Source organism: Lissotriton helveticus, chromosome 9 (genome assembly GCF_964261635.1).
Source record: "Lissotriton helveticus chromosome 9, aLisHel1.1, whole genome shotgun sequence".
In the NCBI taxonomy this organism is placed as follows: Eukaryota; Metazoa; Chordata; class Amphibia; order Caudata; family Salamandridae; genus Lissotriton; species Lissotriton helveticus.
Window position 1 is genome coordinate 596,525,456 of NC_136070.1, and position 72,089 is coordinate 596,597,544.

At 45.3% G+C, this 72,089-nt stretch overlaps 1 protein-coding gene across 2 annotated transcripts; it reads right to left on the bottom strand.

Moving 5' to 3' along the window:
* Positions 1-577: 577 nt before the first annotated feature.
* Positions 578-44,625, bottom strand: B3GAT3 (beta-1,3-glucuronyltransferase 3). Of its 2 annotated transcripts, none has more exons than XM_078660601.1 (6): positions 44,490-44,625; positions 40,163-40,297; positions 38,646-38,823; positions 37,038-37,368; positions 3,340-3,630; positions 578-1,444 (listed from the first exon to the last, which is right to left on the bottom strand). In XM_078660601.1, exons 2-6 carry the CDS (start codon positions 40,242-40,244, stop codon positions 1,346-1,348), a joined length of 981 nt encoding a protein of 326 aa, XP_078516727.1. In that variant the 5' UTR covers positions 40,245-40,297; positions 44,490-44,625; the 3' UTR covers positions 578-1,345. The 2 variants fall into 2 exon arrangements, with proteins under 2 accessions (XP_078516727.1, XP_078516726.1); XM_078660600.1 differs by having other exon boundaries at positions 40,163-40,340; positions 44,490-44,612.
* Positions 44,626-72,089: the final 27,464 nt, after the last annotated feature.

Consider the following 72,089-nt stretch of genomic DNA (forward strand, 5'->3'; position numbering starts at 1 on the left):
TCTGCCACCCCAGTTAAGAACGGTGATGGATTAAACCCAGATCTGTTGAATGGGTGTGAGTGTTTGATTGGTTCAGATGCTCCGTCCATCACCACCCCCCTTTGTTCGCCATAAGTTGGCAGGGTATGCTCAGACGTGAGTCCCTTGCTCACTTTGCCACTGGATACAAGCAAGCCTGGCTGAAGACGGCTGTAATGCCAGAAACCTGTCCTAGGAAGCTTGTTTCCGGTCCAGGGGAGGGATGGCTTGGCAATTCGGGCTGGACTGTTCCCATGAGGCACAGGGTCAGACTGATTTGCATATGGCCATGTCTGAACTGGGTTGGCAGAGTGGGCTAAAGAACGGTGATGGATTAAACCCAGATCTGTTGACTGGGTGTGAGTGTTTGATTGGTTCAGATGCTCCGTCCATCACCACCCCCTTTTGTACCGCTTGTTTGGTTTAGGCTCCTCGTGAAGGTCTTTCCTGCCTCTCCCTATAATGAAGGAGAGCTCTGAGATCCTTGAGCAGCAGTACTCAGTGCCAGGTCTAATAAAGACACGTTTGTCACAGAAATGGTAGCAACTCCAGACAAACACACAGAGAACTGGAACGTTTTATTAAACACATGACATGCAATTCCTGTTGCATCAAGCAACACAGTACATTGATCACAACACAAAACAGGAGTACAACACCAACACACTTTTATCTGTGGTATGCAAACACCTCACCATCAGCATCAACCTTCATGGGTTTGAGCTGCCAACATGCCTTGGAGACTATGAATAGGACACACTGAGAGTGGCCCATTGCAGCTGTGCAGGAAACATTCAGGAATAAGTCAAGTCACTGTACATAATTTCTGCTGCACATAAGCTTCTCAGTTGTGCATGAGTGGCAACAGTGAACACTGCATCACAATCCAGACTTCCTGCCAGGTCTCTATGTGGCAATCAAGCATAAGCGCAAGATGACCAGAGACTCAAGCAGGCACAAGGTTTGCCCTTGCTTTCAGAAGCTCAATGAGGCAGAATGCTTTTGTGGGTGGGGGAGGTAGGAAGGGATGTGGAAAAAGTCTGTTAATAGCTTTCACTCTTGGGGACAAGGGAGTGGCTCTGAAACAAACACCTTCAGGACCATCCTAGGATCTCAATGGAGGGGAGACTTAGCCGACTCGAGAGATTACCTATATTCGACCAGTGCAATAAATAAATACATAAATAAGGGTCCATTGACTGATGGGCGCTCTTCGCTGTCTCTCGGCCTCAGGTTTGGAGGCGGTCTCTCAGGACACTTGTACCTTGTCCCCTTCTCAGGGGAAAGCTTGGTGCGGTCACAGAAGGTCTACTCTCTGCAGGTGGGGTTACACTTCCACACCAGGGTCAGATCCTAGGCCTTGCTTCTGGAGCACATCCTCCTGCTTCATCTTGGGCTTCTCTGTCCGTGTGTGCCACACCAGAACCTGAAAGAAGTGGTGAAAAAACATGTGACAACACTGCCATGGGAGCTACCATCTAGCTTAAATATGCCTCAGACCCATGGGCCACTAAAACTGAATTTCAGCTTGTATAGAAAATCTTTTATGGAGTGAGCGTAAAACTTCAAGATGATCCCTGTTTACTGAAAAAAATTTGCTCTGGGGCACAAAAAAACACAAAATGTTCTCAGATTTATTGCATATTATGTTAAATACTATCAACAGTTAACATTTGTAGTGGAGCTCTGGGGCATGACCTCTATGAAATGTACACACACCTGACGAGTAATATTTTTCAATTTATTTCAATAAATATGCCGTGCAAAACTTTCAGGAGAGAACAGATGTGGCATATTGAAAACTTACATTTGACTTTTTTCTTACAAGAAACCCAATATAGACAATTTAAAAAACTGTGTGGCATATTTACAAAATTGTCATGCAGTGTAGTGCAGCAAGTCATCTTGCTGCGCTACACTGCGTGACAGGGAAAGGGCAGGAATATGCTGTATTTAAGTCAATATGGTGGATTCCTGCCTTTTCCCCTGCACTGGCGCCCTTTTGGCAGCCTAGCGCCAACGTAGGCACTCTTGCACCACGGTGCAAGGGTGCTTCTGTTGCATTCAGTTGTTTATGCACAGAAATTAGGTACCTTCCTGCACCAAAACAACCCCCTTAAGGCATATCCCTCTTCTATGTGTGCTGCATACTGCAGCGCACATACAAAGAGGAAGGACCAAAAAGAAATAAAGATATTTCTCCGCGTTACGCCTCCCTAGAGAAGGCGTATCTTTTGGCATATTCCCAGGTTTACCAATTCTGGCAAATCTGGGAATCTGTCCAAATTTAGGGGAATTGCGTGTTAACACCCACGCAATACCCTTGAAACGCATTCCCAGGGCAGATTAAGGCAATGGAGCCATTTGTGCTGCATTGATTTATGCATTGATTTATTGAGCCACGCAAAGTGGCCTTGCATGGCTTCATAAATATCACTTACGGTTTGGGTCGCGCATGTACCACGTTGCATAGTGCAAACTGGGTTATAACTATGCACCCAAGTGCGCAGGGAAGCTAAAATGTTTAATGGACAGCCTGTATTGCCCAAGAAATGTTGCCACAAAACTGATGCTAAGTATTAGGTTTTATTTTCTCCTTTAACATATTAACTTTCCAGACACTGCAATGAAGTACACTTTCTCCTTTAAAAGTACAATGACACATGAGTTTGATTATAAAAGACACTTGAACTAGCTTCAACCCTACCACTATGGGAGAACCTTGCACCACAGTTTGAAGACTACTGACTGGCAGTGTAAAAAAACATCCCTTGTGGAATAGAAGTAAAGAAACAGCACTATAAATCATGTAAATTATGGTATGAAATGATACCCCTTGCCGGTCAGATTTTTAAAGTCATTGAATGAAGTCACTGAAGTATGTCGCTGTTGTCAATATGGTATAAGCAACTCTGTCAGCTGACACCATGTAGGTCACTCCATTTTGTCTGGGCAGGTAGGGCTGATCTCCTCACCTTTCTTGGCAAACACTCAGCCAAACTTCTTTACCCAGCAGAGAGATCCTGTCTGAGTAATGTTGCTGGAGGCAGTGACTTTATAGTTTGTACCATCTAAATCCAGAAACCAAGTTCTATTCTCACCATGAAGAGGATGGGCTACACAATACAAGTCTTGAACTGTCCATGTAACTTAACCAAGTTAAATATTATAAAGGTCACAAACTGGAGGATTCACATTAAATAGTGCTTTGAAAAAGGCCTCTTATGGTGTGTACTACACAATTAAAGTGACGTTAAGGTGTGGGGGTCTTCTCGATGCTAGAATTTCCATTTCATACTGTTGCACAATGAGGTCACTTACCTTGCTGCAGTTCTCAGCCTTTGGCTCGAGCTCCTCCATGGATACCAATGATTGAAGCAGACTGCTCTCCAGGTACCCCCTTTCCACACGAAGATCAAACTTAGCCTCCCGATTGGCCAGCAGTAGCTGCAAGGCGATGGCAAACCCAGCCATGTCCATTGGGAAAGGACGATTGGGCTTCCAAGCTGTATAAAAACCAGTCACCTTTCCATTCTCCACCAGTGGACGCTCAAACCTCAGCCCTCCCACGAGGCCCACGGGCCAGACAGACACACGCTTTGTGTGGCGCATCTGAAACAGAACAAGGACGACTTATCACCTCAAGCACATTTAGTACAGCTATCTAAAACACGCTCACCTTCTAATCCTACCTAAATCAATAGTTACTTATCATAAATTAAATTCCAACTGTCAGGCCGGACTGCAGAAGAACTTACAATTTTATTTACAATTTTTAAAAATGTTTTTACTTTTAAAGCATTTTTTAAATAATACATTTCTGAAGAAAGTTGTCTAATCTGCTTCATTCCCTGATAAGAGGTGTTTGATCTTTTGGGAAATGTGTTTCTAGGGCTAGTGGATCCTACTTAGGCTCCAAAAGCTCAAATCCAGAGCTGCCATTTTACATTAGATAAAAGGAGGATCTGTTATGCATCTAGGGAGGATACCCTCACTGGTTCCTATTGCTATAGATAAGGAACTTTTCCTTTCCAATAATGGCTCCTCTCCAGATACGTATTCTCAGCATAGATTTCACAGTAGAACTTAAATTCCAAATCTTTTTTTTCTTACAAGGGGTTTTAAACATTCCTGTATCATATCCAACAATAACACTAGTATGCACAGAATAAGCGGAACTGCCTTTAAGAAATAACTTCACATTATCTGCCTTCTGCATTTCATGCAGCACATTGCATGGTAGCTTTTTTTCTGCCACGCAAAAAAGCGCATTTCTGTTTTTAACACTGAAAAAGCTGTTGCTAATCAATCAAATTTAAAATGTCTCCAGATCTTTCTTAAACTTAGTCCTGGAAATTAAAGAGAATAAAAACAGAACTGCCTAAAACTTCTGATCACTAAAGGGAATGCTGCAGAACCCCTTCCTTCCTTTGAAGAAGCAGCGATATGTAATTATAAAAAGAAATAAACACCATCTACATTAGAAAAAAAAATACGGAGATGACACTTGCACACCAGTCACCATCAAGTGCTTTAAGCAGAAAGCTTGAGCTGTAAAACTCACTTAAATGCACCCAATTCACTAAAAAATAGCTATAATTATAAAGTGAATAATTCATAATAATTCAACATGAACACAATATAAAAGTCAAAGGAAAGATTTTCTGACTCCTGTAGTCAAGTGAGGTCCACACTCCAAGATCATGCTATAGCATCTCACCCTGGCAGGGGCCCCATTAGAACGTGCGCATACATTTGGGTACTTAGGCCTCACACTTACAGAACACCTGGGGTGGCAAGCTCACATTACACAGCGACAATTAAAAACCAAGCAAGTAGTGGGAGGCATTCTTAAAATGTCACGCAGTCCAAGGTGCCCTATTCTACCAGAGATGCAAATATCTGGAGACTGCTGCCTATGGTGCCGAGCCATGGGAGCATCAGGGTACGACCACATTTGAAATGAAGGAAAAAAGCTTTATACGAAGCTGGTCGGTTTACCAGTAAGCACTCCTTTACTTCCACTTAGACTGGACCTTGGGGCCAGAAATATCTGACAAATTGGCACTGCGCCCCATACTTTATTGGAGGAGGATCTGGGTCACCCCAGAGCGATCTGCTTATCGACAGGGGTTAGAGGAAATCTTGTCCCAAGCGGGCTCTGGCAGAATTCAATGGCTAAAGAATGTAAAGGGTAAATGAATAGCCATCTGCCTTGAGGGACTATGGAATATCCCGGCTCAATCCGGAGCTATTTCCAAACTATATATTAAGACTGCATACTGACAATATAGAAATAATCGCATAAATAGCCAGTTGAGCCATGGAACTCTAACAAATGCCTTTCTCACAGCTAAGGATTCCTTTAAGCTAGAGGACTTCCAAGACAAAATACAACCTCCTTCAGCCAGGCATCTCTACTTGCAGTTCCGGTATGAAACTTTACCTGTCTGGGCCTTTACTGCAAAGTGGGAGCTTGTGCCATGGGCAAAGGAGTTGCAATGCCCGTCAAGCACATTATCTTCTGCTGCCCAATTTACTTTTCCCATAGGAGGTGCTGGATCATTCTGCTTTGTCAGAAATTGGGAGTTAGGGAACATAAGGAAGCACTCAGGATTCTGAGATATGACACATGCAGGTTGTCAATCTTTGCTCTCTTTCGTTTTCTGATGAGTGTGTAGGGAATAAGGTACAAGTCGAGTATCCCTCAAAAGAAACTTGTATAGTGGCGCACAGTAACATGGCAGCTGTACAATCAGAGAATAAGAAGGCTAATACTTGTTGTATAACAGGATACATTTTAGAGTTTTTATATACTTTTTAACCTTTTAGAAGGGGGTTGACCTATTTTATTGCCTAGAAAGCCACACTCGCTTAGCTTCAGGATAGCTGAATTTGCAATTATGTCAACAATTAATTCAAGCCTAGGGAGGTACCAGGTACTCCCAGACAAACTGCATTAAATCCTTACGCTGTAGGAGTCTGCTTCAGAGCAAGGAGTCATAGGTTGCTTCATTGGTTATATTATTGTACCTCATTTTGCACATTTTTACTATAAATGCCAAATGTTTTATGTATGTTTTATTCCATGTGCTTTTATGGCTTATAGCCAAAATAAAATTTAAATTATTATACAGCTACAGCCTGGTACAAAGGTAAAGTGCTGTTGTTTTCCCTAGAAAGGGCAACGGGTTATAAGAGCAGGAAAGGAGCCCTGTGGGGGGGGGAACCCCCTTCTCATTTCAAAAGAAGCACCTTAAGGAGAGGAGACATCACTTTGGTTAAAGGGCTCTAAGCAATATTCAACAAAATGATGAAGTTCTCCAAAGGCCCACCAGACAGGCGAGGAAGATCAAGTTAAAAACTTGAAACTCCCATAGCTTCAGGATAACAGAAACAACTGAAGGTAGTTTCCTACAAGAGATCGGTTTTGGTGCAGTATGCTCTTTAACCCATTTGGAACCATGAGCAACGAAGTAAAACATGTTGTTTCAAACCTCCCCAGAATAACATGGCAGAGATGCATATGGAGAAAAAGAGAGAGTTCGTCCTTCTAGGTGGCTGTGAATCAAACAGACAATGTTGAGGGTCATCAGTGTAATGAACGATTGACTTTGAATTAAAAAAAAGACACACTGGTTGCCCATCAGCTTCACCTGAATATATGTTGTTACAACGCGATCATTTGCATCGCGGTACGTTACATCTCGGTTATTACTGTGGAAAATGAAATTTTGCCTGACCAGGATGCCCCCTACGTATACCCTATGTTACATGTGTGTGCATGTCATCCATGCATATTCCCTGTAGTGGCCTGAATCACTAGGCCTCTGCATTCATGTCCTGCATTAGAAATGCCAGTCATCAAAGTCTCCCAAACGTTAAGGTAGCATAAGGCCCATGTATTTGCATTTCATGACTCCTGACACACTGAAAGCCGAGAGAAGCCCAGCAAGAGGCCTGCCAAGACAGTATTATGAATAACAGTTATCTGTTTGCTTTACAGAATCACATTTCAGTCTGTTGAAGAAGGTACACAGAACCCATCTGCATAGATAGGGCCCAGCCATTCTGTCTGTTTAAGTGGATTACAGTGCTTGCATCCATAGAAAGCTCATGCAATACACGAAGAAATATATGCTTTCTCTGTCTTTTAGTGATGAACAACTATTGCTTCAGATAATACATCCCCTATCATATCAGATTGTACAAGATGTGCTAGTCACCCTGACACAAGAGATCTCTCTTCTAGACTGAAAGTCAGCTCTCCTCCCAGTTACACGTCAATTGCACGTCATGCCCAAGTTGCACACAAGTAGGACAAAGTTCGAGCTGGTCATGCAAACTCCTCCTCTAAGTACCCACCCACCTATGACACCTACCTATCACCTACCTATGACTCATCAAAGTGTACACCCACATGTTCTTATCTCATTTTCTTTCTCTGCTCTGCCTCGAGCGTTCCTTCCTACGTCCTATGTACAAGACTAAATGTATAAATATCATGTTCAGTAAATAATTGTTAGAAGACTCTTCCTGAACCTCAGAGGTGATGGAACATATTCTCCCTTTGACTCGAGTTATTGGAATAAAGCCCATTTAACTTGGACACCACGGATCCTGTCTCTCATTTGATGCATGATACTTTATTAATGCCTAGAAATTCCGCCAGGGTAATCTTTTATTTACCACATAATTTGGCGCCCGAATAGGGACATATCCCTTTCCCCACTCGCCGGAGTTGTCGGTCTAGTCTTTGCCCCCTTCTACAGCCGTGACGGACTCGAAGTGCACACGTGATCGGGATTTCCCGCTACTCCCTCAGGCCCAGGAGGAGGACGGACTGCGACCAGGCATCCATGTGAGGCGGTGAGGAACGCGGATCGTCTCAACCAGAGCCCAGCCCGTGAGAGAGCAAGGTCCGAGGTCTCCAGAGGTCCACCTGTTCCAAGGCGCAAGCGTAGTCAAGTCAAGTTTCCGAGGCCTTCAAGTTTCAAGATTCTGCTTTCCCGGTGAGTACCACTATGGGGAATGCATCAAGTTTCAAGACGGATCCACTGTAAAAGGTGGAAACGGTCAAGACGGGTCCACGGTTAAACGTGGGCCCGGTCAAGCCGTGTCTCAATTTTTTGGGACCGGTATGGTTGTACTGTATTTTCAGTGCACAAATCTGTTTTTCAAGTACATGTTTAACTCTCTGTAATGGTATCTGTTTTAGTGTTTTCATGTTATGATGTTCTAGTGTGAATGATTGTTACTTGTTACAGTTTATTTCTGTGTATTGTGTTTTCATTGTATTGATTTCAAACATGCCACTGTTCTCAATATTACGTCAGATAGGGACCAGAAAGGGTATACTAGAAGAGTCAGTTAATATCCCGCCTAGAGACACACCTGGTCATGATATGTGTTAAAAGTCAAGACCCTCTCAGAAAGACGCCATTGAGTTATGGCGCAAAGAGTCACATAGGTGATCAGAGAAAGAATTCAACAAAGTAGAGAGAAATAAACTAGCAGAGGAAAAAGCCAAAGAAAAAGAATCACGTCCTCTCAGAAGAACTAGTTAGAGTTAGAGCTATAAGTTTACTGTGGAGTTCCTTGTAAATAGCGCCTTGTAAAGATGCCTTGTGAATAGCGTGTCATTTTTGTGACATGTTGAATTTCTTGTAAATATGGCTTGTGAATAGCGCCATGTGGTTATGTTTTGTGCAGAGCATGTTATCATCAGGTCCCTAGTCATTACGTTAGGCAGGAGAGAGGTGGATCTCTTTCAAGTACTTGGAGAAAACGTTTTGAAGATGTGCGTATGTGTTATGTGATAACGTGGAGAAATGAGTTCATGACTTTCCCATGTACTGCAGTCATTGGGGAATGATTGTGCTTCAGCTGCCAAAGAGTTAATATCTTGTACTGAGTAGGCAGTATTTGTTTTAACATGCTGTTTAACAAGGTGTTGAGGGATTTTGGCGTTTTTTGGTGTTTGCGGGGGGCGTGTTTTTGAGCGGAAATTCGTACCCGTTCCAGTGGAGGGATTTGGTTGCTTTTAGGTGAGGATTTAGGGAATCGCGTGGACTACTGTGATGCAAAATTTGAAAGGGATCCGAGCTGTGGAAGTGGTGGAAAAAGCATGTTTTGTGTGGAGGTGCGATTTGCCATGTTATCCAATGGGCGTATTTCTGAAAATTGAGATAAGGGTTTTTGCACGGAGAGTGCTTTAATGTTTTTCACGGTTGAGAAGAAATTATAGAATAGACCCATTAGAGAACGTGCTATTAATTAGTGTACTGCAACCGTGTGTTTTTTTTTAAATAGGAATGTTTCTACAGAATATTTTTCCCAATGCAAGCTGCCCTTTAGAATAGCGTGTGACAGTTATCCCACTCACTTAGGAAAAATGCCTATTTGAAAATTAATGAACGTGGCCCTTTTTGATAGCTATAATACGCTACCCTCCTTAATGCATTGCTATGTGTCCCCTACATTAGTTTAATTTGCATTTAGTTTCAAGGCTCACCTATGTACTTTGACAGGCTGCTGATAGAAAGGTAATACTTGCACAGTGAAAGCAGTGTTCATTAAACATGCTGCCTGTTATATGTCCACCAGCCTTTGTAAATAGGGTTTATTATGTCTGATTCAGAGGTCAGTTAGACTGCAATGCCTACACAGATGGTTTCAGATAAACATTTAGTGGAGACACTTCAATTGATATGTGCAGAGAACGGTCCCAACCCAACAGTCCATGATAATTCGTTTTTTTCTCTCAACTGCAAAATACATAGCCTTGTGTGCAGAAGCACATTGTCCCATATTTGTGTGTTAATTTGCATGCTAAACAAATGCCCATGTTTCAAATGTCTTGCCTTCTAGCTGAATTAGTTAGACAAAAGTGTTTATTAGAAAGTGGAGCTTTTAAGTAGCAGTACAGAATTATTTTAAAATGCTAGCATGTCACTTAGTTACAAAAAAAAGATATGTCTTTATTAATTCACTTTTTACAACGTTGTAAATTTGCTTCAGTTAAGTAAGAGAACGTAGGTTAAGCTCTCTGTCCTGGGAACAGTTATGTTTTGAATTACAAGGAATGTGTTTTTCGACCTTGAGACAGTCCGTCCGAGACCGAGATGGCCTGACTCCCAGGGACAGATGTTTATGTAAAGGGAGGGCTTTTCCCTCTTGGAGCGAGCAGTGCCTGTCTTGTTGATATTGGCCATACTCCAATTCTTTCCGCGATCCCTTTGTTTATGTAAAGGGAGGGCTACTGCTCCGACTTACACTAGCTTCCTTCGAATGTGGAGGGAGGAGGCTTGCACCTCACTCTTTATGAAACTTGGCAGACGTTTGGCTCTTTCAATGAGCTCAGCGTTGGCAGCGACCCAATTTTAGTGAAGAAGAGACGAGTGAGAGGCTTGTCTCCTATTTGTTTGTTTGACACTGAGCCAGTTCCTGGCTCTGAGGGGAGGGGTAGGTGAGCAAGGAGTGAGTTCGTAGCGAAGTTACCTCCCCAGCCCCTCTGACTTGTGTACAAAAAATTGTTCTTCCTTACAGTCAACACTAAAAGCTTCATTGACTTCAGATAAATTCACGCTTGCAAATGAATACGTTTTTCCTTCAGTAGTGTAAACAGAATAATTGGCAGGAGTCTTGCTCTTGCAGATGGGTTAAGCATCTGGCAGTCATTCAATGTTAGATCACAGTGAAGCCCGGCTTGGATTTGATTCAAAACTCCGAGCGCGAACATAATTCTAGAGGGAGGGGCTGCTTCTCAAAGGAGTGAGGAGTGGCGAGGCTCTAGGCCTTCTGTCTATGACAAGAATACTTTGGTTTTATTCAAATACATTTAGAGAGCATATTGTAGGTGGTATGGTCATGCTATTCCCAAGATTTAGAGTAGGATTTTAGTGTAAACTGCAGAGCTTTTTGGAACGAGGCTCCACTTAACTTAGAGGTTAACAGAGGTTCGTGGGCGTTTGTTTGAGGTTCCCCCAAAATAAAAATTGTGGTTTTGGATTGAAAATTCATTTTTATTTATTTGTTTATTTATTTTTATGTAATTCATTTTTGCTGGATTGATGACATAGGGTCCTAGTATTTACAGTCAAGCATTAAAGAGACAGCTAGACAGTATTCACATGCCTGCCAACACAGCACTGATTCAGTACTGATTCAGTACTGATACAGCACGTTCAGGGAAAGAGTGCGAGAATGCATCACTGACAGTTACAGTTCTGTGAAAAGCAAGTGGTGTAATAGGACACTTGCTTTCCAAGGAGGGTACACCAGGTATACAGCTAACATAACCATTTATTGGCCACTTCTTATTGTAGGCAATGGATTCCCCAGTATGCATATCTAGCCAAACCATTCATACAGTTAACTACACAGGAGGCAGCCATTTTGACTGTTCTCCCTTGGACACAAGAACACTTGACTTGGCATTTGAGGAATTAAAAAGAGCATTATGTCACGCGCCAGTTTTAGCGACTCCATGTCACAGTAAACATTTTATGCTTTTTTATTTTTATTTCTTTTTACATTTGACTGTAGCGAGACTGACAGGATATGAACTGACATTATTTCAACCACACATAGAGATCAGACGTTGTAACATTCTGAATCCTGCAACACTTTTGCCCTCAAGTACAGTAAATGCACCACCACATGACTGTGTGGAAGTTATGAATATAGTGACCAAAACAAGACCTGACAGATATTGTACTCCCAGACCCTGACCTGACGCTCTATGTAGATGGATCATGCATGAGAACGAGTGCAGGAGAGTTAGTAGCAGCGTATGCCGTGACCACAGAGGTCATAGAGACACAGGAAATAGACACACTGTCAGCTCAAGCAGCAGAGCTCATTGCTCTGACACAAGCCTGCATAAGAGCAAAGCACTTGAAAGTAAACATTTATACAGACTCACAATATGCCTATGGCATAGTTCATGATTTTGGGGTCCTGTGGCAAGAGAGAGGTTTCTGGTGCCAAGAGTCAGCATGGCCAGCTTATTCAGGCCCTGTTAGAGGCCATACATTTACCTACAGCCATTTCTATCCTGAAGTGCAAAGCTCACACCAAAGTTACAGACACCATTTCCCAGAGTAATGACCTGGCAGACCGAACAGCTAAACTTACTGCCCAGACACCAACAGACACGACAAGGACAGAGGTACCGTTACTAACAACAAGCATGACAGTCAGGGATCCCACTCAAGATGTACTCGACATACAGACACATGCCACTCAAGATGAGATAAAGAAATGGACTAAACAAGGAGGGGTCCAGACTAACCAAGGTTGGATGACTAAGGGAAAAGCTACATGGTTTCTTTCAGATTCTATGGTACAAATAATCATAAACACAACACATAGTCCCGCACACTTAGGAGAGAAGGCAATGATAGACAGCTTACAGAATATTTGGTTTAACAAGCACCTACGTGCAGCAGTGAAACAGAAAGTGCGAACATGTATGATCTGTGAACATGTATGATCTGTTGCCAGTTCAATCCAGGAAAAGGCATTCCGGTGGAACAAGGCGGATTTCATCCTCCTGACCACCCTTTTGAGGTTCTCCAGACGGATTATATCCAAATGGACAGATGTAGAGGTTACAAATATGTCTTAGTAGTTATGTGTGCACTACCTAGATGGACAGAAGCATATCCAGTTCCAGGTTATACTGCTGTGACAACAGCCAGGCAGTTAGTGCGCGAGTTCTTCCCCAGATATTGCCGCGTGTCATCTATTCTGATAACGGTCAGCCATTCTCCTCTGAATTAATGAAACAAGTGTCTCTTCTGTTAGGATATACCTGGAAGTTCCATTGTGTACGACACCCAGAAGCAGCAGGCCTTGTAGAAAGACATAATCAGACAATTAAGACAAAAGTTGCTGAGATCTGTACAGAAAAAGGCGTGGATTGGATGGTGGCCTTGCAGGTTGCCCTCTTTTACATGCGTATGGTAGCTCATTCCAGAACAGGCCTATCTCCTTATGAAGTATATATGTGGGGTACGCCTATGCCAAAGAAAATACCTGATGTTGACAGTAACATGCTGACAGATTACCTGGCTTCCTTGATGTCTACACTACTCTCTTGTTGTTCACAGGTTGCTGCTGCCTTCCCTGACAACACCCAGGTCAAGGAACACGCCATTGTCCCCGAGAATTTTGTATGCATCCGGAATTTTGATCGTTCAAGTCCCCTTGAGCCACGTTGGAAGACGCCGAAGTTGGTGGAAGGACGTAAAGGCCGAACTCACCTTCATCACTACAAAAGATACTTTGGACTATTTGGAACTTTGGAACTTTTATAAAGAACACTGACCTTTGCTAGAAAAGACTCCACAGCAGGAGTATAGGTTTAAGTAGCGATCCAGTAAGTCAGACGTAGTTTAATTGTTTAAGCCCACCCGGTGGTGAATCGGTTAGACTAGTTTCTGACATGTATAAGATCACATATGAGAATAGCAAGAAGAGAGATAAGAAGGAAAAATACTGCAAGACATTACGCAGTAGATGTATTGTTACCTTGATCATTCTTTTTATTCTGTGCATTGTTATAATTGGTATCAGTTTATTGCTACATGTTTTCTTTCCCATTTCCTCACATATACATTCTTCCAGTAACAGCACTGTAGAGCATACATTCAGTGACCTGCCTCCTCATGAATTGTCATATCGACTTGCACTACGTAACAATACTTTTATTCGTATGTTACACCATTCTCACCAGACCAGCAATGCAACTGACTGCTGGGTATGTGGCCAACTGCCCCCTTATCAGAAAACGGAGGGAGTTTTGCCATTCTATCCTTTACCGTTCTCACACAATGGTTCATGTGGAGCATGGTTTGCTCTAATGACCTCAATAGATAGAAGGTACATAGCTTATCCAGGTGGCTGGATATATGGAAACCTGAATAAAGTAATGAATGAAGCATGCTTTCCAGACAAAGACGGATTCCCCCAAAGAAAGGGAACCGATTTAGAGAATGAAGAGTACGAACAGGGAAATGCATCTGTTAATTTTATAATGTTAAACGTTCAGCCCAAGCAAAATACAGGTCCACCGTTTATTTCAGTTCTACCAGCAAAAGGTGATTTATGTGTTAGTAAGGAAGGCTCAGTACTTATGGGACACAGCGAGTGTAACACTGTAGTAGAGTTTAACGATAAAGGACTTTCTTCTTTCAAAACATCACGCCATACCTATTTCATTTGTGGTCAGACAGCCTATGTACATCTGCCCTTAGACTGGGGTGGGACTTGTTATATAGCATTCTTATTGCCACCCGTTTTTCTAGCCCCATCAAATTATCATAGAGATTCACGACTAGAACATGTTAGACAAAAGAGAGAGACAGATTCCGCAGGGATTGATCAGACTGAAACAGCTTGGGAGCAATATACAGATTTCAACAAAGGATTCTTTTTCTTCATAGGTCCCGTCCAAAACAGTAAACTGATACGCAGGTTAACAATGACTCTTGAAACAGTTGTAAATATAACTGCATCTGCCCTGGCGAACTTGACCCAGGAACAGTCTGCTATTAGACTTGTCGTTCTTCAAAACCGCCTCGTTCTAGACGTCATCTTGGCGGATAGGGGCGGAGCTTGTAGAGTCATCCGATCTAGTTGTTGCATTTTCATCCCAAATAATGCACCATCTGTGTATGAAGCAATAACAAGGCTCCACAAGATTGCTCATGCCATACATCAAGATCCAGGCACATGGACTTGGTCCAGTTGGTTCTGGGGTATAATATCGGCATGGGGTTGGAAGGTCATGTCTTTCCTAGGACTGGTCCTACTTATGATATTTGGTTGCTGTCTCTGTTTACAGTGCGGCCCGGCGATTTGCGGCCTGTGTGCCACTGCCTGTATTCCCCATCCACGTAAACAAAGAGTTAAAGATGAACAAATGATTCTGTATGATGAACTATACGGTCTCATGAATATAGATGTATCCTAAAGGGTTAAGTAGGGGACAAGGAGGGAATGTGGAAAATGAAATTTTGCCTGACCAGGATGCCCCCTACGTATACCCTATGTTACATGTGTGTGCATGTCATCCATGCATATTCCCTGTAGTGGCCTGAATCACTAGGCCTCTGCATTCATGTCCTGCATTAGAAATGCCAGTCATCAAAGTCTCCCAAACGTTAAGGTAGCATAAGGCCCATGTATTTGCATTTCATGACTCCTGACACACTGAAAGCCGAGAGAAGCCCAGCAAGAGGCCTGCCAAGACAGTATTATGAATAACAGTTATCTGTTTGCTTTACAGAATCACATTTCAGTCTGGTGAAGAAGGTACACAGAACCCATCTGCATAGATAGGGCCCAGCCATTCTGTCTCTGTTTAAGTGGATTACAGTGCTTGCATCCATAGAAAGCTCATGCAATGCACGAAGAAATATATGCTTTCTCTGTCTTTTAGTGATGAACAACTATTGCTTCAGATAATACATCCCCTATCATATCAGATTGTACAAGATGTGCTAGTCACCCTGACACAAGAGATCTCTCTTCTAGACTGAAAGTCAGCTCTCCTCCCAGTTACACGTTAATTGCACGTCATGCCCAAGTTGCACACAAGTAGGACAAAGTTCGAGCTGGTCATGCAAACTCCTCCTCTAAGTACCCACCCACCTATGACACCTACCTATCACCTACCTATGACTCATCAAAGTGTACACCCACATGTTCTTATCTCATTTTCTTTCTCTGCTCTGCCTCGAGCGTTCCTTCCTACGTCCTATGTACAAGACTAAATGTATAAATATCATGTTCAGTAAATAGTTGTTAGAAGACTCTTCCTGAACCTCAGAGGTGATGGAACATATTCTCCCTTTGACTCGAGTTATTGGAATAAAGCCCATTTAACTTGGACACCACGGATCCTGTCTCTCATTTGATGCATGATACTTTGTTAATGCCTAGAAATTCCGCCAGGGTAATCTTTTATTTACCACATTACAACGCAAGTCGTTACAACGACTTGCATTAGAGGCGCTGGACTTAGGAATAGTATGATTTACTATTCCAACTCGAGTGGGTGTAACAGTAGGGAAGGTGTTGGAATAGTAAATCATACTATTCCTTAGTTTAGAGCACCATCCAGCGCAAGTCGTTGTAATGACCGCGATGCAAATGTATCGCAGTGTAAAAAACGCGTTGTATAGGTCGTTTCCCGCTTCACCTATATGCAGTGGCGGCTCCTCCGCTAAGACGAAGGCGCGTCAACCCACAAGAAAAATAAAATGATGATAATGCCAGGGTGATATAATTTTATTTTTCCCTAGCAGATCTCCAGGGCGGGTCTGGGCTGCCCAAAGAGCAGGGGAGGAGTGGTGGCACTCCCCAAGTGCGCATGACTGCTTGGCCGGCCATCTCGGGCCCACCAAACAGTCCTGCGTACTGTGCATGTTACCCACAAGGCTGTAATACACAGCCTGGTGATGAACGTGCCCAGCCTTCCAATCTCCGTCTGAGCGCCGAGCCACAGCGCTCAGACCAATCACGACGCTGCTATCAGGAGCCTTGTGATTAGTGCCGAGCCACGGCGCTCAGGCCAATCACGACACTGCTATCAAGAGTGTTGTGATTGGCTAGAGAAGTCAGGAAGCATGGGTGCGTCCTGTTCCTGCGTTGGCAAGAAGGACGGAGGAGAGGCATCCGCCTGTAAGGTACGTTTTTTTCCGTCATTTCTCTCTTGTTTTTTTAACCCCGCCCCATCACTGATGCCTGGTAGCAGCCGCTACTGCCTATATGTATGGGCCAACCAACAGCCCTGGTAAGCAGCAAACAGGACAGCAAATTTCTTGCTAGGAGGAGCCAGCCCACAAAAGCGGGAGTCACCAATAACACCTTTAGGTGAAAAAATGAACGTTCACCTTATTTATCCACCAGAAATAAAAGAGAATTGAATACTCCAATAATGAGGATTAGAAAGTAAGGCTGCTAAAGCTCTGTTCTGCGAAGGTTGGGCTGGAAAAAGACCAGAGGCAAAGTAGGAAAAGACACTTGACAATATAACAATGACACTTTCAGAAAAGACACCAATGATTTAACAATCCACCAACAGTTGAAAATCTGCAAGCAAGGCGTGGAAAGAAAGTCAGCAAAGAAATCTGGCCAGTGCTGCTTAAAATAATTGAGTGCACAAACTGAAAGGCCAATTGCGGCAAAGGATGGTATTTGCCCCGTAATGTTGGTGATGAAGTCATCTGTGATGTCATCTGTAAGCATGTTTGAGGGCATGAGCAGTGCAATGGCGAAAATAATGGTTAACCATAACCGAATAAATGAAAATAGAAATCCTAATTGAACCTTAACCAAAAATTAGCTTTAACATACTTTTTTCTATGATTTTATTTTTGGATGATAGACTACATCCATGTTCCACTATGATTGGTATGCAGATAGAGCTTCCACTACACCTCTGCCTGCATTACAAAACACAAGGGGCCAAAATTGCAGCTTACGCAGGCCAGGCCCTGCAGCCAGAGCCCGCTTTGTACAACGCACTCGATGGCAAAGGGGTTGGAAAGGCTTGGCCACAGTGCACGAAAGAACAAGAGTACCTTTGCCTTTCATTGTGTTGCTGGACCTGGCAGAAAGTGATGATCTTGGTTAGGAAGAATCGGGCCTGAGTCCACACAGAGGCCAGGCCCTGCAGTCAACACCAGTGTGCAGTGGGTTAAGTGGATGTGAGTGTTCAGCACAATTCCAGGACTTCAGCTGGGCTCTCCAATTAGTACAAGGTAGGTAAAGCAAACAAGGAGTTGGGGAACAAGGCCATGCTCATCCACTGCCACGCATGCAATACTCAGTGGGGTGGTGGCTAGTCAAGTACTTAGCTGAAGGTGAGGTGTTATTTCTTTCTAAATAACACTACATAGTAACTTCAGTAAATAACACATAGAATTGGTATCAACAGCAAGGTCATTAAAGATGTCAATTGTGAGTGATATGTGATGACATTTGTAATGTCATCTGTGGCATCATATGCTGAAGTCATGAACAGTGCCTCGGGGGTGAGCACGGGTTAGCCATAACTGCCAAATTCCCCCTCCGGGAATCCTTTCCAGAGCAGACAATCCAACTGGGCGATGTTACACCGCCATGGGCTGTTGTCCTTGTCAGGACGTGTAATATTTGCTAAAATGGTGATGCTCCTGCACCAACTTTATTATTCTCTTAACATCCCACTCCACCTTCCCACTAAAATATTTCAGGAGATGGATTTCCTCAATAATTTGCTCTGGGGCACGGGGCGCAAACAAGTTGCGCTCTCTAAGATTCAGTTGTCGTCTACGAAAGGTGGTCTAGGAACCCCTTTCTTTCTGGCTTATTAACTTTACATCCAACTTCAGTTGCTGGTCTGTCAGCTGGATGAATTTCACTTATATAAAACAGGCTTCTCCCAAGCCCCATTTCGAAGGTGCTCTCCACAGACCGCTCTTCCATGGCCCCCTGCCCAAAGCAGGTCCCTTGCTCCACTGCACAGTTATGATCTGTATCAAGTGTAATATTTCCCTTGTGAATGTTCCACATCCATATACTCCTGTCTTACCAATTGTGAGCGTGCCCACTCAGAGAGGTGTGCCCTTGCGACCCACAACATTAAATTACAGGGTAAAGTAGCCCTTGAAACAGCTGGAGACTTATTTTGAATGGAGCCTTCTACTCCTTTCAAAAATGGATTGTCCAGTACTCTCTGACAGGTGGACCCTTATCTTCCGTACGTTGCTATACGAAGGGCACTGCAAAAACACTGGGAGCTTCAGCGTAACGAACCTGAAACAAGCGCGATTCTTCAAACATTATACACTAATGGTCATGGAAGAAAGCAAATCACATAGCTCTCTAAAGCCATTGACCAATATAGAGGGGGTAAGCCTCCTTACCCTTGAGAGACACATGAGAACAAGATACAGGCCACCCTTTTTCAAGTAAAAACAGGCAAAAAATCTTAGAACACCCTCATACGATTTTCCAGAACGCCAACTTCAATTGTAAACAATTTAACATCTTACGGATGGCATACCTCACACCACATAGGTTGCACCTCATTCGCCCCAAAGCGTTTTAAGGTTACCCTAGATGCAGTGCCTCTCCGGCTGTTCTGATCCATATGCTCTGGGCTTGCCTTTCCTTGAGTACATCCTCGGTAGTACTAATTGGACATCGCCCATATCACTTACCACACAAATATTGATGGTTTCCAAGCCTCTCTCGTCTGGCTTTTTCCCAGGCCAAAAACTGGGAGGGGGGCCATGAAATTTGCCGGCCTTCCCTTGAATATTGCCAAACGTGCCATAACCATGAGATGGAAATCTTCCTCGCCATCTTTACTGTCTGCCTGTAGGAGAGAACTCCAGCAGAAGGCATCTGCTGAGGGCACTGCCTCCCACAATAAGGAAAGGAGGGGGCTTCGCAAGCGACCTATAGCAGGTAATTGAGACATCCTCCGGCAGACCCTCTTAGAGAGAATCAAAGTCGGAAATAGCTACTCTTTATGACCCCTTTCGACACAGCAGAGTCTTGTGGAAAAGTAAATTTTGCCATGTTCTGTGCCCCTACGCTTCATCCATCATATGTTATGTGTGCATGACCAATATGCATATGTTATTCCCCATGTCCGATTAATGACGCAATTCCAGTTGTGTCCACCTCTAGTATGTTAGTTTCCAGTCCTCGTGAATACTACGAATATCAGGCCTATGTAAAGTTATGTTGCCACGTTTCTCAGTGTGCACGTTATTCCATTATAAAGTCCCCGTTTCCAGGCCTCAACAGGGCCCGGACCACAGATTCAGCTCCTGTCTCCTGAAAGCCTCGCTGAGGAGCGATACAGCCCCCACCTGTATCCTCGACCCTTCACTTACTTCCTGCCTCGCAGTGCCCGGTGCAGCTTGGCTCTGCCTCTGAGTCTGCCAAGAGTATGTTATGATTCCAGCTATCAGTTCAGTCCTCCTTCTCTGCATTCCTGAGCTACTGAACTGCATCAATAGTTTTCGTCATTGTCTAGCCTATTCGGCTCCACGTTAGAGAAATACTGTATTAACGGACATTTAATATTCTTCATCACGCACTACATGTAGAATAATGCATGGTCCAGTCTTAGAGTCAAGTTAGCTTCTCCCCTCATGACTCTTAGTTTATATCAACATGTTCCCTAAACATCAGATACCAGATAAGGTTTAGGTACATGTCGCTCCGACCCTCCAGACTCTAGTCTCTGCTCCTAGCACAGAGTTCGTAGCCCCCAGCTTCTCCTAGTAACACGTCATTGCCAGTTTTCGCGCACCATTAGGTTAGAGGTCCCGGCTCCTTAGGTAGCCCCCTCCTATGTTTCCGCCCCATTCATGACATATTCTGTTACGTTTGCATCACATGTCCATGTATACTCCCAGTTACACCTCTTTTTACTGTTATCTTTCGCGACTGCTACGCGTCACGCCTTCTGCTCCACCCACTGCTACGCCTACTGCAATGTAATGCTATGTGTTTGCGCTATGTATATAAGTTGATGTATTGTTATTAAAAGTTAGCGCGCTCATCCCAGACCTAGCCCCAGCAGCTGCTGGGCCTCTTTTCCCCTGCTGGGCCCCAGTTGTCCTGCTGGGCCCTGTCACCTCTGTTCCTATGCAGGTTGTCCTGATCCTGTCCTTATGCTGTAATAAACCTGCAGAAACTCCTACTACCTCGAATCTTGACTCTTATTTTATTGAGCTATCTGTTATTCATTCATTCATTCAAAAATAGATCCGGTATTATTTATTTATATACCACATAATGGCGCCCGAATAGGGACTTGCCCTTTCCCCACGCGTCGGTGAAGCCACGCCGACCCCCTGACCCTCTGCAGCCGTGACGGAACCATACCGGCCACGTGCAGATATTTCTGCTTCAAGTATCCCTCAGGCCCACGGAGGAGACGGAGGAGGCGGTCCAGCATCCGAACGAGACGGTGGAGGAACGCGGCGAGTCCCGACCAGAGCCCAAGCCGAGAGTCCAAGGTCCGAGGTATCCGGAGGCCCACCCGTAACTGAAGTCCGAAGTCCGAAGTTCGTCGTCGTAGCAGTCCAGTCCCGTCCGAGGCCTTCCGTTCCGTGCTGCCCGGTGAGTACCATTGCTGGGGTAGTATCTAGACAGGACCAATCTAAATTGACTCCTGGTCCGTGGGTTGGTGGTGCCCAGACTCACAAACGAAGTGTTCACCTAGGTGGATACGGGTCTTGATGCGTCCCTTTATGGGACCGGTATGTTCCGTACTGTTACAGCAGTGCATCCAGTAACTCTAGTCTGTTCCGTTCTCGAGAAAATCTGTTCTGTTTCTGTTTTCAGTATTTTCAGGTAGTATTCTGTCCGAACTGTTATGTTATGATGTTGTTCAATGTATTTCCAATATCGTGGTATGCCTGAATTGTTTTCCCAATTGTTATTGTTCTTTGTGTATTGTATTGTGTTCCGATTCAAGTTTACAATGCCGCTCTTTTCCAAGTTACGACAGTTAAAAACTAGAAAGGGTTTATTAGAAGAAGCAGTTCCTGTTCCGCCTAGGGACAGTCCAGGTCACTTTATGTATCAGAAACATGGCATAAGTGCCATATTGTATCTAGATTTATGGGTAGAGTATACCAAACAGTTAGAAGAAAAGTATAGATGGCCCGTATCGGGTACATGGGATGCCGAATGTATCATGCGAGTAGAAGAAGCATTATGGAAAAAGAAAGCCAGACAGTCACAGAAAGATGCCATCGAGTTATGGCGCAAGGAAGCTCATAGAAGAACGGAAAAGGAAGTCAGAAAGTCAGAGTTAAGTAGAGAATCCCAAGAACGAGCCCAAGAAAGAGAATTAATCGAGATAGGTGAACAAGTCAAAGCCGAACAGTCAGACAGACAGAGGCATGCCCTTATTAAGGGTATGTATCCTCTCCTTGCCGAAGGTTTGCCAAAAGCGACCCCAGAGGCATCCAGTAATTTCCCGCCGCCATTAGTTCCGACCAAGCTACGTCACAAACAGACCGCAGCTGATATTTTTATTTCGTCCTATCTGGACGACACAGTCCCCGAATATGCAAATCCTGTTCGCGCTCCGCCAGTCCCTGTAAATCAGGCACTTCCTGCTCCTCCAGACACCGGGGTGCCCTTAACAGCTCCCCCGGTCCAGTCTGCCATACAAGTCCAGCCCACGTTACAATTACCGACCTTGCCAGCACGAAAGGCGTCAGTCGACGATTCCAGTTTAGGGGCCGCGGGAGGAGGTCTTCCTCAAACCCCGCCGCCACACAAGCGTTTAACATTACTCGAATTACATGATCAAGCGTTACAGCGTACGCCCAAACATCAGTCTGTTACAGAAATCAGGCAAACCCTTAACGAATGTGTCTATGATCCAGTTCCAGGCGAATATAATATGGTTTTATATTCCTTACGTGTAAGGAGAGTGACCGAGTATCTGGTCACCTTACCGAATATGAAAGAAGATCTAGACAGAATATATCGTTTCATCCGTACAGGGGATGATCCAGAAAGTATTGGCGAGATTATGTCTCAAAGGAAAGCCGAGATTCAGCTCATGATATTAAAGTTCCTGATCAATTGTCTAATAAGAGAACAAGATTACCCGTCTAAAGATCCCGCCGAAATGAGAATCCTGACAAGGTGGAGTGATAATATAGCCGAGGGTAAGCACAAGACCATTAGTGCTATGGAGAGTATGTACAAGAAAATTCGTAAAGAAATAATAAGGTTACACGAACAGCGTAAAGCAGCACAAGTAAGCGAGAAAGAAAGTATCTCTGATCCTGAAGAGGAAGACGAGAATCCCGCCAGAATAGCGTATGTAGGAAAATCTAGATTTCCAGATCGCCATTTACGCCTAGAACACAAGTCTATTTTTCATCATTCAGCACCAGAACAAGGTTCTCTAGAACAAGTATTTCAAGCTACCGATCACATTCTGAAATCACGAATCGGTTACAGTGAATTAAGTACCATGCATGAACAAGAACTAGCCCGATCAGCAGTCCGATGGATTACTGATTCTACCACTTTTCCAGACGAAATAGTGGCACAAATGTTTCTGAAACTGCCCCCAGCCGAGCAGCGACTGGTGGGAATGTATATGATTCAGCACCTCATTACTTTGTATGAGGATCAACATTCTGATCCAGGTCCATTGCACGATGTCCTGAACGAGTTACTCCAGTATAGATGGAGAGGTCTAGGTACCGATTTAATTAGTGTCATTCTAGAACAGCGCCACAAATATAGAACGTTTCTGAACCCGCATTTTGTTCATGTCTCACCCCCAGAAAGTAAATCATTCTACATAGACAGACAGAATCCGTTACGAGAAGTCCACCCAGTCCAAGGGGCGGGTGGCGTAATGCAACGAGTGTTTGTATACACTCCAATATCAAAGATGGAACTTCTTGAAATGAAGAAATTAATTCCCTGTCATGACAAAGATCCAGCAGGGTTCCATAGAGAATTAAAAGACATGCTCCGTATGGGAGAATACACTTACCCAGATATCATTAAAATGTTAAAGGTCCTGTTACCCGCAGGGGTGTATGAAAAGCTAAAGGAAAAAGAATGGGAGGTGGGAGAGAAAAAGATCGATTGGGCAGCTCTAGAAGCTGAAGACAAGGCACGAGTACCAGGTACCGGTCTTGGAGATAAATGTAAAGAATTACCAGAATTATTGATTCAAGTTTTACCCAGATTATTGACAACGAGAAAAGAAGACTGGGATGCAATCTCAGCCTGTAAACAGAAACAAGATGAAGATATTAGTGATTTTTATTCTAGATTTGAAAAATGTTTCAGTATCAACAGTGGTCTCAAGACAAGTAGTGAGTCATACCCTCATCTTTTCGTTACCAAATTAGTCGAGAATTCAAGTCCACAAATTAAAAATCGAGTTTTAAAGGTCGAAAGCACCTGGCAAGCAAATACTCCGTCCCAGATGCTCCAGATGCTCCAGTATCACCAGAATAGAATTAGAGAAGAGCAAGAACACGAAAGAAAACGTATGAAAGACACGAAAATGAAAGTACTAGTTGCACAATCTGTTCCTCAAGACAGTCAGAAGAGGGGTCCAAATCAAGCCAGTCATCCTGCAGCTCCCGTTAAAGGGAACTGCAATTATTGTAAACAGCCAGGTCATTTTATAAACGAGTGTGCAGTTCTGAAACATAATATAGCTACTGGTAAGACTAAAGAAAGACCACGTCCGCCTAGACAAGAACAAGTTTCACAGATTCCGCAGTCACAGAATGCACCACAGACAGTTACAGCACCGCAGCCCATCGCTGCAACACAGCATGTCACATCGCAGATGTACCAGTATGCACAGTCTGAGTATCCAGAGTACCAGTCCTATTCATGAAACAGCCTAGAGAGGGAGGTAGGCTTGCCTCTCATCGAGATACCTGTAGATCAAGAAGGTCCCTATGTTCACAGTCAAGTATTAGGGAAAGACAGAAAGTTTTTGATCGATACAGGGGCAAGTAGGACCACAATTAGTCATGCCGAAGTTCCAGGGGCTCCGCTCTCAGGCTCAAGAAATGTTTCCCTTGGATTTTCAGGAAAGCCAATAGTTAATGAGATTTCCAAGCCAGTCACTCTAGAAGTAGGTCCATTGTCCCGTACTACTAATCTGTTACTTACTAAGTCATGTCCAGAAAACCTATTAGGCATTAAGACACTGAAAGAGTTAGGTGCAGTTATTTGCTGTTCCCCAGAGGGAATACGTCTGTTCCTACGTGACTTTAAGGGTCACTATGTATTACGAGATTTTGATTCGAGATTGTCTAATGTTCCGCAGCATTTATGGGCGCAAGGTCCAACTGATGTAGGTTACATGCAAATCACACCCCATCGTGTGACTCTCAAACCAGGTGTAGTGTTACCCCGAATCAGACAGTACAGATTGCCACCCGAGGCTGTAGCAGCCTTATCCAAAATTATTGACGAGCTCATGGCTCAAGGAGTAGTTGTAGAAACTGACTCCAATGTATGTAATTCTCCGATCATTCCAGTCATGAAACGTACTGATCCAAATGCACCCCCAGTATATCGATTAGTGATTGATTTACGAGAGCTTAACAAATGTATTATTCCTCAGTACCCAGTTGTCCCAGACATCTCATCCCTGTTAACAGCCATTGATTCCGAAGCCATGTTTTTCACTGTCATAGACCTCAAGAATGCATTTTTTAGTGTCCCCATTCATCCAGACAGCCAGTTTCTTTTCGGATTTTGTTTAAATGGAAGGAGCTATATGTTCACACGCGCTCCTCAAGGTTTCACAGAAAGCCCTAGTATTTACAGTCAAGCACTCAAGAGACAACTAGACAATATTCACATGCCAACTGACACTGCCCTGCTCCAGTATGTCGATGATCTACTGATCACAGCCCGTTCTGAACGTGCTTGCGAGCGAGCATCCCTTACAGTCTTGTATTTTCTAGCCGAGATGGGGCACAAAGTGTCACCTTCGAAGCTTCAATTCTGTGTCCAGCAAGTGGTATACTTAGGACACTTGCTGTCCAAGAGGGGTAGGCAGTTGACACCCGACCGTATCCAGTTAATAGCGAGTCTTCCCCAGCCCAGAACCCAGAAGGAGGTACGTGCCTTTATCGGCCTTACTTCTTATTGTAGACAATGGATTCCCCAGTATGCATTTCTAGCCAAGCCACTGATACAGTTAACGACACAGGAGGCAGCCGTATCGACTGTCCTCCCTTGGACATCTGACCATACACTTAGTTTCAACGAGTTAAAGAAAGCCCTATGTCAAGCTCCAGTTCTAGCTACACCGAACTACAGTAAGCCTTTTACACTTTTCGTTACTGAACGCGAAGGTACAGCATTATCTGTTCTCACACAAGATCAAGCAGGACAATACAAGCCCTGTGCTTATTTTTCGAGCACATTAGATCCAGTCGCCCAGGCGTTGCCTGCGTGCCTCAAGTCAGTTGCAGCCACAGCACTAGCTATCAGACAAAGTGATTCCATAGTTTTAGGGCATTCCCTGACAGTACAAGTTCCACATTCAGTAGAAGTTCTTTTGAACCGAACACAAACACAGCACTTGACAATTGCACGTTTAACAGGTTATGAATTGACACTGTTCCAGCCACACATAGAAATTAGACGCTGCAACGTCCTGAATCCTGCTACACTGTTACCATCAGTTAATTCAAATCCAGACCCACATGATTGTGTGGAAGTAGTTAATATTACGACTAAGCCAAGACAAGACCTGACAGACATTCCGTTACCAGATCCCGACCTGACACTTTATGTGGATGGTTCATGTATGAGAACAAGTACAGGAGAACTAGTCGCCGCGTATGCAGTGACTACTGACACTGAAGTTATTGAAACACACCGTATTGATACCCTGTCCGCTCAAGCAGCAGAGCTAGTCGCTCTGACACAAGCCTGTATACATGCCAAGAACCTGAAAGTTAATGTTTACACAGATTCACGTTACGCATTCGGAGTTGTACACGACTTCGGAGTGCTCTGGCAGGAGAGAGGGTTCATGACTTCTCATGGAACCAAGATTCAGCATGGTCTCCTTATTCAAGCCCTGTTAGATGCCATACATTTACCGACATCCATTGCTATCATGAAATGCAAAGCACATACGAAAGTTACTGACATTATTTCCCAAGGTAACGATCTAGCAGACCGCACAGCCAAACTTACAGCACAGACTCCAGACATTCCAGTTAACATGACACATACTCCAGATCCGATTACATGCATGACAGTTAAGGACCCTACACAAGATGTCATAGATATCCAGTTACATGCTACCCCCAATGAAATCAAGAAATGGTCTGAACAAGGAGGGGTCCAGACAGATCAAGGATGGTTAACGAAGGGTAGAGCCACATGGTTTCTCCCCGATTCTATGGTTCAAGTCATTATCAATACCGCACATAGTCCAGCACATTTAGGAGAAAAAGCTATGTTAGACAGTATCCAGAACATTTGGTTCAACAAGCATTTACGAGCTGCAGCCAAGCAGAAAGTCCGTACCTGTATGATATGTTGTCAGTTTAATCCAGGTAAAAGTGTCCCGGTGGAACAAGGTGGTTTCCAGCCCCCTGACCACCCTTTTGAGGTCCTCCAGATGGACTATATTCAGATGGAGCGATGTCGAGGTTTCAAGTATGTCCTTGTAGTTGTATGCGCTTTGTCCAGGTGGACAGAAGCATATCCAGTCCCAGATTACACAGCCGCGACCACTGCCAAGCAGTTGGTTCGTGAATTTTTCCCTAGATATGGACTCCCTAGAGTCGTATATTCTGATAACGGTCAGCCATTCTCCTCAGAGTTAATGAAGCACGTTTCCCTGTTGTTAGGGTACCAGTGGAAGTTCCATTGTGTACGCCATCCTGAAGCAGCCGGTCTGGTCGAGAGACATAATCAGACTCTGAAAATCCGCATTGCAAAAGTCTGTCAAGAAAAAGGTGTGGACTGGCTAGTAGCTCTGCCAGTCGCTTTGTTTTATATGCGCATGGTCGCACATTCCAGATCAGGTCTATCCCCGTATGAGGTCGTATTCGGCCGCCCCCCTAACATGTGGGGTACTCCTAGACCCCGAAGTATTACCGATGTTTCATGTAATATGCTGACAGATTACCTAGCTTCCTTGATGTCTGCCCTCAACTCATGTCGTTCACAGGTTGCTGCCGCCTTTCCAGACAATACCGAGGTGGCACCGCACGAGATCGTTCCAGGCTCCTTGGTGATGATCAGAAATTTCGACAGATCAAGTCCGCTGGAACCACGTTGGAAGGAGCCACGTCAGGTCCTCCTCACCACCCGTACAGCCGTGAAGTTGGAAGGCAGAAAAGGATGGATCCACCTTTCTCATGTTAAACTTTTTAAAGGACTGAAATCCGTTTCTAAAAACATTTCCCAGGATTTGAAACATTGCCAGAATATTGCTCTTAAGGACTGTCCCGCACAAGACATTATTACAACCCCTCCCTTGTTAGAGAAAACTCCGCAACAGGAGTATAAGTTAAAGCTCAGGTCTAGTAAAATAAGTCAGTCAGTTTGATTGTATAAGTCCTCCCCTAGGTGAAACGGTTAGACTGTTTCTGACATGTATAAAATAGACCCCCATAGTGAGAGAGTCAGTCGAAGTTCAATCAGATGTATCATTTTTCTGAGTTTCATATTATTCATCAGCATAATGATTTCCTGCACCAGCTATGCGTTCTATCTGTATTTTCCAGTTCCTCATGTAAATATGTCTGCTAATGCTACAGTAGAGCACACGTTTAGTGATCTGCCTCCTCACGAATATTCTTACCGCCTCGCTATGCGTAACAACACATTTATCCGTATGTTACATTATTCACACCAGACCAGCAATGCCACTAATTGTTGGGTGTGTGGTCGACTCCCCCCTTTCCAGACACCGAAGGGAGTTCTGCCACTGTTTCCTTATCCATTCTCACATAATGGTTCATGTGGAGCATGGTCCACGTTAACGTCATCCTCAACAGATATGTCTTTTCTTAACAGTACATGTTTCTCAGACAAGCAAGGTTTCCCCCACAGAACAGGTTTAGATCTAGAAAATGAAGTATATAATTTAGGTAATTATTCGTCGAATTTCATGGTCCTGAATGTTCAGTCTGATACTACTCCAGACTTACCTGCTATTTCAGTACTACCTGTCAAAGGCGAATTATGTGTCCGTAATTATGGTTCTGTACATGTAGGTCATAGTGAATGTACTACTGTTATCCAGTATAGTGACAGTGGGAAATCTGTTTTCAAAGCTTCACGTCATTCTTATTTTATTTGTGGTCAAACCGCATATGTTCGTCTGCCCCTCGATTGGGAGGGAACCTGTTACATTGCCTTCCTACTGCCACCTGTTTTCCTAGCCCCATCTGATTATCACAGAAACACACATCTAGTACACATTAGACATAAAAGGGAGTCCCCAATTGTCGATTATACTGAAACTACTCTAGAACAGTATACAGATTTCAATAAAGGTTTCTTCTTCTTCGTAGGACCTGTCCAGAATAGTAAACTGATCCGTAGGTTAACAAGAACCCTAGAAGCTGTAGTAAATGAGACTGCCTCTGCTCTAGGTAACTTAACCGAAGAACAATCTGCTATGAGATTTGTCGTTTTGCAAAATCGTCTCGTCCTTGACGTCATACTGGCCGATAGGGGCGGGGCCTGTAGAGTCATCGGATCTAGTTGCTGCATTTTCATTCCAAATAACGCGCCGTCTGTTTATTTAGCTATAACCAGACTCCATAAAATTGCCCATCTGTTACACCAAGATCCAGGCACCTGGACATGGTCCGGTTGGTTCTGGAATATAATTTCCGCCTGGGGATGGAAAGTCCTGTCCTTTCTAGGTATTGCAGTAGCGATCATATTTAGCTGCTGCCTCTGTATACAATGTGGCCCTGCGATTTGCAGCATGTGTGCTACCTCTTGTATTCCTAGTCCCAAGCCCCGTTCTAAAATCCGTTCCAAGACAATTCGAGACGAGCAAATGGTACTGTATGAAATGATAGATGGTATCATGAAAATTGATGTTTCCTGATGGAAACGTAGTGACAAGGAGGGAATGTGGAAAAGTAAATTTTGCCATGTTCTGTGCCCCTACGCTTCATCCATCATATGTTATGTGTGCATGACCAATATGCATATGTTATTCCCCATGTCCGATTAATGACGCAATTCCAGTTGTGTCCACCTCTAGTATGTTAGTTTCCAGTCCTCGTGAATACTACGAATATCAGGCCTATGTAAAGTTATGTTGCCACGTTTCTCAGTGTGCACGTTATTCCATTATAAAGTCCCCGTTTCCAGGCCTCAACAGGGCCCGGACCACAGATTCAGCTCCTGTCTCCTGAAAGCCTCGCTGAGGAGCGATACAGCCCCCACCTGTATCCTCGACCCTTCACTTACTTCCTGCCTCGCAGTGCCCGGTGCAGCTTGGCTCTGCCTCTGAGTCTGCCAAGAGTATGTTATGATTCCAGCTATCAGTTCAGTCCTCCTTCTCTGCATTCCTGAGCTACTGAACTGCATCAATAGTTTTCGTCATTGTCTAGCCTATTCGGCTCCACGTTAGAGAAATACTGTATTAACGGACATTTAATATTCTTCATCACGCACTACATGTAGAATAATGCATGGTCCAGTCTTAGAGTCAAGTTAGCTTCTCCCCTCATGACTCTTAGTTTATATCAACATGTTCCCTAAACATCAGATACCAGATAAGGTTTAGGTACATGTCGCTCCGACCCTCCAGACTCTAGTCTCTGCTCCTAGCACAGAGTTCGTAGCCCCCAGCTTCTCCTAGTAACACGTCATTGCCAGTTTTCGCGCACCATTAGGTTAGAGGTCCCGGCTCCTTAGGTAGCCCCCTCCTATGTTTCCGCCCCATTCATGACATATTCTGTTACGTTTGCATCACATGTCCATGTATACTCCCAGTTACACCTCTTTTTACTGTTATCTTTCGCGACTGCTACGCGTCACGCCTTCTGCTCCACCCACTGCTACGCCTACTGCAATGTAATGCTATGTGTTTGCGCTATGTATATAAGTTGATGTATTGTTATTAAAAGTTAGCGCGCTCATCCCAGACCTAGCCCCAGCAGCTGCTGGGCCTCTTTTCCCCTGCTGGGCCCCAGTTGTCCTGCTGGGCCCTGTCACCTCTGTTCCTATGCAGGTTGTCCTGATCCTGTCCTTATGCTGTAATAAACCTGCAGAAACTCCTACTACCTCGAATCTTGACTCTTATTTTATTGAGCTATCTGTTATTCATTCATTCATTCAAAAATAGATCCGGTATTATTTATTTATATACCACAGTCTCCTTCCTCCGCTTACATGGACCTTTGAAGGCCCCAAACTCTTTTTTTTTCTTATGACTCCTAGTTCTGTCCCCCCACCCCGAAAAGAGGCTCTCGCCTATGGTATGCTATCTGATTGGTAAATAGTGGCCTAGCCCAGTCAACCCATTCACGATACCTGCAGTATTCACTTTACATGGTTTATCTGCACCCCTAACCAAGCCATCTTAGTGTGCTCCACACCCCTCCACAATATCGGATCAGGGGTGCAAATAGACCCCAACTTCAGAGGGGCCCAGGGGCTAGTTGTAAACAGTGTTGGTGGCGCTACCATTTCGCACACTGGGAGCCGAGACAACATTAGAATACAATAGGTATGAGATTAATGCGCTAATGCATGGAAAAGGCATATGTCCATGCCTCTTCTTTTCTGCAGTCGCACATTAAAGACAGATATTTTGTCTTTGCCAATGCATTCCCCTGAGACACTGAAACGGCTGGAGCTCAGAGAGTGTCCACCAGACCTGCGAGTATCGGAGGTCATCAAGATGGTTGGTACCAAGCGAGTCCTGTACATGTCAGAAATGAAAGAACTGAAGGCATACTGGAAAAGTGTATTTTCTGATTAAAAGTAGCATGAAATGCATAATGATAACATGCTTCCAGAAACAAGATGTTTGTGGGGGGAATCTTCCAATGTTCCCACTAAAGGGCTCCAGCAGATATTGTGAAGACTTCTTGAGGTTTGAAAAATAAACCAGGATAAAGAAAATCGTGGCAGCTTCTATCTAGCGGTCACAAAATAAGGTGGTTTCACCAGCAGCTTGAAAGGAAAGGGTATCCACAGCTCAACAACCTGGGCACATCACTTAATCTCCGTGTGCCTTAAAAAAAAAATCTGATTTTGTGTAATGTAATCTGGTGCTCATGTAAAGCACCCTGATGCATTTGGTCCGGGTTTGCTCTATTTAAAAATGAACAAATAACAAGCATCTGCAATGCAATAGGTCTCACATTTACGCAAGTTTGAGCTATTGGCAACGCCTTTTATTTGTGTTTTGGTTTTTAAAACAGAAATAAAATTCATCGTCATTTACAATGCAAATAGCTTAAACTCTCGCTAAGGAGAGACCTATTGCATTTCAAATGCTTCCGTTCAGAAAATAAGCAGGCCAGATCTAGCGGAATTTACATCACATACCTTTGACCTCCCTAAAGGCATCACTGAGTTGCCCGCTTCTGTCTCCCATGGCCTCTGAAGAGCTCCCCGTTTGCTACAAGTGAAACAAGCCGGTGGACACAACTGCGCATGAGAGACCCTCCTGCAGTTAAGAGAAACTCATTAAAGGAAATAGTGCTTACAGACTAAAGGAGACGCACAGTGTAACAACCAAAGTAAAAGGGCCAGTCCTCATGGGAGGTTACAAATGAAGACAAGGCCGTACTAAGGAGGGACTAACAAGTATAATAACGAATCAGAAGCCAGCATTTATGAAGCCCAATGACTCAAGCCAATGACAAATATGGATGGAGAGAGTGCGGGCTTAAAGTACATACAACAATACAGCATGACTTGCAGAGCAGCGCATGTGCTGCCCAAGCTCGACATAAAAAATGGCAGGTAGTCAGGAACATTTTACCCAGGTTTGGAATTGCTCCCACAGGCCCTCTTTGCTATCCATCCACCCACCCCTATTTGGTCAACATCATTTTGCATGTTCTTCTATTTTTGTCAGTACATGGCACATTAAGAACAAAAATCACAAATTCCCCCAACCCCACTTGCTATTGACAGAAAAGGCTGGAGTGCTAGATGGTCATTGCATTTTTTTTTAAAAACCTTTTTTCACGTTTTAGCATTTATTTAGCACTTAATACCACTCACAGGAGTAGCCATAACTATAAATGCAATTGCAAATGAAGACAATTTGGGATTTCTGCTTGTTTGCTTCGAAGCACAGGAAGATGACAGATTGCCCTTAAAGTGCAGAGGCGGTCTCACATACCAAGTCCTTTCGCGCGCGCCTGATCAAGTACCTACTTTGGTGAGCATCAGGTTTCCTTCATGGAAGGGTGGGGGGATATTGGCTCTTTTTATTATATTTTACTCTATATTTTACTCTTCCTTTTGTTTCATCTAGTTAACAACTGATAGATGCTATTGTTGATTGTGCTAGAAATGGGTGTCCATAACGCACCTTCTCCTCTGCTAATTACCCGAGTTATTCCCTTGCAACTGTACTATTTACTGTCTATATTATACTAGGGCGGAGGAGCGTTGCCCCAACTGCTTTCTCGAAGTGTTTGAAGCAGAAACATAAAATGGTAATAGCTTTCAGTCATTACCATTTTATGTTTGGTTGGGGCGGGCGGGGCTGCTCTGCGAGCAGCCAGGGGAGGAGTGGTGTGCCCACTCCTAAGGGAGCAATGACTGTTTGGTCGGCCCTCTGGGGCCACCCAAACCAGCCATGCGCACTCTGATCTTCTCCATGCAGGCTGCAATGCAGTCTGCATTGAAAACATGGTCTATTTTTAAAATTAACCCCCCGCGCGACCCCCCCCCGCCCTTGTCCCCCTAGTCTCCCTTTTCCTTTTCCTTTTCCCCTCCCCCTCCCCCTCCTCCTCCTCCTCCCCCTCCCCCTCCTCCTCCTCCTCCTCCTCCTCCTCCTCCTCCTCCTCCTCCTCCTCCTCTTCCTTCCTTCCTTCCTTCCTTCCTTCCTTCCACCCTCCTCCTCCTCCTCCTCCTCCTCCTCCTCCTCCCTTCCACCCATCCACCCGCGAACCTTGCTGGCTGCGACCAATATTATATGAGGATCCTCCCGACAATCCTGGGCGGGGTGGCTTTTGACATAATCAATGTGTTTTGTACAAAACTTAATTTATCAGTATGATGTAAGAATCATTTATGCTTGTCTGTAATTAGTGACAACTGTTTTTCGTTTGAATGGCCAAACCCAATAAAAATAACTTTAAAAACGTGGTATTTTGCCTCAAAATCGTAACCATAAATTCAGTTGGATTGTGATTTTTAAGTGAATTGCGGTGTCAGGTCTCTGACATACGTTCAGAATATCCACAGCTGAGATATTTACATATAAGAAATCTAAATACAGTTCATTTAAAAAGTCACAGGCTATCCTATAACTTGGTTCTGCTAGAACTACATTGACATTTCTGCTAGCACTTTTTCTAACAAGCACATCTACTAGATTTGTCTGCACATAAAACAGGATCATCTAGACTCAACATCCTCTATGGCAAACAGGGAGCGAAGAAGTGTATGGGGCACATTCTGAGCAGGTGCATCTAGTAGACTAAATCGAGAAGAAACAATTTGACTAGGGTAACTAAAATCAAGTACATCTACTAGGGTGATCTACAACAATTATCTTCTATAACAAACACAACTACCATGGCAAGCTACATGAAGTAGATTTAATAAAAACACATACACTTACTAAAATGACACATTTCCAACTGCTGTATGCAACAAGCACAAGGGTTCGATAGAACAACTATTCAAAAGAGTTTTCCATGCACCAAGATTATGCTGACAATGCAGTGGAGAAGTGTGGCTCAATGGTTAGAGCGGCAGACCCTGATGCAGAGGTCTAGAGCGGGACTAGGGTTCGATTCCCCGCCTCGGCGGGTCTTGGGCTCAAAAATTCCACGGACCTGATAATTCTCGCCTCAGTGCCTATTCCAATCATGGAGTCCCACTCTGCAACTCTGCGCAATAGCTTGCTTAATCTCCACAACGGCCCCCACAACGCTAAGGATGCCTGGCCTCCACCTTGGGGGTGCCCAGGAGTGGACACCTCACAGGGAAAGCCAGGATGGGTTCCACAGCGGTATTCGTACAAGCGCCTTGAGACCCTTGCGGGTGAGTAGTGCGCTACACAAGTATCAAGTTACATTTGCTCCATGAGGGATATCTACCACCATTACCTGGAATGCACAAATCAACTATCATTTTCTGGAATCAGCCCACAAACCTAATAACAGGTTTAAGTAACTTGGCAACAAACACACCGGGGGCTGGAGGAGAGTTCAGGACCTGCGTGGGCCAACTCCCCACTAATTATTCATATCACAAAAAAGGCCACGGGTCCGGCTCTCACACTGGGGCAGCAGTTCTCCTCCCCCATTTCTTGTGGCCGAGATGCACAGTCAGCCCCAACGGCGCAGATACTCCCCACAGGATCCCCCCACGATGTTGTATTTTTTACTTAAGCGGCGCACACAAACCTTTCTCCGCTTCTACCACCGCCTCACTAACTCTGTGACAGACCACCACCACGGCCCAGCGTGAGCACTGCCAGCGCATTGCCACAGTTTGCCTCGATTCACAATCGGCGCAGGCTTCACCAACAAGTCTGTATTCAACTAGAGCAGCGCCCGCATATCAACCGCCGCTTTTCCCTCCATTCCTGCATCACTTGCCTCATTAAGAGTCAGCTATTATTATCTAATGGTAGTTCTGCCAGCACAACGTTTGACTTCGGGCATCTCCACATTTATACGCCCCCTGACTCCTACTCCATTCTTGGCACTTCCATGGCCGCCACCAATGTCGATGATAACCAGCCAGGCGTTCCCAATCGTGTGCACCCTTCTTTGCTCGACCTCCGTTTCTTTGAGACAGATGGTTGCTCGGCTAGGCAGGGTCACCCTGATTTTTAGAAGGACAGTTCTGTAATGTTTACTAAACACTCTTGTTTACATTCTCTTTGCTTTTTTCCTCTCTTGGGGTTCTCTGATTTTAATGCTAATAAACCTTTCTTGACAGGTTATTGCGCACGTACCGTACGGCTAGTATGCCGGGACAGATGTGGTGAATTCTCTAACCTACAGTGGTGAGTCACACATCTTAGTCAGTACACATTGGTCTAATATGTTAATGTGTTTCAATGCATGACAATGGGAGGATTAATTTTGTGCTCATGTTTTAAATGTTCTCAATATGCTCATATGACATTGTTACATGCTCCTCTTTGTCTCCTCAATAGATAGAGCTTGAACATACTGAACAGCCAAAACTCACTGGTTCAGTATTACACCAATATAATTCTTTTGCACATGTTTTTTTAATGTTTTTTCACGCTTGTTGCACTTATCTATTGCAGTAGCTTTATTATTGACACTGAATAAGGCCGTGACACTACTCTAGGTCTCTTGGCCAAAACATGTTAGTCTAGGATTCACACAGTTGCCTCGAATAACAGCATCTGCGTCACCAGCCATTATCTGTTTTTAATTCCGACACCGGGTAGCTGAATAAAGTTGCAGCATAGCTAAGCCTGTAGCCAGTTTTAACCACTCCCATCTTAGCACTGCACTTTTTCTAGACACACCAGGCTCACATAGGATTTTAGTGCACCCGCCCCCTTCTCAACAAAAACATCCCTGAGCTCCTCCCTCGTAGCGAGGGGGTTGTAGCCTGCGTTGAAACTAGGTCTTTCTCGCGAGGAGGCACCCCTATGATGAAGCATGACACCTCTGGTGTATGAGGGGAACCGTCCTAAAAAGGGAAATCCCCCTCAGAGTGGCAGAGTACACCGAGTAATCTGTAGGACCTCCCGTTAACTCCGGACCCGTGGCCTTTTTTGTGATGTTAAGTAACTTGGCCCCAAAATGACAGTTTAGAGGATCCAGAATTGTTTTTGGACTAACTACAGATATTTCTATACTTATTGCATAATTGCTGAGTTGGCATCTGATGCTGGTTATTTTAGCTTCCTGTGATTTTCTTGGAGAATATTTCCAGTTGTTTTCTAGTAGGCCTGACCATTTTTAACCGCAGATCCATACCTGTCATTGATACTCTTTGCTGTGCCCTGCCACTCTCAGCCTTCTCTGACTATTGTATACGAGCACTTTTTGTATGCTCATTGCTTCTCTTCCAAGGGGCCTACTGTACAAGCAGTGTGCACCCTTTTGTCAGAGTCAGACTGTGTTCTCATTTTACAGTTAGCCTAATATATAAGTAGCACCTACCACCACTATCTGGAATGTAGAGATACTTCACAATTATACCAAGGTTCAAACATTACTATAACCACTAATAACTGTGATGCAAATGAGAATATTAGGCCTTAGGGAAGCTGTTGCTTCTCGGAGTCGATATCTCACCTCATCAAAAACCTTCAGGCTGTAGGTATTGTCATCGTCTGCAAAATAGACCACCCCCTCCTCGCTGAGCTCGCGGTTCTCCCGCAACCACTGCAGTCCCAGGTTGCGCTGCTCCACGCCTCGTGGTTTGAGCCAGTTGGGATCGTTCTCCTTCAGCTTGAAGTCCTTTGGGGTCTCCACCTGGAGGTGGGTGTATTTTACCCCACCATGTGCCAGCAGATCTGTCACCAGAGGTGTCTTGGCTGCAGCGTCCTCCACAACAATCCAGTGCAGATTTTTGACATGAAGTAGAGTCTGTGACAATCTGGTGAGTTCTGCCTTCTGCACCAGCCTACGTGAGGGACAAGAAAGATATGACATTTCAGAGCAAGCTTAGCCAGCACTCACAAACTGTAACTAAGCTGGTTTCTTTGAGCTTTACTTAGAACCCAAACCAGGTGCTTTATTGCTCAGAAAACAATAAAAGGGAAATAAAACTCTGAAAGAGCAGGATCTAACTAACTACTTCAAAGAAAGAAATGCCACCCCTTCATCAATACAAAACTAACATTCTTATTGAAAAGAAACGCTAAAAATGGTCTAATGAGTTTGATAGGCAGTGTTTAAAAGGTTTTTTAGGTTTGTTTGCAGAACGTACAGCTTGTTTACATCAATGTGAACCTGAAGCACAATGTACTTACAAAGTAATAACTGCACATATAAGAAGGACATTGTCTTAGCCATTCAAAACGAAGGGATCACTGGACAAACAGATCCTTTCTTTAAAAACTTTTGGATCCCCTGCGAAGAACCAGTTTGTGGAACAGCTGTAAGTGTGTACCTCCACAAACAGCCCTGTGAACAAAAAAGGCCGCGCCAGGTGGTAGTGTTACTCATGCAATTGTCTCAGCTCTGGTGAGGTGTGGTTAAGTCTTGTGTTGGATACCAACCTCACTGAAGCATAAAGCCCTAACTTCAGTGGAAAGAAGTTTCACCACACTTTCATAACTCAAATTGTACAGATAAGCGCACTAGATCACAGATCAAAAATCATCTGACTGGTATGAACAATCGCACAAAAAATGGAGCAAAGCAGTGAAATGCAGCAGTTTTCACACCACTCTAACAAACCAAGGCAAAGGTGGGAGTGCAAGACTGACCAGAGAATTAGGAGAGCCAGCTAAGACGGAAAATGGTAACCACAGATTTGTGTGGCCTAGGCTAGAATGGAAACCAGTTTTTGATGGCGAAAAGAAGGCACTTGGTTCTACCAGTGCGTCACTAATAAATAGTTTGCCAAAATGGTTAACTAAAGCAGCAAAGAAGTCAAATGAGCTCTGCCATCTGTAATAGTCTGTGTGAGAGACCAAATAAAGATCAGCCAGGAACAATAAGTGCAGGAGAGTTGGAGGAACAATGTTTTCAGCACCAGGCTAATCGAAGGTTGAGAGTTCAAATATTTCAAGGAAAGCTCTCTTGAGCACTCACACACTGCAGGAGAGCTCGGTGAGTGTTGCCTTCTGCGATAGCCTCTCAACAGTATGATGGAAGTGGGATGAATCTATTTCAAACTGTCATCAACTGGTCTTTTTTGAAGTGCCCTGTCCACTTCCCTCACACATCACCCACCTGGCAAAGGTTGGCGTAATGATATAGATGGTGGGCAATGGTTGAGACTCTGCCTCCTCTTGTTGGGCGCGGGCCTGGAGCCGCCGGACCTCATTCTGGAGCTGAGAGATCTTCCGCTCCTTTCCCTGGAGCAGATCTCCTCTCGACTTTAGGTATGGGGAGCAGTCACATGGCTGGCCTGGAAAGATGAAAAATAAGTCACATGTTGACATGCAAGCAAGGAGAGAGGAAGACTGAGAAGGGATACGGATGAAGAGAAGGGATGCAGAATGCAGCACACATGCAAAAAGAAAATAACGAGGAGCAATAAAGATGTTTCTCCTTGTTACGCCAGCATCTGGCAAGTGCACCATTTTGGCATAAACCCATGTTTACAAGCCTTTGTAAATATGGGTTTGTGTCAAAATACATGAGTGGATGCACGGAACGCCCATGCACCACCTACGCAATGCCCACTTGACGCAAGTAAAACAAGGCAACCCTATATGCTGCCTTGCCTTTGTTTTTTTATTCACAAAGCCACGCAAATCGGGAATTTGAGTGGCTTTGTAATTCCAAAAACAGATTTTGTATCAAGGCTGCGACAAAAAAGTGACACAACCCAGTTGCAACACCTTTGTAAATCTAGGCCTCAACTTCTACATTTATTTTTTTAAACTCGGACACAAAGAAAATGGCAACAAGAAGACACTTGACAGTAAATCTGTTCTGGCTTAATTGGTTGCAAAGGATACATTTTAAAATATCTTATGGGGTTAAGGCACCTGCAGCAGAGATCTTTGTGTGCCAAGTAGATCAAAGGGAATAATAATAATAACGATAAGATGACTCTGGTGGTTAATGCATTTGCTGGAGAAATCTGTGTTTGTCTTGTCACACTTTTGACTCAAAGTAGCATTGGGGGTTAATGTGTCTCCTGCAAAGCATATTGTGTAACATCCAGACGACATATTTTTATGATGGATATGCAGATAGGTAAGTGGGTTACTGCTTTTAACACGGAGATCTGTTGTAACTTGCAGTTCATTCAGTGCCATCCTTCTAATATATCAAAGTACTATGAGGGATTATATGTGCCTCCCAAACCTTATATAGATAGCTCCTAGCCAGGATCATACTGGAACAAAGGGAGGGCTGATGGCCCCTTTACTTTGACCTTTGTTTTGGGCTCAGCCATCCGCCCAGCTGGAATCTAAAATGCAAAAGCCCAGCTGCCTGTACGTTACAGCTCTGAAAGGAAAGCAGGTAACATGCAGGCGCTGCGGAATGTGTCCTGGTGTTATTAAATTATACCAGGACAAGTTCAGACTATTTCACTGGGGTCCAAATTCTCGGCAGGGAGAACGGCGTCCACCCTGTGAAAATAGTGAGGGGACGCTGTTTACCCATGTGTAACCCCACCTTAAGGGGACAGTCCATTATATGCAAGTCTCCAGAGAGTCAGTAAAGACATGGATAGGCCAAAATAACCAAAGTATGAACTTAAATGCCTACCAACCAACTTCCCCAGAACTCACCGAGCTGCATCAATGCATAGAGTAGTCCGATGATGGAGACGAGGAAGTACATGACGAAGACATTCTTCAGTTTGATCTTCATGTTCAAATCTGCCCTTGGTACACAGCCGCCGCGCCTGGATAAAAAGTGGCGTACTGGAAGCACAATCGCCCCTAAGTTAGGTGCTGTGGCATCCTGCTGTAGATAGCAATAGCATCAAACAGAACAAAGTATAAAAGAGAAACCAGCCCACCCTAGAGGTTCAACGGTCATGCAATTCTTCCCACCCTTTTACTGTCACACTGCATCTGCCAACGCTCTCTTTGATGAAAGTAAAGAATGTTGCTCCTTACTTTTTAGTGCCTTTGCTATTTTTACAAGTTTGAAATGTGCTCATTACCAGTTCCTGCAGACTTATCCTGATGAAATGCATGTGCTGTGGAAAACCTACAGGGGTGAGTAAAGCCCACTGACTGAAAGGTAATTTAGAATATGTACAATGGTAGGTTATAATATCTGTGGCATGAATAACGTCTCTCTGGCAAGAAATTCTACAAAGTGATAGAGCAGTCTGTGATAGTAGTAAGTATATACTGGATATAATAGTCACAGTAATTATCCAACAAGAAAGTTCAGCCTTCCCATTAAGGAAATGGAATGCCGACCACTTTTTTTTGTTGAAGACGTGGAAAAGGCCCCAGGGGTGCACCAGTAAGGAAGGTTCAGCAGCATCACGGGACTCCGAGAAGCCCTCCAAAGGCTTGGAGACAGTGGCCTAGGGCTCCACACAAACTAACACAAGGTATTGAACCATCAAATCACCTTCTGAGGGTCCCTCTTCTCAGCTGCCATAATAACTGCCGATCCAACAAAGGATTCAGGCTTTTAAATTAATGGTTGCAACACCCGCTCCGCACGCAAACACGCCGTCGAGCTCTGGGACCTGCTCAACACAACCCCCCCCCAGACGTCGCCTTCCTGACAGAGACCTGGTTGAACTACTCCTCCGCACCGACATCGCCACAGCCATCCCAGACAGCTACAAGATCACCTGTAGAGACCGCACCAACAGAATCGGAGGAGGAATCGCCATTGTCCACAAGAACAGCATCAGGGTCTAGACTAGCACCGACGACGCGCTCAGCACCGCCGAACACATGCATTTCCAGATCCACACAGACCCCAACTCCATCCTCAGAGGCACCCTCATCTACCGACCCCCCGGACCCCGCCCCCAGTTCAGCGACTCCATCGCCGACTTCATTAGCACGCATGCCCTGACCTCCACCGACTACATCCTCCTCGGAGACCTGAACTTTCACCTTGAGACCAACAACAACTCCACAACCCTGATCGATAACCTCGCCAACCTCGGACTGAGACAACTCGTCACAACGCCCACCCACTCCGCCGGCCACACGCTCGACCCCGTCTTCTCCTCAAGCCCGCACGTCTCCGTCAGCCACACCACCGAACTCCTCTGGACCAACCACCGCTGCATCCACTTCACCTTCCAGAAACCCACTACACACCACCGCACCCAACAGATCCCCCACCGCCGCTGAAGCAAAATCACCAAACACCAACTACATGCAAACCTCGCTCTCAGCCCACCCACCGAACCCTCCAACACCGACGTCGCTGCCCAAAACCTCAGACGCTGGATCGAGGACTGCGCCAACACCCTCGCCCCGCTGAAGAAACACCCCCCCAGAGACACCAGCAAGAGGGCCAGCTGGTTCACCGCAAAACTCCTAGGTTCCAAGCAAGCCTGCCGGAAATTAGAGAAGAAATGGCACAGTGAACAACTCTGGACAGCCACGCAGCACACAAGGACGCCGTCCGCAACCACCACCACCTCATCAGGGCTGCCAAAAAGACCTCCTTCAAAGACCCCCTCGACAACAACGCACACGACAGCAAGGAGCTCTTCAACATCGTGAAGGTACTCTCCAACCCCAGCTCCAACACCGACGACATCCCGCTGTCGCAAGCCCTGTGCAACTCCCTCGCCACCTTCTTCCACAAGATAGCAGACATCCACGACAGCTTCAACACCCAGACAGCTACAACAGACAGCAACACAACAGACCCTCCGCACACCATCGACCACGTCCCCTTGCTAGCCTGGACCAGCGTGAGCGTCGATAACACCATCAAGACCATGAGCACAATCCACTCCGGCTCTCCGTCAGACCCTTTCCCGCACCACGTCTTCAACAAAGCAAGCCGCTCCCTCGCACCCCACCTACGCAACGTCATCAATCTCTCCCTTGAGACCGCGACCTTCCCAGAGAGCTGGAAACACGCAGAGATCGACGCCCTACTCAAAAAACCCAAGGCAGACCCAAGAGACCTCAAGAACTTCCGACCCATCTCTCTGCTCCCCTTCCCGGCCAAGGTCATTGAGAAAATCGTTAACAGACAGCTAACCCGATACCTCGAAGAGAACAGAATCCTGGACCCTTCCCAGTCAGGGTTCCGCAGCAACCACAGCACCAAGACCGCGCTCATCGCCGCCACCGACGACATCAGGACCATGCTAGACAATGGGGAGACTGCAGCACTCATCCTCCTAGACCTCTCCACCGCCTTCGACACCGCCTGCCACCACACACTACGTGCACGCCTCCACGCCGCAGGGATCCGAGACAAGGCTCTGGAATGGCCCACCTCCTTCCTCTCCGGCAGAACCCAGAGCGTCCGCCTCCCCCATTCCGTTCCGAAGCCTCCGAGATCATCTGCGGCATACCCCAAGGATCCTCCCTCAGCCCGACACTGTTCAACATTTACATGGCCCCGCTTGCACACGTCGCCCGACAGCACAACCTCAACATAATCTCCTACGCCGATAACAGTCAACTGATCCTCTCCCTCACCAAGCACCCCATCACCGCCAAAGCCAACCTCCATGAAGCAATGAAGGCCGTCGCCGACTGGATGAAGATCAGCTGTCTGAAGCTGAACTCGGACACGATGGAGGTCCTCATCCTCGGCTCCAACCCGTCAGCCTGGGATGACTCCTTGTGGCCAACGGCGCTGGGGGAGCCCCGACCCCCACCAACCACGCACGCAACCTGGGAATCATCCTCGACTCAACGCTCTCAATGACCAAGCAAGTCTCCTCCTCCTCCTGCTTCAACACCCTCCGCATGCTCCGCAAGATCTACAGATGGATCCCGACAGATACAAGAAAGACAGTCACCCAGGCCCTCGTCAGCAGCAGACGACTACGGAAACGCCCTCTACACGGGAGCCCCGACCAAGCTCATCAATCGACTACAACGCATCCAAAACGCCTCTGCACGACTGATCCTCAATGTACCACGACACAGCCACATCACCCCCCACCTGAGAAACCTGCACTGGCTCCCCATCAACAAGAGGATATCCTTCAAGCTCCTCATCCACGCATACAAGGCACTCCACAAGACCGGCCCAGCCTACCTCAACAGACGGCTCTCCTTCTACACCCCCAACCGCCAGCTACGCTACGCCGACCTCTCACTCGCCACCGTCCCGCGCATCCAAGGAACAACCACCGGCAGGAGATCCTTCTCCCACCTCGCCGCCAAGACATGGAACACCCTCCCACTGAGCCTACGACAGACCCAAGACCTGTTGACCTTCAGGAGGACATTAAAGACCTGGCTGTTCGAACAGTAGTGTCCCCCACCTCCCCCCCCCCCCCCCAGCGCCTTGAGACCCTCGTGGGTATGTAGTGCGCTTAACACATGGCTGATTGATTGACATTTGGGAATGATTACATAACGTGGCTGATTCGTATTGAATATGATGTCATTAGAAAACGCCTGAAGGAACTACTTAAGAAATACACCAAGTGTCTTTGGTAGCATTGCTTGCTGGAATATACCACTATGGCTTATACACTGTTTATTGTAAATATCAGCACACGTAGCCTAAAAGCATGTTGCTAGAGAGTTAAAGATTGGCTTGGGTAGCAGGGCGCCAAGGTCCATGGACAATCACTAATGCCAGTTGTCATTCTTTGAAGATGCTGACACATTTTCAGACTTAATGCCCATCCTCTTTATAGATATCCCCTTGTGGTGTTTCCAACTACAAATCCTTGTTGTCACTGCTTCACAACCAGTGAACACGTCTTAGTGAAATCGTCAATCAAGTCAACTACACACTGAACTAGGTAGCATGGTGCAGCTAGAAAATCAGGAAAGAGTGCAATTTTACAAAGAGACACCAGTATTGGCAAGGCAAGGGCTTTCATGCAACAACAAAAGACCATTAAATACAGGCCACCATCGGAGCCCACACAAATGACTTGTGAAAATGTGTAATTGAGGAAAATAGACTGTGAAGAAGACTTACCTGGAAACGGTTTGTTACCCACGTCGCGCACCTATGGGAAAGAAAAGAAAGACGCGCAGCAGTGGAAACAGAGAGAGGACTGGGAAGCGAGCGTAGCCGAAGCACAGGAAGCTCTACCCTGACGCACGCGCGCCATTAGGGAACGTAAACCAGGACCAAGAAACCAATGGGGAACGAGGAGAAGGTCCGGCGCTCATAGAACACCGAGGGTAGCTCTGGAGCCGCCTTAGAACACCGGAGCCGCGTGGAGTTGAGAAAGAGGCAGAGTGCCCCAGCAACCAGCAGGAAAACGTTGCTGACAATTCCAAAAGCACGTTTTTGAGCGAGGAGTCAGGCTGGAGGGGCGCGCCGCTCCGAGTCTACGGTCTTCGGAGTGGTCGTGCGTTACCATTGCTCCATGTCAAGCTAATGGTTTCTTTCCCTTCCCCAGATTACCAAAAGTGGCCGAATTTTGAGAAACAGAAACCGAAACGGGCTAGACATAAAAGTAGGACTAAATACTTCAACTTAGTTCTCTGTCTGTCATGTCTCGATTTTTTGCAAAAAAATACAATACACCTCACCCCGCTATGGAAATACTTCTAGCCTCTACACTGAGTACCCCTGCCCTCCTCATTGCCCCCCTCTGCTGCAGCAGACGTGAACCTGTGCTCTCTGAAACATACATTATTTAACGAAAGCATACCTTTGTATCCGCCTTTGCAGCATAATTTGACCTTTGCCCCAACAATCAGGACATGTATTTAAAATTAATTTAAGGAAAGGGTTGAGACACCGGGATAGTTCTCAGAAAACCGGGACGTCTGGTCACCCTAAGGTTGCTGAGCAATTTGAGAATGGGTGAATAAAGGACACGGAGGGAATGGCCAAAAGCAGCTTATGAAACATAAGAGAAAGGCACTTGGCTGGGAAAAGAAAAGAGGGAACCTTGTTTCCGGGTAAAATTTGGGGACCGTGCCAGATTATGGACAGTCGGTAAGGCTAGGAATCCTACAATAAACTTTTAGGAGAAAGAAACATAATGCAAGTGTGTTTTTTTTTGGTTTTTTTGCATACCATCTGTTACTGTTTTTTTGGTAACTGGTCATTGAGTCCTGGAAGAAGCTAATGGGACCCTGAACTGGGCTGTTCCGTCAATAATTGGGCAAGACGGCCCTCAAATAATACAGTCTACCACAATATAAGTACAAGGCCACTTTTACAGCACAGGTCTGAAAATATTAAAAAACACCTTAAAAGTCCTGGGCAAAACATTGCCTTACAAAACTGACCCTCACTAGACAATATATTACCTCAACAAACCCACGTTGCTCACCTACCAATAGCCCCAACCTCACTGGTCTGCTCCTCCACTGCATGACCCCACCCCCAATATCTACAATTGACCCTGCTGACCCACCTATAACAGAAAATCCAGACCTGCAGCAACCCACATAGAAAAACTTAGAGCATAAAAACATTAAAAAAAGGCCTGTCCCATCTAAACAATCCTATACATTTGTCTCTTATCAATCAAAAAATCTGAAAACTAAACCAATAGAACAAGTTAAAACTAATTGTAATGGATGATCTCATTAACCTAAAATGTTTTTTTGGGGAGAGCAGGAGGGAGAAAAAGCGCCTTACGCTATATTGCCCCTAAGTGTGGTGATGACCAAAAAGACCATCTCCCATCCCAAAAAATCCCATCTAACTGCCACTTGGCTCTTTCCCCTTATCATCACACCAATTTGTGGCATCACGTCACTGGGACCGCACCACCTGCCCGAAATGGACAGAGGGAAACTGGGCATTCCCAACTTCCCCATTAAACCTCCAAAAAAAAACCTGGGCAAAACGTTGCCTTGCAAAACTAAACCTCATAGACAATAGATTATCTGAACAAACCCACACCCCCTACTAAAATTCTGAGAGCCTCCTCTGTAAAAACTCTTCCGCTTCGCACACCCTCACCTGGCCTACTATCAATGCCCACTGATGTCACCTCTCGCTCCACTGTCACCTTCATCCAATCCATCCAAGTTGCTCTTTTGCCAATAGCCTTGACCTCACTGGCCTGTGCTCCTCCACTCTGTAACCCTCCCTCGTCCCAATACCATCAATTGATCCTGCTGGCCCTGCCAACCAGGAAAGCTTGAAAGAGTTTTCCTACCCAGCCCCACCTCCTGTCAAGATAAAAAAGTAACTAATATATAAAGTCAGTCAATGTCATAAACTCTCACCCAACAATTCTGACTTATAATAAATATAACTTCAACAAATAATATTAACCCCCCAAAACTGACAAATTCATTCTATCTTGCTGAAAAAGGGAGTGATCCTCCTAAACAATCTCCTTATGCTGAAGAACAAAAATCCCAACATCCCTACAAAACATTTTCATATACCTGTTCACCTTCCTGCACTTTCTCTATAGCGTTTGGCTTCCAAGCACCTCTCCGTCTTTGCACCAATTCTGTCCACACTATGCGTGTCCCTGCTCCAAATTCTTCTATACAAGATAAATCTACCTTCATTTTTTTCAGCAAGCCAGCTCTAGAAAGCTTCACCAAATTGTTTTCCCCAAGGTGCAGCACAAATAAATATGGGCTTGTTCTTCCTTCAGCTTAGACAGCTTACCAGGTATATCACCCCATCTCATGCAACTCTTTCATCACCAGGAAACAATTATGCGAGCTCCATCTAGCCCCAATTGTTTGCCAAAAGTCATTTTTTTCTGTCACCTTTGAAGCCCACCTAACCAAGAAATGTCCAACAATCCAAACAGCTGATTGTGCTGGGCCGGCAAACAACACAACCTAAGAAAGAAACAAAACGTTAACAAGGAAATAAGAAACAAAATAACACCCAAAACGTTAAACCTCTCAACTGACAAAACTGCCTGCTTTGCTTCAGTTACATTTATATAGAAAAACAGTGGTTCCTATGGCATACGATTTTATACAACTTTATATTTATAACAAGCTCAATGGCAATGAAAACATTGGAGGGAGGGTGGCAGAAAAAAGAGAGACGCACAACTGTACCATGAAGAATATTTCCTTATATTTAAGAATTGATAATAAGAAATACATATGATTAAATTGCGACATACAAATATTGTACAAAGTGCAGTGTATCCCAAGTGAATAGTGAGCGAAACAAAAAACGTGTATAACAAGGTGAACTATACAGGTTTCGGCTGTGAATATTTACAAAGACAGGAAACTAGACTCTAAACCAGTTATATCAACAAATGATTAGCCAGCTGCTATAAAATTATAGAAACTGTGTTGTTCTGATTTGTTTCCTAGGGCGTCGATGGCGTTTCGACCATTAGAATAAAGGTCTCATCAGGACTGGGCAGTGAGGGACATCTATGAAAATACAAAATAAATGAAAATATTTTGTAACTATTGGCAGTCGCCATGAATAAATAATATTCATGAATATTGTCAAGGGGGTTTACCTTGCACCAGGGTGTAAATGGCCCATGCGTGAAGAAGTAAACTGAATTTACTTACAGTGAACCCGGCCGGGCACTGTCAGAAATAGGGAGAAACCAAGCGTCAATGCAATGCATCTGAAAATGACTGAATCATCAAAAACAGGGGCGCTTAAATATACATGCAGACGAAATGAGGTGGCAAGTGGTAGATATTGCAACACTACCAGAAAGGGGTGGCGATATTGCTCAAATACTTCAGCGTCGCGAGTGCCACTGGATTGACAAGATCAATTCCATAAATGAAGGTCTTAACACCGCTGATGAATGGAGAGGCTTTGTATCCAATATGACCTAGAAACTATGTTAGATTCTGTAAACATTGAATTGGTTGGCTCGATGCTGTGACAGCTGTATTGGCTATATCATGCACTGTATTGCACTTACCAACTGTCAGCATTGTGTGATAACTATTTTTTAAAAAAAAGATGGTTTTTTCTACAAAATGGATTTTTTTAAAAGAAATGTATATATGTGCTAATGCCTGTAAATAGTCAGAGACACATTATGGTTCCACCGGGGTTCCCATGAAATTGTATAGCTTCATTGCAATTCACTGTTTAAATAATGCAACTTGTCTTCATTGATGGTTTCATTGTTGTTCGCAAAATGCTTATGATTTGACCTGGTAGTTTTTTAAGAGAACACGATATAACATGCACAAATGGTCATTGGTATGAGTGAATACTACGAGGACGTACAATTTGTAAACATTCGTTAGTCCTCTTTCTATGCCTACACACGCCGTCCACCATGTCATAACGGCGATGACGCCGCATTCCGAGACACTTTCCCCGTACCAGACGATTGATCGGAGCCAGCCATTGAGCAGCACGAGTCAAAAGCGCTAAGGTATGAAAAAGCCTTGTAAAGCTTGCAAACAATTAAGAAATATAGAGAAACACTTTCGCTTCACAAGAGCGCTGTATACAGTTTCACATCCTTATATTTTAGCAAATCTGTGATACTTGGCGGTGGAACGGCATTGACCGCGAATACTTAAAATAAAGACACGCTACCAGCTGTGCCTACAGTGGTAAGTTGCATGTATATTTAAGCGCCCCTGTTTTTGATGATTCAGTCATTTTCAGATGCATTGCATTGACGCTTGGTTTCTCCCTATTTCTGACAGTGCCCGGCCGGGTTCACTGTAAGTAAATTCAGTTTACTTCTTCACGCATGGGCCATTTACACCCTGGTGCAAGGTAAACCCCCTTGACAATATTCATGAATATTATTTATTCATGGCGACTGCCAATAGTTACAAAATATTTTCATTTATTTTGTATTTTCATAGATGTCCCTCACTGCCCAGTCCTGATGAGACCTTTATTCTAATGGTCGAAACGCCGTCGACGCCCTAGGAAACAAATCAGACCAACACAGTTTCTATAATTTTATAGCAGCTGGCTAATCATTTGTTGATATAACTGGTTTAGAGTCTAGTTTCCTGTCTTTGTAAATATTCACAGCCGAAACCTGTATAGTTCACCTTGTTATACACGTTTTTTGTTTCGCTCACTATTCACTTGGGATACACTGCACTTTGTACAATATTTGTATGTCGCAATTTAATCATATGTATTTCTTATTATCAATTCTTAAATATAAGGAAATATCCTTCATGGTACAGTTGTGCGTCTCTCTTTTTTCTGCCACCCTCCCTCCAATGTTTTCATTGCCATTGAGCTTGTTATAAATATAAAGTTGTATAAAATCGTATGCCATAGGAACCACTGTTTTTCTATATAAACGTACTGCCCTGGTTCCGCTGTGAGTAGGGTTTCCCTTGTTTTTCCATTTCGCATTTGCTTCAGTTACAGCCACAATTCTGAAGGAATGGGTGCCATATTCATTAGTTGCCTAGTCCAAATCATTTAACTCAAACCTCGCACCCCAAGAACCTTAAAGGCCGATTTAAAAAAAGACCCTTCTTCTTGCATAAAAACACAGCCATGAAATTCACCCCTAGCCCAATGAGCTCAAACCATATACTTACTGAACAACAATCTCGCATATTCAATCTGAGGAATAAAACTTCCTGGCCTCTGCCCAACTGATCTGTTTTACATTTTTTTATTCAGATCCGTACCTCCTAAGTAGATGCCACTACCTATGAGAGTATTAATCCAGAAACACTTTTTACTCCCATAATACGAAATGCCCCAGCATGAAGCCACACCATGCAAAGGTAAACTAAAGCCGCTTCCCAATGAGATGTGCAAATAAAATCTTATATAAAACATTTTGTAACAATGACAAGCAAATGGGCCTTTGTCACTCCCTCCTCACCCCCAGGCCAACCTTCAAAAATTCTCCTTCAAACTTTCCCCAGCATAGTATGATAACACCCAAAAACACTTCCCCCAAAAAGAAATACCTGCACATTTTCTGGAGATGATCACTGCATAGAAATTTCACTCATGATAAACTCATTGTATCAGACTGTCTGGGGTCCCTAGAAAAAGCTTCCCTCCCATGTCATCATGCCCCATACAGCAAATAATCCTACCATGACAGCTAATACCCTTTTTTTAGTGGAAGGTGCTACTGACTTCTCGATTAGCTCAAGTACCCTCATCTTCCCAGTTCCCAGAGATCCCAAAGGCATCCTGGTCTTCTCCAATTCTGCTCCCGATGCCAGACCAAAGAACCTCTGCTACTGTGAAAGAGATAATGCATCTCTGGTGTTATTATCCACCCGGATACATATCTCGCCCTAAAGATAAGGTTGAATTTCAAACAAGCCTACAGGAAAATCTTAAATAACCACAAAACTCTCATATCTGACCTTGTGAAAATTTTGTATTGTGGTGGGCAATTTAGACCTGAGACGTAGCTCCCATTCTTCCTTTGAACCTTCTTTAGCTTGAATTACCCAATGTAACAGTTTAAACACAACAATAAATTCAATCTTCTAATCTTTCTCCTTGGTGGCTCATGTTAAATGCAAACTCAATGGCATTGAAATCCCCATCAATGTACCTGCCACAGCCATCCTGTAAGGACCATATGGTAACACCATTGGAGCCCTTAAAAAAAGTGATCCTCATCCATAAATCTGCTCACACACTGGCTTTCAAGTGTATTCTATGTTGAGAAAAGCTTGCACCAGAAAACAGAGTCTCCTGCAGAAAGCCTTTTCTGGTTCTGACCACCCAACAAGCAAAGTTCAAATGACCCATAAGACATTGGACTTCCCTCAACTTTTTTGATATAACCCCTTCCTCCAACAGTTGTAACAAAACCTGCACTTTGTCCTGTGGTACACGCACTTCCATTTTTATGAAATCAAACTCCATGCCTAGAAAAATAAATGTAGTCAAAGGTCTCTTAGTCTTCTCTGGCGCCAGTGGAATGCCAAGCTCCCAAATTAGCCCTTGAAACGCAGCCAGTGCTGTACCACAATCATCAGAATTCGCCTTTCCAACAAAAAGTAAATAATCCAAATAGTGTGTCACTACTGATACCAGTCCTGAATAGAAAAAAACACTGCTAAAATAGCTAAACATTTCAAATATAGAACAAGAAACAGAACAACTCATTGGCAAGATTCTGTCAACATAAATACTTCCCTCCAACTGCAAATCGAATGATGAAAAATCCTCTGGTTGAACAGTCAATAGCCGGTAGGCACACTATAGATCCGATTTGGCCAATTCCGCTGCTCTTTCACATGCTCATACAAAAGCCATGGCATTATCTATAGATGCATATTTTACAGCAGCATCTTCTCCTGCAATTAATTCATTGATGGACTCGCCTTGAGGCCAAGATAAATGATGAATCAGCCTGAACTCTCCTGGTTTCTTTGGAACTACTAGTGGTGAGATAGTAAAGTTGTCCAGCAGCCACTCACTAAAAGGATCAACATTTCTACCATCCTGCTCTTTCTGTATTTTTTCCCTTACCACATCCTGCCTGAGAATCTGCTGATTTTAAATTCTTTGCCCATCTTCACAATCTAGACCCCTGATAGCATGTGGTGTACAGGATCAACAGATGAATACCACCGTTTTGTAGATAAATAGATTTATTTCATATAATAAGGCTTCAACCACGGCAAGGAGCAGTGCACTCTCGGAGGTTCGATCCGCAACTGACATTAGCCGATCGAACCCCAGAGGACGCACACTCCAGACCCGAGGCACAGAACATTACAACAGGTAAACATTCTGAATGTACAATAAAGCATTTAAGTAACCAACTACATCACCTTCCCCCTAACATAAACAGAAAAAAACAACAACATCCTTGAGCTTCAAGAAGGAATATCTAACGCAATAAATTAGTATGTAAAGAAATCCCTGAACTGGGAAGGAAGTTTTCTGACCCGTTACCCTCGAGCAGAATCACTCAAATCACTCTCCATAGCATTATTAACCTGAACATTATGTGACAATCCCGCATTCACACCCGAGCATCCGGGTTGTTCGCGATCACGGAACCAATGTGTCCAATCAAGCTCATGTTCCACAAGAGGCATTTACCTCTTATTAATCAAATCCGCTTGTTCTTTAGTCACCCTTAACAATTGCCTTTTGTTCCACCACCCTTTGTCCTGTAAAAATGCAGCACCTTTACTAACTTTACAGACCAAAACAATATTTAAAAATACGGATTCTCCTTTTTTAACTTTAAATGGTTTGTTAAACAAAACCCAATCACCTACTGCAATTTCCAAATCACCAGAGGAACTACTCCTGTCAAATTGTTCTTTCATCTTCCACTGCTTCTCCCTCACCACATTTGTTACATTCTTACAATTAGAATCAATATTGATAGTTTTCCTACTGTCCAACCAAGATGGCAGCAAAATAGTGTTTACTTTTCTACCTCGAAGAAGTTCAAAGGGGGTGACACCGGTAGTACAGTGCGGTGAAGTGTTATAATTCCATACTTTTTCCTCCAGAAATGCTCCTACATCACTACCAGCGGCAATAGCTGTCTGAATTCCTTCTTTGAGTACCTTATTTCCCCTTTCCACCAGCCCATTAGAAGCTGGTGAATACATAGCTACTTTCAAATGCTTGATGTCCTGACTTTTCAAAAATGTACACATCTTGTCAGAAACAAAGTGAGTTCCATTGTCCGTTACCAAAGACCTAGGAGCATCTTCCAATAAAAATACTCTTTTCAAAAAACAGATAGTATTATCCGTATTGGGAGAATCCACAAATTTATAATACATCCATTTAGAATGGTAATCCACAACCAAAATTAAATACCTTGATTCCTCGGCTAAAACACTGTAAGGCCCTGAAAAATCCAATCCAACCTTTTCCCACGGTTTCTCAGGGAACTCAGTTGGATGTAAAGGCAGTTTTGGGACTTTCCAATGTTTGTCCGAAAGTAGACAATTCTCACAACCATCCACCATACTTCTCACATGGGAATCTTAATCCCGCCACCAATAATGTTGCTTAATTTTCATGCAAGTTTTAGACACCCATAAATGACCCTCATGTGCAATTTTAATTATAGTCCCTCTCAAACTACTTGGGGGAACAAATTTACCTCCACGAAGTACCAGACCATCTTTAATTGAAAGTTCATCCGCTACTAAAGAAAGGTTCCTCAATTCTCCAGATACATTTGTTGCTTCAGGCCATTTACTGGAAGAATACTCCAAAACTTTGGATAGTCATATAATAATAATAATCTTTATTGCATGATTAATTAAAATCTTTGCAATTACTCCGTAAAAACAAAAAGGAAGCTGTAATATAAATATAACAATTTTGCGAGCAATTAAAAAAACACTTTTAGAAAAATTTAAAAAAAAGAAGCCGTGCAGCTAGTACGGTACTGTCCGTTAATAGAAAAGGTCCTTCGCGATCAGTAGTGACTTTAGTTATCAGAAGAAAATCGTCTTAGATTGCGAAAACTAGTCACAGTAATTCAAGTTTAGTTACTGGCCTCTGGGTTTAGGGCCGTATTGACTATTTTCATAAAGCGCACTAGCCTGCTGGATAGAATGGCGTCATTAGAACAGGCAACTTTCCATTCTGACTCTGAAATAACTGTACTACAGTTTTCAATTGCATCCAACACAGCAACACACTCCACTTCATCTTCATCAACATTCTCTTCATCATCCTTTTCCATCAACATCCTTAATAAACAATCAGCACAAACATTGTTGCCTCTCTGTATGTGCTTAATAACAAAATTATATTCTTGTAACTTTGAAATTAAACGATTCAACCTTGCAAACATAGTATTACTGGAAACTTTGGTTAAAACAAAAGTGAGCGACTTGTGATCTGTAACAATTTCAAGTTTTCACCCCAAATATACATTTCACATTTCTGAACCGCCCAGACACAAGCTAAAGCTTCACGCTTGATAGTACTGTAGTTCTTCTCAAAATGTTTGAGTGATCTAGATGCAAATGCCACAGTCAACTCTTTGCCATTTACTCTTTGACTAAAGAACGCCCCCAGACCATTCATTCTAGCATCCACTGTGATAGTAGAAGGACAATCGTCACGAAACGCATGTAGAGCCTGAGCAGAAATAATTAACTCTTTCACTTTAACAAATACATCGTCAAGTTCTTGTGACCAAACACATTTTTGACCTTTCTTGAGTAACAACCGAAGAGGCTCAACAATTTGTGCATAATTACTGACAAATCTTGCATAATACTCAGCAAGTCCCAGGAATGAGCGCAAAGTATCTTTATCACAGGGAGGTTTTGCCTCTTTAAGCACCCTGATGACGAAAAATTTGGGTTTAATACCTTCCCCAGAAATTGTATGACCCAGGTAATCCAGTTTATTCACCCCAAACTTACACTTATCAGCTCTCACAGTCATACCATATTGTTCAAGAGATGCCAAAACTTTTCTCAATAAATTAAAATGCTCATTTGCATCTTTCGAAAAAATTAATATGTCATCTAAATATGTCTGCACTCCTTTCATGCCTTTAAAAACTAAGTCCATCAACCGTTGAAAGACACTAGCTGCAGCTTTTAGGCCGAAGGGAAGTCTCAGAAACGTATATGCCCCGAAAGGTGTGACAAAAGTTGTCAATTCCTGCGACTCCATAGCTAATGGAATCTGATGATACGCAGATTTTAGGTAGATCTGGGAAAACCACTTAGCTCCCCCCAAATTTGCGAGAAGTTCATGAATTTTGGGGAGAGGGTGGCAACTATGATGATCCTGTTTAGGCCCCTCAAATCCGCACAAAGCCTAATCTTGCCTTTCTTTTTGTGTGCAACAATGATGGGGGCCACCCACTGCGAAGATTTGTGGGTTGGATTATACCTAGAGAACATAACCCTTTTAACATGGACTTTAATTCTTCTCTGGTACTCAAGGGAACTGGTCTGACCTTGTGTACTACAGGATGTGCATTAGGTAATAATCAAATTTTATGTTCAAATCCCTTCACGCAACAAATTTGGTCTTTGAACACTGTTTTAAAATCAGACAACAAACTATTTATATTCAGATCCGTTCCATCCACACTACACACAGAGGGCTCCATAACTTTTACTGGGTCAACATCCCCTGGAACCAGACACAGGCCCAATCTAGCAAGATCTTTCCAGCCTACAATGTTCTTTCCCTTAATAGCCACAAACACTTTAGTTAGAATTTTCCGACCTAAAATTTCCACATTAGACATAAAGAACCCCAACATGTCCACATCCTTTTCTCTGAAGGCCTTAGGGTTCACATCTGAATTGGACAGTATAATGTTTTTACCCCAGTTCTCAAAAAAATAAGTGTCTCGGAGAATTGTGATCGGAGATCCTGAATCAGCCATGACCTTTGTTTCCACACCATTGATTAAAGCATTGCATAAAGGACCTTTAATTTCTAAAGGATTATCTTTGTAATCCACAGTCAAAAGCAAGTTATCCAGGGAATCAGCACATTTGTTCATCTCAACCTCCACACTTCCAATTTGAACGGGTGTCCTTTGACTTCTGCAGAGTTTCTGAAAATGTCCTATCTTTTTACAAGTAGAACAACGTTTACCTAATGCAGGACAACCCTGGAAGTTGCCAATGTGAAATTTCGAACCACATCTGTAACAAAACGGTTGACCTTTGCTTTGTGCCAATATAGATTGTCTATCCTTTACACCAACAGCAAGTAAACCCTCCTCTTGTTCTTCCTCTTGTTCCAAAACTAGATTAACTTTGGTAGTAACATTGGTTTGCATGGCTTTTGTAGAGATGACGGACCTTTCAATACTTAAAGCCAAGTCTATCACTTCAGTGAGAGAAGGATTTTTGCAGCTTAAAATTCTTTCCTTTATTTTCTGTGAGTTGCAATTGAAAACAAACTGGTCTCCAATAATATCATCCAATAAAGGTCCGAATCCGCAAGTAGTAGCTAATACCCTTAGTGCTGATATGTATTCCTCCACTTTTTCTTCTTCCCCCTGTTTATTCTTGTAAAACTTCTAACATAATATTAGGAGGCTCAGAAAACGTTTTTTAAGACTTTCGATTGCTTCTAAATAAACGTTCCAATTTCTGTCACCAGACTGACTAGTTGGAGGAGGAATAGGGGGTAAACTTTTAAAAATACATTGAGCTGCTTGACCTAAACTACAAAAAATGAGAGCAAATTTGCGTGCAGGAGAGTACTCATTGGCTTCAATAGCCACCAAATGATTTTCAAATAGTTCAAACCATTCTTGCCAGAGTATACTTGGTTTACCCGGTTTTGCTAGAAAAGGAAGAAGTTGAGTGATTTGATGTGTTGTTGCTGTTGCCATCACTGAATGCGCACTTTAAAGTGAAATAAATAAATAATAAAATAAATGTTCTTTATTTATGAAAATAAGTCTGATGTAAAATGCAGTGGTGTGCGTATCATCGAATACGCTGAAACCAGAAGTGTATAGAAGAAAAGAAGCAAATATGACAATATAATATCCAGCAGAAACCACAACTGTAGAAGTTGGTAGCAGATGATGTAAAAACAAATAAAAGTAATATTAAAATTAATGAAGGCTCAATCTCCTCTTTGAAGGTGTGCGCATCACAGTTTTAATTAATTAAAAATGGAAAACAATATTCAATGTTTAAGTTGTGCGCATCACTCTGATGCGCGAACAGCTGATTGAGAAATGCCGACAGCTCAATTGCATTGCCCAAGCCAAGATGGCTGCCTACGTCCTCACACAGCGTGAGCGCGTAGAACCTCAGTTCCTTTATTCTGAAGCGCGTGATATCTGAGTATGGGCCTCTTTTGAATCTGAGACCCAGCGCGACACCTGCACGTGGATCAACGCTTGCCCAAGCCCAATTTCAGCAGACCGGCAGAAATAAATCAAAATGATCATACTGGCTCCTGCTGATGTCCGTCACAGATTCCAGATTTCCAGCGAAGCGGAGCAACTTCAAGTAAGAGAAATCCAAAATTGCCAGCTGGGACGCGTGGTGTTCCTCAAACGTTACCAGACCTGTGGCTGAAGAAGTTCCCCAGTCGTCGCCAATATGTGGTGTACAGGATCAACAGATGAATACCACCATTTTGTAGATAAGTAGATTTATTTAATATAATAAGGCTTCAACCACGGCAAGGAGCAGCTCACTCTCGGAGGTTCGATCCGCAACTGACATTGGCCGCTCGAACCCCAGAGGACGCACACTCCAGACCCGAGGCACAGAACATTACAACAGGTAAACATTCTGAATGTACAATAAAGCATTCAAGTAACCCACTACATAGCATAACTTGAAACCTTCCTTAAAATCCCAGTAAAGAGGCCTAGCTTCATCTTTAGGGTAAAAACGTACCCAGTAAGCACAGTGCTCCCAGCTTAGCTGGCATATGCCCCTTTTCCTCCAATGTTTTGTTTCCCCTAGACTGTCGCACTTGCTGATCGATTTGTAATCGCTCCATACACTGCGTGACTTGATGTTTCCCTCCACAATTGGAAATCTGGATTGATAGCATTCTCACTTTTGAAGTGCAGGCAATATCGGCAGCAGGTGTATGTTTTGGAGTCCTATGAGGCCTAAAACCCATTATGGGATTGTTGGAACTGGGGTCACCAGCTCCCCGTGGGTAGAATGGCACGAGCGGGTAGGCATCCGAAAGCTTATGTGTTAAGCGACCATACAGCACACGCAACCACTGAGACAGTAAAAATGGGCACGCAATGAGTGACACCACTCCAGTTAGTTTGTATAAAAATTAAATAACTTTTATATATAGAGTAGAGTCAGGGTAATCAAGAATTCACAGTATTATTACTTTATTAGCTTTCCTTTCAAATACATGTATTTCAACACTTGGCAATAAATACTAGGTGAATAAATATTAAATATAAGATAAATACTGAATATTAGATAATATTAAATGTAGGTAACCACAGGCCTGACCGTAGCCTTGCTTCCTGTCAGCACCTGTAAGGAATATATCACAAAAGGCAACTAAATGACATTATATCATATTAGATCTGTAGGCATTTTACCCACTTCTCACCAAGCAAGGGTGAGCGTTTTACAGCAGAAAACATGTAAATAAATAACTGTAGGCTTCCCGTAAATACAGCACTAAGTGGGAGAAAAACATTTCATTAAAAATAAACAACCCCTTATGCTGGTATAACCATCTCCTTAATCCGGAATAACCACTTTAGGAATCACTCCCAGTAGGAATAAGCATTAAACAGTTCCATAGTAGAAATAGAACTTTTTATTAGTTATGCACCAACATTTCATCCAGGAAGTAACCACTTCTCTGAGCAGAAGTAAACATTTAATAAGAGGTAAACCATGCATAAGGCCTAGGCTGAGCAGGACACTAGGCGAAATATGGATAATCCCTGGGTTTGGGCCTAGCCCTCGCTAATACTCTTCATTCTGGTTCTGTAGGCATTCTATTACAGCCCCTTATCAGGGGTTAACCTTCTTATGAATTGAGGCCTATAGACTGTGGGCCTTGGGACCTCTAAAACAGTCCAATACCAGGGTAAACACCCCCTTAATCTAGTAGGGACCTTTCATTAGGAATTATCCTGTTCGCAGGTGAGAACAACATTTCATGTAGAGCCATTCATATTCTCAATAGCAATAACTTATTTCAATAAAGGTTAAAACATTCAATTAGCAGAAGTAACCATTTCCTTAATCAGGAATAAACAGGTCATTAGAACCCAGGCCCCATTAGCAATTTTGCGCAGCAAGCTCCTCGAATCGTCAGGGCCTGTAATAAGGTTTTCCTAGCTCCTGCAGCTTAAAAATAACAGCCCCTTATGTAGGACTAAACATTTCATTTACTCAGAATAACATTCTCCTTAAGCAGGGATCAACCTTCCATTAATTATATCTAAACCCTGTGCCTAAGAACCAGTAAGACAATGGCACATGAGCAGGAATTCTCAGGTTGGAACAAAACCTTTCATTAGACAGGCACAATTAACCAATTCCTTGCTCTGCAGTTCTTGACGCAGGGATAAAACATTTCAGTATTCAAGAGTATCCCTGTTGGTAGGTAGAAGTTAGAACACTGGGGCAGGAGTATAAAACATTCCATTAGGTAAGTACCCCATAAAAAGGCTCAACATTTCATGAGAGAATAAACGCTGCATTACTCAGCCATAAACATGCATAGGGCTACACTAACTGGCATGCAACTGTACCCCAGGCAGGGGTTAACTTTTATTAGCTGAGGCCCCCACTGTGTCTTTTGGGGGGGGCCTGGCCCAGTTCCAGTACTTGAAGGGGCCAATGGGGCTATTCCCCAGTTCAGGGAGCCTTCTGACACAGCGCCAGGCAGCAAATTCAGGTCCTGGGCACACAGCGCCTCGCTGATGCAGCGCTTGAAGTTAATGACAGATGCTGGATGTACAGCGCTGCACAGTACCTCAAGGGTCCCCAGGCAGCAGCCGAGCTCTCAGGTTCACAACGCTTCGCAGTAACAGCGCTGGTAATGGCTTTCTGGTGTCAGTTGTAGGGGAAGGGAATATGGCAGTCCTGGAGATAGCGCTTCTCTGGTACAGCGCTTCGCAGGGGACACAGCAGTTCTGGGAGCTCGCGCTCAGACAGCAGTACCGCTTGGGCAGTTTCCACAATAGCGCTCCTGGCAGCCACACATCCTCAAATGACAGCGCTGGGCACTCAGGGTTAGTTACAGCCCCAGCGCTTCGCAAGCACAGCGCTTCTCTTGGGCCATTCCCATAAATAAGGGCGTTCAGGTAGCGCCAGCAGGACAAGTAGTCCAGGGTGCTAGCGCTAGGGAATAGGAGCTCTTAGCCAGCAGGCAGTTTATTTTAGTTGGAAGCAAACCAGCAGATCAGACAGGACAGGCCACACGACAGTGGCAGGTTAGCGCAGAGACCCAGGTGGCGTCAGGGAGCGCAGGAGGGTGACTCAGCGCCAATACCTGGTTGTTTTCTCAATAGTCCTGTGGTGATTTGGTTTCTTCTCGGCGCTTTATGTTTCTTGCGCCCTTGTAAATAGCAGTCTCTGGGTTCCTTGAAGGGGGGGTTGGAGTTGATGGCTGGTACCAAATCTCCTCAGGTGGACTCTGGGTTGCCCTCCCGCCGGGCCAGATCAGGGGGTAAGTTCAGGATTCCTCAACACTTGGTAGGCAGCACCTAGGCCCTGTCACTCCCAGTGTCATAGGTCCCTGTCTAGGCCCCACTGCCTAAAACTCCTGCGTAGGTTCTTCCCCAGGTCTGTGCTCCCTCAGTCTAACAGGAAAGTTTCCCTCCCTTTCTTTATTTAGTGCCAGTTGACAGTTGGCAGTGGCAGTTGGTGTCACCTCACCTGTTCCAGAAGGTTCCAGGAGGTTCCACCATTCTGGCTATGGGCAGGCTGGCAGGCTAGTATTGATACATTGTTTGAGGGTTCTAGCCAGCTCCTGGCCACTAGAATGCGCCCACAAAGACCGCGCTGCAGTAGCAGGGGACAGTGGCAGCCATGTTAGGGGAAGAAAGCACCTGCACCTTAACATTAGTTTGACATACACAGGGCTTTCTTCACTACACAAGGCCTATACCCTTTTGTTACAATAGGGGGCACCCTAAATTAAAGGAATAAAGAACGAAAAATTCTGGGGAAAGGGCCAAGTCCTACAGGGATATTTTGATTTCCAGACGCGTCAGGTTATCATCTAGTCAACGATACTCTCTAGGCTGGACTACTGCAATGCGCTGTATCTAGGATCCAATAAGACAGTGACCAAAAGACTACAGATGGCCCAAAATGCTGCAGCATGAATATTATTTGCCCTCCCTAAGTTTTGCTCGGTTTCCAGCTTGATCCACAGGCTGCACTGGCTCCCTGTGGAGAAGAGAATTTATTTCAAGGTTCTATGCTTGGCTCATAAAATTCTGAACTCAGGGGCCATCTATTCTTTCTAATCTGCTCAACACATATGTTCCTTTGTAAGCCCTGCGCTCAGCCAACCTTTATTTGGGCTGTGTCATGCGTGCCAAAAAAGCGTGACCAGGAGGGCGCTCTTTCTTTGCCAAAGCCCCTGCCCTCTGGAATGCACTACCTCTGTCCATCAGGAGCACTCCGAATCACTGGGCTTTCAGAAAAGCCTTGAAGAACTGGCTACTTTCTGCCTAAATACTCTGTATATTCTCTTACAGGCCTTTCTAGGTCTAGCACTGGGACTCCCCTTTGCGGGGGCAGCCATCCGATTTACAAATATCCAATTTTTTTTATTTTTTTATTTCTTTATTACAGCTGATCAGTGTTACAGCCATACAATCATATTGGCATCATTTGACAAAGCGTGTGTTATTATATCTCTGACCGTGCATTTAGAAACAAATCTACCATTTCACTTTTTAGAAAAACGCCTTACGATTGTAACTCCCCCCCTCCCCTTCCCCTACAGCGCTTCATATTTCGCACATATTGTTATTCACAGGACAAGTCAAAGCATTTCCAAACAACTGCGTATCATGCATTACATGATAAACAATTCTGTTCGCACTCTGCTAGCGTGGTAACTCTCACATTAGCGCTTCCTTTTCTCTGGCTCGCTGAGCCACAACTCCCCCTATGCATCGTGCTGACAATTTTATAACAGACAATCCTATATCCCATAGTGGGCATGTCATTGCCTTGAGGCATCAGTCTCGGAATGAGTCAGCACATAACTCAAAGTCTGCCATCATTGTATCCCACTCTAGAGAGATGTGTATTTTCCGCAGGCCTCTTCGTTCCTCCCTCCGTATTTCCGTCCCTTCTGCCCTTCCCCAGCGCATCATCTCTTTATGCCATCCCTCCACATCCGGAGGTCTTGCTGACTTCCAGCGCATCGTTATTAACCGTTTCCCAAGCAGTAGTGCCAGATCAACGAAACGGGTAGCTGCGCTCCTTTTCTTTTCTCTATGGCCTACCCCCAGCAAGCTGTACAGCGGTGATGTGTAAGGCCTACCCGGGGCAACCGTCTCTAAGGTTTTGTGAACTGTAGCCCAGTAATAGCCGAGCCTCGGGCAAGTCCACAACATATGTAGCAGTCTGGCATCCACCACTCCGCATCTAGGGCATGTATTCGCTGCGCCTGGGAACATGACATGCAATTTGTGGGGAGTGAGATATGCTCTAAGCATTACCATCAGTTGGATGAATTTGAATTTCGAGTTACGTGATACCCTCTTTGGGAACCTGAGTATCCGCTCCCAGTCCTTATCCCCAATTACTTGACCCACATCTCCCTCCCATCTGTCCCGTGTTGGCTGCAGTGTGATCGCTCTACCATTTCGGATGCCGGCCGTCAGCCACTTCGTCAGGTGGCTGCCCGTCCCCATTAAATATTGCATTGTGAGGAGCGGGTTCACGGGCGGTTCCGTCCCATTTCGTGCCCATGTCGAGGTTATGTATCACGCAACCTGTGCGTGTAGCAGGAATAACGTGTCGGAGTATTGTGTAGTCGTGTGAAATCCGCGTGGGTCATGAGAGCGTTCTCCGCAAAGAAATCTCCCACTTGTAGGACGCCCGCTTGCTGCCAAGTCCGGAGTTTCCGCTCCGACAATACGCCGTTGCCCTTCGGGAGCCCCAGCAGCGGTATAGCGGGGGCGTAGGACGATGTAGCAGTGGTGTATCGGACCACCTTTTTCCAGTACTTGATAGCTAGTCGCAGGAGGTATGGTGTTGTGACCAGCAGTTTAGCGTTTGGCAGCAGTAGCCTGTGGATATCTCCCCTGGTCCTGTCTACCTCCGTCATACCTATTTCATGTAAGTTGCGCCCCGCCAACCAGTAGGCCACCATTGGAGCTGGCAAGCGTATCCATATGCAATCATATCTGGCGCTCCCATGCCGCCCCTGTCTGTGGGTAGTTGCAATTTAGCCATACTGATGCGCCGTCTACCCGTGCCCCAATACAATTCCGTAAGTAACGTGTTTATAGTCTTGAAAAGACTCATCGGGACTAGAAGGGGTAGGTCCGTGAAGAAATACAGTAATCTAGGCAGTACCACCATCTTCGCGATTGCCACCTTCCCAGCTATCGACAGGGGCAGCGTGTTCCAAAACTGTATTTGCGCTTTGAGTGCAGTGATCGCCTTACCCAGGTTACCGTCCAGGAGGTCACAGGCGTTCCGGTACACCTGTATCCCCAAATACTTGAAAGACGTGGGTGCTACTTGAAAACAGTGTGGCTCGAATTCTATGTGTGTGTTGTCCAATGGGGTGTTAAAGCAGAAGCCATAAGATTTCGAGGCATTGATCCCTAATCCCGATATATCTCGGAAAGTATTAAATATCATGGGAAGTGGGGCCATATCTGCTGACATGTCATTGATGTATAAGATGATTTCATCGGCGTAAGCCGATATGACATGGGGCACTGCGTTTCTTCGTATCCCCTTCGCACCCGCCAGTGTACGGACTTTAAATAGTAAGGGCTCCAGTGCGAGTATAAATAGCAGCGGCGATAGTGGGCATCCCTTCCGTGTACCCTTCATGATTTCAATTTGTTCCGAGATACATTTGTTAGTTCGAACTCGTGCTGTGGGCCGACGATACAACAACGTCACCCAGTTGATGTATTCCTGCAGGATGCCAAATTTGCCCAGGATCGCTACCATATAATCCCATCTCAGGGAATCAAAGGCCTGACTTAAGTCTAGAGAGATGCACCCCTCTTTATTGCGCCCCGTGCCTTCCAGCTCCAATAATTGGCTCAGTCTCCGGAGGTTCAGAGCCGTGCTCCTACCTGGCACAAAGCCACATTGATCAGGGTGTATTAGTGTAGGGACGTATTGGGAGATGCGAGTCGCCAAAATCTTGCTAAGGATCTTGTAGTCCGTGTTTAGCAGTGATAAGGGTCTATAATTCTCAGGCTGAAGTGCATTCCTGCCAGGTTTCAGAAGGGAGATTATTAATGCCTGTAAGGTTGTGGGAGGCAGAGTGCGGGTTTCCATCGATAAGTTGTACAGTGTATGTAAGTGTGGGGACAGAATATCAATGTACGTGAGGTAAAACTCAGCCGTCAGGCCGTCCGTCCCGATGCCTTGTTTCGTGGCAGCGTCTTAATAGCCTGTCTAATTTCAGCTATAGTTATGTTATGTGCCAAAGCTTTTTGCTGCGCTGTCGTGAGTCTTGGAATGTTTACGTCCATCAGGAATGACTCCAGTGCTGTGGTCGTCAGGGGTACATGCGGGCCATATAAGCCTGTGTAATAGTCTTTGAACGCCCTGTTAATATCTAGCACCTGGGCTTGCCCCGAAGCGGTCGCTCACCCACGCTCCCACGCTTGCTGCCTGATTGTGTGCCTCATTGCTACCTGCTACCCTGCTGGACCCGTGATCGAGCGTACTCGCACAGCGCCTGGTATCGTAGCCGCAAAGCGCTATTAGTGCCCTTCCTGCGCCGCATTGCCAATTTAATAATAACATAGCCTGCTTGTTGGGAATTCGAAATTGTACAAGCTGATTGCTTTCTGTGCAAGTTGGCGCTGCATTGTTTGATCTAATTGCCGTAGCCTGATATTGTTTAGATTGCCGGTCCTCGGCTGTGCCCCGTTTCGCTTTCTGTTTCGGAAGCCATTTTGTTGTTGTTGTCCACTCCTAGCCCGTGTCTCCTCCCCGCTCCCAGCTGACCCTCCCTCGCCCCGCCCCCTCCACTGTCCATATATGACAGATGCTTTTGCGTGCAGCGTTCACGCGCAGCGGTCGCGCCCCATGTGCGCCGAAGGTGCGCCAAAGGTAAGCCCGTCTACGCCCGTCCGCGCTTGGACCGCGCCCAGCGCCAGACCCCCTGTCCCCCGCAAATCGCCACTCCTCCCGCATAACGTATGACGCCACCACCCTCTTAGCCCTTAACCCCGGACGCACACCACAATGCTATGAAGCTGCCCCAGGACGCACCCACGGTCCCTTCGCCTGCCACTCCTGCAAGTTCGCCTGCATCAAGACCCACACCAAATCCACGACCTCCAAACACAGCTCCGACTCTAACCACCAGAAATGCATCCTGCTAAACACCCGCTCGGTCCACAGACACGCCACAGAACTCTGGGACCTACTCGACACTGCGTCACCGGACATCGCCTTCCTTACAGAAACCTGGATGAACGCATCATCAGCACCCGACATCGCCATAGCCATCCCGGACGCATACAAGATCATCCGAAAAGACCGTACCAACCAAACAGGAGGAGGCATTGCCATCGTTCATAAGAACACCATCAAAATCACGACCAGCTTCGACAACTACCTTGCAACCGCCGCTCGTAAACAATTCTGCGAAGACATCACTGACTTAATCAGCCCACATGCCCTCCCCTCCGAGAACTACATTCTACTGGGAGACTTCAACTTCCACCTGGAAAAGAAAAACGACTGCAACACCACCACCCTTCTGGACAACCTGGCCAATCTCGGACTCAAACAACTTGTTGACACCCCCGCCCACTTAGCCGGACACACGCTCGACCCTATCTTCACCTCCAGCAAACACATCTCCTTCAATCATACCACAGCTCTCCATTGGACGGACCACAGCTGTGTTCACTTCAGCTACAAAACTACCACGACTGACAACCCCCCACAACCTATTCCTCGAAGAAACTGGAACAAAATCACCACCGACTAACTCATCACATCGCTCAACCAAAACCCTCCAGTCCTCTCATCAGACCCAAACGAAGCTGTCACCAAACTCAAACAATGGATCACTCACAGCGCTGACGAATTAACACCCCTAAAAAACCACCAGATCAAACAAGGTAGCAAAAAGGCCCCCTGGTTCAACGATGACCTCAAGAATTCCAAGAAACTATGCCGTACTCTCGAAAAAACATGGAGAAAAAACCCAACCACTGACAACCTGACCACCATTAAAGAACGCCACCCGCAAACACCACCAATTGATCCAATCCACCAAGAAATCAGCTTTCAAGGACCGACTCGACAACAACGCCCACAACAGCAAGGAACTATTCAACATCGTCAAAGAATTTACCAATCCCACCGCAGCCTCAAACGACATTACTCCCTCCCAAGACCTCTGCGACTCGTTATCCTCTTTCTTCTACAACAAAATCGCCGACATACATAACAGCTTTAAGAAAATTTCGAAAGAACAGCCCACCTCACCCACCTCCAAAACCAAACCGCTCTCTAACAACCTTAACGCCTGGAACCCAACCACCACTGAAGACACCATCCACCTAATGAACTCCATCCATTCAGGCTCGCCAACCGACCCCTGTCCCCACCACATCTTCAACAAAGCAGACTCCATCATCGCACCCCATCTCCGTGACGTCATCAACTGCTCCTTCAACTCTGCTACCTTCCCAAAAAGCTGGAAACACGCCGATCTCACTGCCCTCCTGAAGAAGCCCACAGCTGACCCCTCTGAACTTAAGAACTACCGCCCCATTTCCCTCCTCCCTTTCCCTGCCAAAGTCATTGAGAAAACCCAATAGCCAGCTCGCCGCCTTCCTTGAATCCAACAACTCCCTCGACCCCTCACAGTCCGGCTTTCGAGCCAAACACAGCACCGAAACCGCCCTCATTGCAGCGACAGATGACATCCGAACGCTACTGGACAACGGAGAAACAGCTGCCCTCATCCTACTCGACCTCTCCGCCGCCTTCGACACAGTCTGTCACAGCACCCTCATACAACGCCTCAGCAACGTCGGAATACAAGGAAAATCCTTGGACTGGATCATCTCGTTCCTCGCCGGGAGAACCCAGAGAGTCCGACTCCCCCCATTCAAATCAGAGGCCACCGAAATCATCTGCGGAGTCCCACAAGGATCATCACTCAGTCCCACCCTCTTCAAAGTTTACATGAGTCCCCTCGCATCCATCGCGCGACAACACAACCTCAACATCATCTCCTACGCTGACGACACCCAGCTGATCCTTTCCCTCACCAAAGACCCTAACGCCGCCAAAACCCATCTTCATGAAGGCATGAAAGAAGTAGCCGAATGGATGAAAAACAGCCGCCTAAAACTTAACTCAGACAAAACGGAAGTTCTCATCCTAGGATCTTCACCCTCTGCCTGGGACGACTCATGGTGGCCATCGGCCCTGGGCACGGCACCCATACCCACAGACCACGCACGCAACCTGGGCTTCATTCTAGACTCCTCCCTCTCGATGACTAGACAAGTTAACGCCGTCTCATCCTCTTGCTTCAACGTACTCCGTATGCTCAAAAAAATCTTCCGTTGGATCCCCACCGAAACAAGAAAGACGATCACCCACGCACTGGTCACTAGCCGACTGGACTATGGAAACACCCTCTACGCCGGAACCACAGCCAAATTACAGAAAAAACTACAACGCATCCAAAATGCATCGGCCAGACTCATATTGGACATCCCTCGCCAAGCTCACATTACCGGCCACCTGAAAGACCTCCACTGGCTTCCCGTCAACAAGAGAATAACGTTCCGTCTCCTCACCCACGCTCACAAGGCCCTCTACAAACTAGGACCCGAATGCCTCAACATACGACTGTCCTTCTACACACCCACCCGCCAACTAAGATCCTCCAACCAAGCGCTTGCCGCAATTCCGCGCATCCACAGATCCACCTGGCGGCCAAGACCTGGAACTCTCTCCCCACTCACCTCCGCCTCACACAGAACCACATTTCCTTCAGAAAGGGACTTAAAACCTGGCTATTCGATATATAATGCACCCCCTCCCTCAAGCGCCTTGAGACCCTATGGGTGAGTAGTGCGCTATACAAATTTCCGAACTTGAACTTGAACTAGCTGCGTTTGCACTACCATTCCCGACCCGTCCCTCACCTCCACTATTGGGGTAACCGGCGGGGCGTTTCGCACTATTCGAGCCAGTAATGGACCAGATCTATCCGCCTGTGTATGCTGTCTATACGTGTATTCCTTGTAGTCTATTACGCGCAGCTCCTCCATCAATTCTGCATGTTGTATGTGTGCTTCTTGAAGTTGCGTGAGGCCGCCATGCGCACCCGCTGCCTCATTTTCTAGCATGGCCAATTTACCCTCCACTTCTTTGAGCCTCTGTAATACTAAAGATTTAATGCCCACTTTTGTACTCATCGCTACGCCACGTATGGTCACCTTAAAGGCGTCCCATTCGATTTGGCGGGACCCAGCTGTGTTAGTGTTTTCTGCAAAATATTTCGTGATGGCGTCCGATACTGTTGCCCTGAAGACTTGATCCTCCAGCAGTGTGGGGGACAATCGCCAGGTCGGGATCGGAGTAGGAAGCCTTCCCCATTTTAATACCAGTTCCACCGGGCTATGATCCGACAGAGTTTGGCCAATGTGCATAATTGAATCAATGGAACCTGTCAAAGTAGTAGAGCAAAGGAAGCGGTCTATTCTTGTGTGTAGTTTATGCGGTGGGGAGTAAAACGTGTATTCTTTGTGAGTTGCATATTTGGTACGCCATGCATCTGCCAGATCCCACCCAATTGCCCAGCGCGACAGTGCTTCCGCCTGTTTCCTACTCTCTGCCGCATTCAAGGGAGGATGGGACCTATCTAGATACAGGTCCAGCACCGCGTTACAGTCTCCACCCAGAACACATACATGCTCTGACCAATCTGATAGTACCCTGCTGATAGTATCGAAGAATTTGGACTGCTCTGTGTTGGGAGCATAAAGGCTACCGAGTACCACCAGAGAGCCATCTAGCAACCCTTTCACAAACACATATCTCCCTTCTCTATCTGTACGGTGTTCCAACGCTTTAAAGGGGACCGTGCTTTTTATCCAGACGGCCGCCCCTTGGGAGAACGCTGAGTAATCAGTTGCATATAACTGACCCTTCCATTTCCTGGCCATCTTGGAGCCCTTTGCGCTGTTCAAATGGGTCTCCTGTATGCATGCTATTTCCACATTGCGCCTCTGTAGCTGACCCAGTACCCTGTGCCTCTTGTGCACTGACCCCAGACCTCTCACATTCCACGTGCAGAGTTTGTAGGTGTTAGTTGTTGTCATGGCTATGTGTGCGTTGGTCATGTGGTCCCGACCTGTTCTGTATTCCATGTTATGAAGTGTAATGGATATTGTGCGTAGTCTTAGCGCTTAACTTCCCAACTTTAAGGTCCTTTCCACCTAACCGTCCAGGACCAAACCTCGGTACCCAACAGGGGTAAACATTCAAAACCATTTTGCCTTCGCTAGGGGGGGTGCGCCCCTACTGTCCTACTCAAAAGTTGTTAACAAAAGTCTCTGTACATTTTGCCCTGTTAGCTACATGTGACCCTTGCTGTGCATCCCCATTAGAATCATTCCTCCATGCATGCATATACATTACCACCCCGTCGTTAGCACAGCCAGTTCTTCAGAATTCGTTCGCCATCTGCGCCGTGATGCGCGGAAACAATTGCAAGCTAGTGTCTGATTCAGAGGCCAGTGTGTGCGAGCTGTCTTTGCTGGCCGTTTCGGCTCCGGTCCTGGCATCATGAGCCGCCAAAGCGTCCGTTGTTAATGGCACCGTTCCCTGGGCTCTCCTCTCTCCCGTCGCTGCATGGGCTCCACTCGTGCCAGAGTTCGTGTCTACTGCATCACGTGGGCCTTGCCGTGCATCTGAGACGCTAGCCGTGACACCTTCCATCATGCGGTCCAGAGGGTCTTGCGATAATCCAGTCGAAAGCGCCACGTCAATCCATTCCGACGCCTCCTCCGGCGTGTCAAAGAAGTAGGTTTTGTGATCATGGATAACTTTCAGACGTGCCGGAAAGAACAGGGCATATTTTAAGTTTCGTTCTCGCAGAGTGCGTTTTACGCCCAGGAAGGAGGACCTGGCTTTCTGAACAGCAGGGGTGAAGTCCGTGTAGATCAACACCGTTTTGTTCTCATAGCGTAACGGGGCCTTCTCCCTTGCCGCCCTGAGGATTGCGTCTCTGTCTTTATAATGCAAGATTCGAGCTATTAGCGGGCGCGGAGGGGCTCCCGGTTTTGGTAGCCGCGGGGGCATCCTGTGCGCACGCTCCACACTAAATAGCAGGGTGAGGTCCTCAGGTGCCATAACCGATTTAAGCCAGTCCTCTACAAACTGCATCGGGTTAGTCCCCTCGCTGCGTTCCGGTACGCCAAGGAGGTGTACATTATTGCGGCGCGATCGTCCTTCTGCGTCGTCCACTCTGTCCCGCAGCCCCTTCAGTTGTCGCTCCAGGGCCTCAAGTTTCATAGAGTGTTCCGTTGACTGCGGTATTAAGTCATCTAGGGCCAGTTTATGTTCGGTGACCTTTTCCGCCAACTTACTGTGATCGGCCTTCAAAAGGGACAGACCCGTAGACATTGTGTCCATTCGAGATTCCAGAGCTTCTCTTGATGCCCTAATTTCGGTTAGGATCAGGTCCAGTTTAGCCTCTTGCGAGTCCATACCTGTCGGCGGGATTACTTCGTTGTTGGAGGATGCCAGGGGGTCGTCGGAGTTGGCAGAGCACAACGTAGCGTGCACCGCAGAGTCCTGGCACCGGCCCTTGTTACGGACCATGTTGCGACTTGTGTTGGAGCCCAGGTAGGACCTTCACTGGCACGTTCAATCACCCCCGCACCTCCAGTCGCCCGAAGGGCTCGGTCTCCCCCTGTATGACGAGCAGCCGCGTAGAAATACTAGGTATGGTGCTGCACACAGTCCTTCAGCCCCCCTCATGCGTTTATCACAGGGACGTCACGTCCAGAGGCCTCCGACGGGGCAATGGTGGCCAGGAAGGACACCCGCAGAGTGGATCCGCAGGGCACCACCGCTCGCCCCGTTCCTAGCGCTTCGCAACTCCGGGCCGTGGGGAGCCCCCTCCTGTGGCCAGTGCGTCGTCTACAAAATGGCGGCCGATCGCTTCTCGGTCTCAGACCGCAGAGGAGAGCAGTAACCCCGCGGATCTCAGGGTGCGGCGGCTGCGTGGTCCAGTGGGTAACAGGGCACCGACAACGTACCTTCCATCAGGCCCGGGGGCTCGGTCAGAGGTCGTGTTCGGCAGCGGGCACCCGTCACCTGACTCCTCTCTCGGCCTGCGCCGCAGTTCGTTCCGCCGTAAAAGTATATTTACAGCCCTCTTCAGCGCCGGTTGCAGCGGGCGGTGAGTGTCCCAGCGGTGGTACACTGCTCCTGGTTCACTCCACCTCAGATGTGCTCGGCCGTCGCTCCCCGCTCCCGGGCGGTTCCCGGAAGCCACTCAGTGCCGGCCGGAAGTTAGCTGTGCCCGGCCCGTCCTGTCACTGTGGGTCGCGGTCTCCGGCGTGTTCGCCGCTTCTGTAGGTCTCTCGCTACGGGACTTCTGTAGCCTGTAATCCCTGCAGTTAGAGCCCAGGGGGGTCTCCGCTCTGCACCCGGACCTTCTTCTCTGCACAGGGGTGAAATGCAGGGGGAGTAGTAGCGGGTCTTACAGGATAAATTTGCCAATTTACAGGGCATTCAGACGGAGCCGAGTCAGCTCACATCCACCACCGTCGGCTGGTAGCCACGCCCCCCTACAAATATCCTAACATAACATGCAACTTTCTCTATTGAAGGACCAACATGCTCCATTCTGCAGCATGGAATGTGCTGGGCTTAGGCCAACTCATTACGTGCAAGCAAGTGTACTCCTATTTACAGTAGTATCAAATATTGATATTGCTTTTGCAGGAAACACGTCTGGGAGGGGTCCATAGGGCAGCTAATGAGTAGATGGAGGGAGCAACTGTTTTCGACCTCGTATTCGGGGTAT

Bases quoted from the DNA above. Each gene is read 5' to 3' on its own strand.
- B3GAT3 (XM_078660601.1), bottom strand. From the start codon at position 40,244: ATGAAGATCAAACTGAAGAATGTCTTCGTCATGTACTTCCTCGTCTCC. The intron at 38,824-40,162 runs GTGAGTTCTGGG...TCATCTTTCCAG, and splicing joins CTATGCATTGATGCAGCTCG to GCCAGCCATGTGACTGCTCC. The intron at 1,445-3,339 runs GTAAGTGACCTC...CACTTCTTTCAG, and splicing joins AGGCTGAGAACTGCAGCAAG to GTTCTGGTGTGGCACACACG.